Genomic DNA, 65606 nt, shown 5'->3' on the forward strand with positions numbered 1-65606 from the left:
TATTCAAATAACTCTATAAATGAGTTTTTGCTAATCATGAAAAGTTATTAAAGTAAAATAATAAAGTAGTTGGCTTAGCTGGTTTTTTCAGCATGCGTAACCCTATAAATGTCCAGCAGTGCAACGAGAGACAACTATAACCCTTAGATGCTTTAAACATTGCAATAGTTTCTGAGCAGAATGCTATCATGATTTATCATTTTTGAAAGCGTCCTAGATAATTACTTGCTCATAGTATCTGGGAGGCTACTCTGTGCACTGGTGTAGTATAAACATGGTATAATACAAAGGCCTACCTGAGAACATTCTCTGACACAGACAGGGGAAGAAACGTCATATTTAGTAACAGTAAACTTACATTCTGCGTCATAAAATCATCGTATTTTAAGGTTTCTTGTCAATTCAAGACTGAATTTTTACAAAGCATGACACAGCTACAAATTCTAGTTCAGGTTAAACTTTAAAATATATTCTTGGTAGACTGGAAACCGGCACAGCTGCTTATTGGTGCAAATCTAAAACTTGATGCTTTGGTATAGTGGATTACTATAGCTCGAATTTTTCCGTTTTGGGGAGTTTGTTTTGTACTGAATAGTTAATCAGAACAGTTGTTGAACCTTGGATTTGTATGTCTGGCAAAAAGGTAGCTTTGGCCAATGATATACAGCCCCCGAGTCTTTGCCGAGTCAAAGTAGTTACGTTTTTGTGTTGCTTGGGGCTGTAGGCTATATCATTGCTCTGGCTAACAAATGGCTGTATTTTTTCAAACTATTGCTCATCAGTAGGCACCTCGGAACTTTTTGTATCAGGCTCAAGTATCAGAATAGAAAAAAGTACCTTTTATCTGCAAACTCATGCATTTCCGTTGTTTATAATTTTTCAATGACATAGCTGCTTTGAGTGTTGTACCTTTGGTAATACTGGTAATAAATTGTGCGAATGCGTACTACATTGATTAATTTACATTTTAGCAGATATATTGCATTTTTCGTGAATATCAACTCTTTTTGCACTATATAAGCCATAAAAAATGTTTGTTGACAATTCAGATCCTCCGGATAAGACGCACTAAAACATACAATATGTACTTGTACGAGAGTCTCCTGGTCTTAACGCGAGGAAACAACTCCGGCGACAGTATTCATCTCATATTTCTTCGTGTGACTGTTCAAAAAGGTAAATAAAGATTAGCAATTTAAATAATTTTTTAAAAATCATAACTTGCTGTTTATAAATAAAATATTTTTAGACAGCCAACGTTTGCCACGATGGACTTTTGCCGAGTCAAAGTAGTTACGTTTGTGTGTTGATGTTTTCCGATTTTCCGTTAGCACTGTCGCATTGGTTTGCCAGTGGGTGTCGCGACTCAAATTTGGTATCCGTACTAAAAATTGCCTATGGATATTTCGAAAGTAGTTCTCACTGCGTTAAAGTTACTGTGGTGTCAAACCAAGATTATGGAGAACTGAATTTGCTAAGTTCATGAGCGAATAATTTACAGTTTTGTTAAATTTGCGCCGTTAAATCGCTAATAATTACGGTCATAGTTGTTAATGTTTTTCAACAGATGCATTCTGCGTTTTAATGTTAATGATGCCTGTCAAAGCGGTTGTGGTTAATAGAGCCAGATTTTTTTTATGAATAAACAACCTTTTATGAATGTTCTTTTATTTTCTAGAATGTTCGTAACGCTGCCTAAGGTACTTGTAAAACAAAACTGTAAATTGTTTAGCGTAGCAAAATGTGAATCTAGATTGGAGTACAACGGAATAAGACTATTTTAAACATATATTTTAAAACTATACATCATCTTACAAATAGTTTGCTTACAATCGTATCAATCGTGTACCTCATTTATTATTTTTTAATAGCTGGGTAAGTCGGAGGGCCCGACTACCGAGTGAATTGGAAGTTTTGAGACAATATTTGACGTTCATAAGCTTCCTATTGCTTGTTGAGTTGCTGAAGCTAGCGAATACTTATCCTCCAGATTGGAAGGCGCTGTACTCTAACTATCTGCACCTATTTAAATTTCATGTAGTCATGCTCCCAGATGCAAGTTTTACAAGATTGTTTATAACTAAGTTGGGCCAGTTAAATATGAAGCAAACAGGTGATATTGCTTAACTGAAGTTTTTCAGATACCAGTAACTAATATAGTTTACTGCCATCGTGATCAGCAAACTAGGTAGATGTCACAGTCTTCATTTAGGTGCACTTTTAGCTTGTGCTTATGAAAAGCTTTAATGAATACTAGCAATTTCAGTAAATTTCACAATACTGAGGTAACCTTTTTCATAGCATTGGCTTCATTTTGGACAACAATAAATTAGAGTGAACTTGTTGCAAATCTAGCTAATGGAGATCTGATAAGCAGAGCTATTGAAGCATAATCTATCTAAATACGGTGTTTTTTACATAAGCCACTGCACCTTTGAATCAATGAGCAAAAGTATTACTCTGTTTATATTATTAATTCTTTTTTTTTCGTTATATTATCCTATACTACTATTGTTTTTTTGAAATTGAGTTGCTTTTAAAGTATTTTAACTCAGGGGTGATCAATTTTATTTAATGCATTTTATGTAAAGCTCTTTCATTTTCGAAATACCAGGATGTTTTCCATTCTCTATATCGTATTGCCACATTTTGGTTTTAGGTTTGAAAACATATACGAAAGTCACACACTACATCACTCAGAATGGTGTTAGCCGATTTAGGCAGGAAGATCACAACTGCCTTGAAATCGCTTGGCAATGCAACTATCATCAATGAAAATGTAAGTTTCTTCCCTCTTAATAGAAAGTATTGCTGTAAGAATGCACTGTAAATAGTTTAATTAGCGCTTTAGCCCAAAAACCTACATGTATGCCTCATTAAAATACTGCTAGCAACTGCAATTACATTAAAACAAAGACATTTGTTTTAATGTAATTAAAACAAAGACAAATGTAAGTTTCTTCCCTCTTAGTAGAAAGTATTGCTGTAAGAATGCACTGTAAATAGTTTAATTAGCGCTTTAGCCCTAATTAAACTATTAGGTTTAATTAGCCAACTTAGGTTAAACTAAGCCAACTTTGGTTGTTGGCTTTATGTAACCATGGCTACGGAAAAATCATCTAGAGTGCAGATTAGCATGGTGTCGTCCATGTATGAAAAATAATACAATTGGCTATTTACCTAATGAATTACTTGTGTACAACAATAAGGCATAGATGTGCTGGTTATTTTTTATTCTCGCGATCATATCTATGTTGGATGTTCAACCTGCTGAAGCTATGCATTGAGGTTCCATCATAGAGCAGAAGTTAACCATTTAAGCAACAGTTAACCAACATTAACATAGGTTTATGGTGGTTTAAGTAGTGAGAAGATTGTAAAGAGTTATGGCAAAAACTTACTGACATTACTGCAAAGCATTGCGATTGTAGCACTGAGCAGTTGAAAGTAACCAGATTGTTCGCGACGGAAAATTACTGAGCATCCTAAATATTACCGGCTCTCATTTATCCTTATCAAACTTCCTTTACGCAGCGCTCAGTATGATCACAAGCAGTTACAGCAGATACTCTATAGCTTTGGGCGATCATATTTGATTCTCCAGTAGTAGATTAATTATGAAATTCAAAAATTTGAGGTTAGTTGGATCACATTAAAAGATGTGATATTTTGGTGAACGTCGCGAAAATACCTGTACTCATTTGAATGTGCTTGGATTATCTAAAAGTTATGATCATGTTAGTTTTGAATGTAAAAGGTTTGATTGAAAAACCAGTTTTCAAAAATTATTTTGAAAAATCTTCACACGATACTTCAAACCGACGCTGTGAGGTTCAATAGCTACACATCTTATCGTTTCCTTGTGCGAACTGGGTTGGTTTGAATTTTGAGACTGATGGGAGTAGTTTACACTCGCTAGTGTATCTCGCAGGTACTTGATGACATGCTCAAGCAAGTGGTCAAGGCACTAATTGAAGCAGATGTCAACATTCGGTTAGTCAAGAAGTTGAGAGACAATGTCAAAGGAGTGATTAATTTTGATGACATGGCTGCCGGACTCAACAAGCGCAAAATGATACAATCAGCTGTTTTTAAGGAGCTCGTCAAACTTGTTGATCCCGGTAACTTTTTCCTCTCTGCTCCTATGTTCTATTCTATGCAGTCAAGGTATATTTTGTCAATGACCCCCCTCTCTCTCTCGTTCACTCTCTCTTGCTTTATCTTACCTTGACCATACCTGTCTCACCATCTCAACCACTCTCACTGTATCAAATGTAGACTGTACAGCAACTACTAGGATATGCTATATCATTTAATCTGAGCTTAAGACTGGTTAACACTATATTGCCGTATATCGGTGTTGATGCCACAATACTTTGGTGATTGTCGATAGTAGCAATGTTCACACTATCGCAAATCCATACGCGTTCACAACAGCAAGTACTCTGTGTACTCTGTGTACAGCAAGTACTCTGTGTACTCTGTGACATAGTGTTCTCTTTTTCTTTTTAAATTTTCACGAAGAAACCTCTTTGTCTTCGTGTATTTAAATCAAATACCAGTCTCTCAGTATCCATCATAAATGGAAGTAAATAAATTATGCTATCCGCAACCTCGAATTACTATCGCCGAAATGGTTCACAGCTGAAAGAAAAGTCTGACAGCTGCAAACTTTCTTGACGTGTGTGCGTTGCTTCGACAATGCCATCAGTTTGCAAGTCACATAATCGACATTGAAAGCCGAAAGAAAAACGCCGACATATGACAATATAGTGTAAACCAGCCTTTAGCATTTGTCTTGACTAGCCACAATTGGAGTTACATTATCATGTGCGAGCTGGATATGGCAGTTCACCTGACTTCACTGTGTTTTACCTGTCAAAATGAGTGCACCACTCTAGCATGGTATAACATACCTTACAATGTGCCGGCATTTCAAACTGTAATTTGGATTTGTTATATTTTGTATTTATAAGTGCTAAAGTCTCTGCACACAGAGTTTCTTAAGGCTTTCCATATCAATTTTCTTGAAAAATAGGAAAAATTTGAGTTTTCTTATTTTCATAATTTTCATTTGGGAACTACTTAGTTCTTGTGCTTTGCCTGATATGCAAAGCTAGTTATTACTTGACATTGTGAAATTCAAGGTATGCTATTGCTCCACTCTTGCACACTTTGATTTGGACATGTGCTAGTTTGTTTAAATCATTGTTTACCTTAGTTTTTAGATGCTGCCCCAAATGTACGGGGAAACCAAACCAAATGTGGTATAGTAGGATGCCTAGTTCTGCTAATGAAAATAGTGCCATGCATTATTTTAATAGTTCAAGCGATTGTCAGCATTTCTCCAGTAAATGAGCACAGGAGTGAATCGCCTGAACAATTCACTTTTTTGACAGATTTTGCTATCACTCCTTGCGCAGTAAACTTTGTATAGCGAATGACTTGACTTTTCCATATCTGCAACAGGAAATGACTTCATCCATTTGCAGAGACAGCATATTCAAGTTTTGTTAGGGACACAACCTGAATAACAAATCAATTGGACAAACTTAGTACTCTGGGGTCACATCTGGTTTACAGTTGAACTTCTGCTGTCTTTGGCTGTCTCTTTCACTACTGCAGCCTGTTCACTTTGACAATGGCATGACCTAATTTATGCATTCTATTATGATAGGTGTGAAGCCGTGGACTCCAACCAAAGGAAAGAATAACGTGATCATGTTCGTTGGTCTACAAGGAAGTGGTAAAACTACGAGTTGTAGTAAGGTACGGGATTAAACCAGTTTTCAGGTTGTTTCAGAGGGTTTTTATTGAGAGCACTTGCATGGGTCCGCCAGATAGTAGTGAATAGCTTCATTTTTAAATATGCAAGGGTCACTAGGAGTTGCCATAGAGATTAGTTGTTGGCTTATTAATTTTCTCTAATAAAATGAAATGTTTTGTTCTGAAGATGTATCTTGCTAGATCCAAATCTGAATCATAAAGTCAATCATCAACTTGTGATCACCTCACGGAATCAATTTTCCAGCGTATGATGTAGAATGTGATCAGCTAAAGTATTTAATGTATGCGATGCTTAAAATTTTTCAAAACCTTACAGTTTTTTATGTGCCTGTAAAGAAATTGATGAAAATTAAAATATAAAAGTGTTAAAAATCATCTAAAGTAAAGAGCTTAAATTTTGTAGAGCGTAAGTTAGGGTAAGTTACACATTGTTATTTTTACCTCCAAATCTTGAGTATCTCCAAATCTGAGCTAAAATAATATTTATTATTTCTATTTAAACTGTGGAACAAATTAGATGAAGTACAGAACATTATTATATAAATATTATATATATATATAATATTATATATTTGCTCAGACATGTGACAGTTTTTCACAAAAAGCCAATCTTGGAATGAATGAATATCAGTATATCGATCTTGTCAATGCAGAGCTAATCAATTCTAATGTATTTTTAAATTCGAAATCGTTATATCTTGAAACACAAAATTTTTTAAAGATTTAATTTGGTGTAAAAGGTAGGGACCGGTAACCCCTGTTTAAAATTTTTAGTTAGCATTCCATTGGTAGGGGTATCACTGTAGTTGTGAGATATCGTTTATAGAGCGTTGTCTGCGAATTGACGTATATAATCATAGTAAATAACACAACTGCTTTGTCAATATTACTGCATAGTTTCAGTTTATCTTGCTTGCCATGGTCGCAGTGAACCATTTTTTTGCAATTTTGAAAAGATTTTACAAAATAATTTAGCATAATACTCATCAGTTGTTCTTGATGTTGCTTAAAAAAGGCGGTGCAAATGAAAAGCAGAAACTCTCTATTTTAGTTAGCATAGAAATAATATCATAACTGTATAAGATTATATAAGTACCTGTAACAGTGTGCCATTTATTGTCTTATCTTGACTTTATTGTTGTAAGAGTAGAAGAGCAGGGGAGGCAAGTCTAAATAGTTTAAGTTAGTTTAACATCATATTCTGTTAATGTACTGGCTATAAAAAGTAGAAGATGAGCTACTAGTCTCCGGCCTGATGTCCTACTATGGTAGCTGCTGCCTTACTAGTCTCCTGTCTGATGTCCTACTATGGTAGCTGCTGCCTTACTAGTCTCCTGTCTGATGTCCTACTAGGGTAGATGCTGCCTTACTAGTCTCCTGTCTGATGTCCTACTAGGGTAGATGCTGCCTTGCTAGTCTCCTGTCTGATGTCCTACTAGGGTAGATGCTGCCTTACTAGTCTCCTGTCTGATGTCCTACTATGGTAGATGCTGCCTTACTGGTCTCCTGTCTGATGTCCTACTAGGATAGATTCTGCCTTACTAGTCTCCTGTCTGATGTCCTACTATGGTAGCTGCTGCCTTACTAGTCTCCTGTCTGATGTCTTACTAGGGTAGATGCTGCCTTACTAGTCTCCTGTCTGATGTCCTACTAGGGTAGATGCTGCCTTGCTAGTCTCCTGTCTGATGTCCTACTAGGGTAGATGCTGCCTTACTAGTCTCCTGTCTGATGTCTTACTAGGGTAGATGCTGCGTTACTAGTCTCCTGTCTGATGTCCTACTAGGGTAGATGCTGCCTTGCTAGTCTCATGTCGGATGTCTTACTTGAGTAAATGCTGCCTTACTAGTCTCCTGTCTGATGTCCTACTAGGATAGATTCTGCCTTACTAGTCTCCTGTCTGATGTCATACTTGAGTAAATGCTGCCTTACTAGTCTCCTGTCTGATGTCCTACTAGGGTAGATGCTGCCTTACTAGTCTCCTGTCTGATGTCCTACTAGAGTAAATGCTGCCTTACTAGTCTCCTGTCTGATGTCCTACTAGGGTAGATGCTGTCTTGTTAGTCTCCTGTCTGATGTCCTACTAGGGTAGATGCTGTCTTGCTAGTCTCATGTCGGATGTCTTACTAGGGTAGATGCTGCGTTACTAGTCTCCTGTCTGATGTCATACTAGGGTAGATGCTGCCTTACTAGTCTCCTGTCTGATGTCCTACTAGGGTAGATGCTGCCTTACTAGTCTCCTGTCTGATGTCCTACTAGGGTAAATGCTGCCTTACTAGTCTCCTGTCTGATGTCTTACTAGGGTAGCTGCTGCCTTGCTAGTCTCCTGCCTGATGTCCTACTAGGGTAGATGCTGCCCTAATAGTGTCCTGTCTGACGTCCTACTAGAGTAGATGCCGCCTTACTAGTTTCAATGGGGAGTCATAACCGGCTATGTGGGAGATATACTCGCGGGAGAAATTCTTCTGATGAAAACGTATCAAACAAACTGATGGGAGTAGTGAAGCGCTACTGTAAAACATTGGTACCCTGTTGGTTTAACTTCGGGCTAAGCTAAGTGGTTACCAAGATATTTGAGATCAAATTGTATTCTAATGCTAAATATGCAGTCTTACATTTTGTATAAATATTCACATTTTTCGCTTTTTACGTCACTATTTTTCGTATATGGCACAATGACCTTGGTCATCTGTATATACTTAAATTCCCTCTTTGTTTGGTTGGCAGCCGTACGTTTCGTCTGACATGGTTGCAATCGGGGGAAAAACTTTGCATAGCAGATGACAAAAAGAGGTAACATTGCAAATAATAGCCGGGCTAGAAAACTAACAATCTATGAGTGGTGCACAAGAGTGAACCTTCTATCAAATAGATGATATCATCTGCTGGTGTATCAGATGATAACTATTATTAAATATTTAGTAATTTAGAAGTATATGGTAGTTAGAAGTAAGCACAGACTCTACTCACAAGTACATGTATGTTGGAGCTGGAGGTACTTTTGTTCTGGTAAGGCAATGACATGTAAGCACAGTAGAGGCTCCTATAACGTAAGCTGCCATTTATGTATAAATTAATCAATACGTAAATTAATAACTAAATTTTTTGATTATCAATTAAATTAATGTTTAATTTACAATTGAAATTTAATTATCAATGGAATGCCATTCGCACTTACCAAATTCAATAAAACTCTCCAGCTTATCGGTGGCTAGTTTACTAGCAGTGACAGCTTCTGTTTGCTCTTTTTCTCTAGCTTGCCTACTACTATATGAAGAAAGGTTGGAAGACTTGTCTCATCTGCGCTGACACTTTTCGAGCCGGCGCTTTTGACCAGCTCAAACAGAATGCAACTAAAGCAAGGATACCTTTTTACGGCAGGTCTGTTTCTCCACCCACTTGCTGTAAGCTCACCTAATCTTTCTAAATGGCCTATTTTCTCTGCTCTTCTCATGATACAAGTGTTCTATCCACCCCCATGCTTTGGACAAGGTCATAGCCTCACTTTTCATGCCTTATGGCTGTAGTGTGTTCCTCAACCTAACCTAACCTGGTCTTGTGTTATGTTCGTTATCCCACCCCAGCTGATTTTGTGGCAGGGGTGTCACTCGACCTGCTCAATTGCTGGAATGTCTGTATTCGATATAGCGGCCCATTTCATTCATTTTGATCACTGAGTGGTATCTCTCATGCGTATATTAGACTAGATGAGTGCTCAGCAGTGCTCGGATAATAAAAATGTTCTTGCACAAAAAAACTTAGCATTAGTTGCTAAATTTTGTTGCCATTGACTAAGTTTCTTTACCCAATAACTTAAGCTAGCTTAATTGTTTCGACCTCCTATAATAAGAGGCTGTCGGAAGCTGTCTAAAGACAGCTTGCTTATAGTCGGTACGTTATCGTCAAGCAACGGTCTATAATAAGAGGCTGTCCGAAGCTGTCTAATGGCAGCTCGCTTATAGTCATTACGTTATCGTCAAGCAACGGTGACAAGCAATGGTAACAAGCAATGGTAACAAGCAACGGTGACAAGCAACGGTGACAAGCAACGGTAACAAGCAACGGTAACAAGCAACGGTAACAAGCAACGGTAACAAGCAACGGTAACAAGCAACGGTAACAAGCAACGGTAACAAGCAGTGGATGACTCTACTGATTAATGATTCTACAATCGAACTTGCAACATAGACTGATAACAAAATATAAACATTCATTTTTAATGTAAGTTTTGTGCTAGCATATTTGATCACCTGATCCTTCAGCTGAAAATGTCTGAATATTCATACATGAATACATAGAAAAAAATGGACAGTAGTCGATGGTCCGGTTTTTAAGGCTTTCCTGGTAATTTAATTACTATAAAGCCAAGAAACCAGTTTATTATGTGAGACACCAAAATATGATGAGAATGCAGACATTGCTACTATATGGACAGAATGTTGCACTAAAAACCCTGCAATTGTAAGGTTACAGGTTTGTTAGAGTTGATAATGCAGACATTGCTACTATATGGACAGAATGTTGCACTAAAAACCCTGCAATTGTAAGGTTACAGGTTTGTTAGAGTTGATAATGCAGACATTGCTACTATATGGACAGAATGTTGCACTAAAAACCCTGCAATTGTAAGGTTACAGGTTTGTTAGAGTTGATAATGCAGACATTGCTACTATATGGACAGAATGTTGCACTAAAAACCCTGCAATTGTAAGGTTACAGGTTTGTTAGAGTTGATAATGCAGACATTGCTACTATATGGACAGAATGTTGCACTAAAAACCCTGCAATTGTAAGGTTACAGGTTTGTTAGAGTTGATAATGCAGACATTGCTACTATATGGACAGAATGTTGCACTAAAAACCCTGCAATTGTAAGGTTACAGGTTTGTTAGAGTTGATAATGGTCTCTTCTATTGATTCCTCTCATGACGTGTATTTTTGTTAGCAATATTTAGCATCAGTTTAAGGATTAGTCCTTCCTGTCCTGCATTCTCTTCATTGCCATTTTTACTGCTACTAGAAGTAGTGCCAGTATTTATATCTCTTTTTCATACGAAGCTGTTCTTCCATGCCATCGGTATACATGAGAAAGAAGTCTTGAGCTGCCATGCTTTTTCAAGTGCAACCACAGGCTATTTCTCACAAACTCTTTTACAGTAACACGCTGGAAAACTAAAATTGCTAGATTTGTTATTGCATGGCATGAAAAACCTTAAAATTCACCAAAAAGACCAGCTATCAACAAGTGCACATTTTAAAGGTTGTTTCCTTGCTTCGAAGTTGTGGTCAGTTATGTAGCATAACTATATTTATGTGTAAAACGCTGGGTTTAACAGGTTGGTCACTGATGTGTATACCTTAAAAAAAAGAAAATCACCTATTGTTGGTGCTCATACAGGGCACTCTTGCAGACTGCCATCGATGTCAGGATGTTAGTCATTCCAACTACCCGTTATAATCGTTGTTGTCTGGGTACTACTTGAGAGTAGTGGTTAGCTGGCCTGGCTAGCTACGGAATTATCAATCACTTCTATGCGAAAGCCACTCCTTAGTCAGCCTCTGATCTTCTACTGTATGTGCTTGTAGTTATACTGAGACAGACCCAGTGGTAATAGCTCAAGATGGAGTGGAGAGGTTTAAGAAGGAAGGCTATGAGATTATTATTGTTGATACATCTGGTCGACACAAACAGGAAGACTCGCTCTTTGAGGAGATGCTTCAGGTCAGTAGGGAGATCTTGCAGTGGTGAGGGACGACCGGGTATCTACCCTTGAATAGTCTAATACTAGTATAAGTCTATCCTTTGGTTATTGTACACTTCTATGTGTTATAGTCCCTCCCAATTCCTGCTTAGTTTGTTTTCAGCTTACGAAAACGTGGCTGACCCTTGTTAAGTGTATTGTCAGCTGTCAATTATCTTGTTATTGAATGCTATTAGTAAATGTAAGTATTCACACAGCAGTTTTTAAAAATTGACAGGGTATTTGTGTAAAAAGCATCTTAGTTGATGCCGTCAAATTCGGTTGTCTTAACTTATCTTTTTGGCCAATAGGTCAGCTAGTTCATAACTGTTAGTTTTACAACTTTGTGTCAATATCTGCCAGTCCTTTCCCTTCTCCTCTACATTTCAATTATTCTCTGTGACCTTGTTGATTAGAACAGCTGCCGTGAAAACAGGAAGTTGGGATTCAATTCCTAAAAGGGTCACTTGTGTTAACAGAAATGACCTCCAACCTTAAATTGCTCACTGCAACTGGGCATGTTTCCAGTCGCTAAGTTTTTCTTGCCACTGGCCTCAGATGTGTTCAGCCAAGTTCACAGAGCCATTGTATGTGCAACAATCCTCTTAAAACACGCACAGCTTCTGCTTGAAGCGAACAAATCAGACATTATACTTAATCTTCAAGAGATTTCCGGTGCCCACCTGAAGTTTCTTTCTAGGTTTTGCCATTGATTCAGTGAATTTAGATGTCTAACTCCTCGATGAGCCTCAGCGTTGTAAAGTAAAAGTTATTTTTCCATACTTTAACATGAACTACTAATGCCAGCGAAACGCTTGCAGGTCTCCACGGCAACCTCCCCTGACCAGACGATCTTTGTGATGGACGCTTCCATTGGACAAGCTTGTGAATCCCAGGCAAAGGCTTTCAAGGACACGGTGGATGTAGGCGCCGTTATCATCACCAAGTTAGACGGCCATGCCAAGGGAGGAGGAGCTCTCAGTGCGTAAGTGTTTTCTAGAGGTGCTGTCTCAGGCGCACAATAACATGAGTTGTTTATGATGTGTTTTTTATTATTGTATGCGCTCTTTTGGCATGCTTCTTATTCTGTTTTTACCTGCGCGCATATATGGTTTTCTGGCTGTTGAAAATTTGTTTGCAGAAATATGTTGTCACATTTTTATCTCAAGATCCAAAACACGGAATGAAATAGGCAATTGTTTTACTTGTGCCATCTGACCCTTATTCTTTAAAGAGTAATATATTACAAAATATTGTGTCGTTAGCCGTCATTGAAACTGTACTCACTAGACCTACTCTCTCCCAGTGGCCATTAACATGGCTACTAAATGCAAAGAACAATTCAACAATAGTCTTGTATGCTCGTTGCAATAGGCTCCAATTAAGTTTGTGTTGTCAACTTCTCCCTTTTCTGAAGACGCTGAAACTGCAGTTAGGCTAATCTGTTCATCCGGTCTGATCTTGACATTTTTTTGAAACCATGTATAAAGATAACTCTAACTGCATACTTCTAAAATAAATGTGATTTTTTTTATTTGTTGTCTTTTTATTGATTGACAGTGTGGCTGCCACAGCGAGTCCAGTTATATTCATCGGTACAGGAGAGCACATCGATGACTTGGAGCCATTTAAAACGCAGCCTTTCATACAGAAACTACTTGGTATAGCTTTCTACTTATCTCTGCTGCTTTTTTACATTATTTTCTAGTTCCAGAAGTTTTTTCAAGTTTTACTGCTAAGTTTGTCTGTCAAATCCTCAATGTTTCTAGTAAATTTAACATTGGCCAATAAATAGCAGTTTTTAAACCGTTTAAAAAAACCTATTTTTCGGATTGGTTCTTGCTGGGGCTTAGTGTTGCTAGAAAATCTCAAGTGATTGTGAGGTTGTGTACCAGAAGTTTCATGATGCAGACAAGAGTTGGCGCTCCTGCTATCCGTTTAGCAACTAAAGTGACGTTAAAGTAATGGAGATCCGTTTTATGCTCATATATCATTGCAAATGCTGCTTATTGGTAAAGACTGTTTTCTGTATAACCAGCCAATGCAGTGACATACATATGTGTATATGGCAGGAATGGGAGATTTGGAAAGTTTGATGGAGAAAGTAACTGAGCTAAAACTGGATGACAACGAGGAGCTGGTGAAGAAGTTGAAGCAAGGCCAGTTTACTCTAAGAGACATGTACGAGCAATTCCAAAACATCATGAAGATGGGTCCTTTTTCTCAGATAATGGTAATCACAACTTCAATCAGTTTTAACTTTTTCCTTGTAATCACAACAACTACTTGGCCATCACTGGCTGGTTAGTCATTGACTCACAGACAGTAGTTCACTCAAGTACCTACCAGTTTTTACCAAGAGTAACCTACTATTTTTATTACTACTAGTACGCTAGTAGCCCTCTGCGTAGTTAAAGATCATATGTAATGTCTATATGTACAATTAATCTGTAATGTCGATAGGTAGCTGTGTAGTGCAGTGGTTACTGTGTTGGTTTATGAAGTTGATTACCTGAGTTCAATTCTAGTGTGATGCTTTGTTTTTCCTTGCCTTTAGCCGTGGCTTCCTATAGACAGAAATAGCAAAGATTAGTACTCTTATTATAGTAAAGATTTCCAGAAGTCTTTGTAAATTGTGACTGCAGTATATACTGTGTTTGCCTGCAGCATAAACTGTGTTTGTCTGCAGGGCATGATACCAGGCTTCAGCTCAGACTTCATGTCAAAAGGCAACGAGCAGGAATCGATGAAGAGATTGAGACGTCTCATGACAATCATGGACAGCATGAATGATAACGGTGAACCTCTTGATCCTTTTTGTTTTCCACGTTTCCATAGTAATTTATTGCTGCCAGCTTTTGATATCCTGGCACAGATTGATTAGTGGCTCTGCTGGAAGAACTCAACAAATAGCTGCCTCGAATTATTAGATTAAAACATATCTGGAAAGTTGAGTTTTACTTCACTACAAATCTGTTTAGCGGTGTCACTAGTCAGTTGTTTTTGTTTGAAATCGGCAATTAATCCACTTGTTATTATTAGTATAGAGTTCTTTTGTAGCTTTGAATTTTATCTTATTTATGTCTGACGTAGGATTACTTTTGAACATAAGCATAAGATATCTAACTTTTTATATATACCTAAGATTATTATATATAATTATCTTACTCAAATCTGGATCTCTCGTTGTACTTTTTCATTGTTTAATCAGTCTTTAGAAGTTGTCAGTTTATTACCGCCGAGTTTGTGAGAATCCTACTAGCTTAACAGCTTTTCCTGTCATCGGGTTTCCCCATCTTTCTGGTAGAGAGGCAGCGTGGTAACAGATGAGGCTGTTCAGAAGATATTGTGGCTACCCAGTGTAGGGTGAGGAATGTGCCATTTGATGCTATGATTACATAGAATTTGCTAGGCACATTCATTTCTGATATTTTAGCCTAGTCTAGGTTTTTAACATCCTGAGAATTATGATTAAAAAATTTAAGATGACATTGCATAAAATTTTGTAGATTGTATCGGAAGTGCATGTATTTTTCAATCATTTACGACTTTTTATGTTTGAAGTGACCTGACTGCCAGGATGTTTCAAGATTAAAATCGACTTGACCTCTGTTAAAAAGCTAGGAAGTAAAAGAGGTGCCCATACTTTTCCAAAAATGGCATCAGCTATCTTGCACACTGTTTATAAATGATAGACTCATGGTCTCATCTGTCTCATCGACAGGGGGTACTTGTATGCTTTCACAGTATTAAGAGGGCAAAGTCGGACAATTTCTAACTAACCTATCTTATTGTTAAATTATTTGAAACATCTATAGAATTGTATGTGAAGCTATATGTGAAGTTTTATGTTAACAATCAATACCAAATACAAATAAAACATGTCAATAAAAACACTGCAACCTGAATGCAGTAGCTGATGTCGTAAATAGGAAATACAATTACTGATGTCAGTTTTGGAGGCAACTTTTTCTGAGCCGTTTCATAGTGATCAAGTTTTATCAATTTTAATCTTGAAACATCCTGGTGGGCAGATCACCTCAAACATCCAAAATAATCGTAAACAATACAAAAATACTGATATTTTCTGATAAAATCTACCAAAATATTCATTTTTAAATAAGACATTAATAAGCTACCAAAACAGTAAATAAGGCTTTATTGTATAAATGATAAACGGAGTGAAAGACACCATATTGATGAAGGATGATGTAATGGCCTATCATGTTTAACGATAGATTTTCTGGAACCAATACTGTCATTAAACGAGGACTAGCGGTAGTTAATAAGTCAATTTCTTTACGCTCTTAACACTTAGTAGTTTAGGTTCATATCATTGTGTTTCAATAACTTCATCTAGCCCACTGTGAGGCCTGGTCTAAAGCATTGGCCAGTCTTTAAAACTATCTGGATAGAATGTCCCTGACAGTTAGTTTACAATTGTCAAGTTCAGAAATAGGAGGACGACCTTGTCATGAGATTTTTGGTTTTTTCGGCAGAGTTGGACCATTTGGAGGGAGCTAAGCTGTTTAGTAAGCAGCCTTCACGGATAGAGCGAGTTGCGAGGGGAGCAGGGGTTTCAGTTAGGGATGTTCAGGAACTCCTCGCGCAGTACACAAAGTTTGCACAGATGGTCAAAAAAATGGGAGGAATGAAAAACTTGTTCAAAGGTATGTACTATCGTCATGTAGACTTGCTTAGCATGTACTGTAGGTGAACCAGCAGTAAGAATAGTCTGAAGGGAGGCTATCATTGACAGGAGGTAGGTTCAGTCGATAAGTAGCCATAAACAGCAGACGGGGTCAACAGATGGGTGTGGTTAGTGAGTAGACATCGTCAGCAGATGGGTGGGGTTTGTGAGTAAACTCGGTCAATAGATGGGTGTGGTTAGTTAGTAAACACGGTCAATAGATGGGTGTAGTTAGTGAGTAAACACGGTCAATAGATGGGTGTGGTTAGTGAGTAGACATGGTCAATAGATGGGTGTGGTTAGTGAGTAAACATGGTCAATAGATGGGTGTAGTTAGTGAGTAAACACGGTCAATAGATGGGTGTGGTTAGTGAGTAGACATGGTCAACAGATGGGAGTGGTTAGTGAGTAGACATGGACAACAGTATGTCTGCATCCTAACACTCTTAAAGGTTGAATTGCAACAAAATTCACATTACAGTTATTTGGTATCAAAAGATTCACCATGTTTTACTATGTTGTGTTGTACAGTAGGTGCCAAATATGTGGAAATGTGATCACAAGCTCTTAAAAGCTCAAAAACGTAAAGCCGCCGTAGATTGGAATCTCTTTATTTCTCTGACGTAGTCATGAAATTTGGTTATTGTCTTGTCACGTGATGTTCTCACGTGAATTGAAAGGTCAATAAAAAGCTCAGTATAAAACTTATCAAAGCACTAGTTTATGACAAACACTTCGGGTTTACCGAAGACCCCTTATCAAATATAGATGCTCGCTACTTTACAGTTTTGTTTCTGTTTGGTCTAATCGGCAAGTCGTAATCTGATCATGTGACCCAATACTTCGCAAATAATTTCTGCAGCACTTTTCGATTATCACAATGGACCAACAGGCTCGTCATGATTATTAGACAATGATATGTACTCCTTCAAGCTAAGGCTAAAAAATTAAACGAATTTTTACGGTAAGTTATAAGATATCACTGCTAAAAGTGACAGCATTACGATGACGATAAAACAGGTGCGTAAGAACAATAGACATGGTTTTATTGAATGTGTGAAGTATATTTGTGAAAATATTTCGGCGAATAAGGTTGCATGAAAGTGTAAACAGAAACCATCTACCACAGCTACGTCACATTTGAGCCGTTTTTAAAAGAGAATCCAAACTACGGTGGTCTCGTGTGGTTTTGTGTGTTTTTGAGCTTTTAAGAGGTTGTTAATCACATTTCCACATATTCATATCAAATAACTGTAATGTGAATTTTGTTGCAAGTCAACCTTTAAATTAGCTGAAGCCATCTAGTTGGGTATTTCACGTGCTTGCAAAACCTGATAGGTGGAGGAAGCCACGTGCTAACATTCACTCTGGCTTGTTTTAACGAGATTTGGGTAGTTCCCATGTTTAGACTTCGCCCTTGTAATGAAAGGCTACTTTGACAGTTTTCCTTACAACCAGCAGCTAGTCAGCATTCTAAGAGACATCAATTGGTTAAGATCAGTGGCAGTATTCTTTGAGATTCAGAGAATTGATCTGCATAAAATCCTTGGTTCTCAGAGTTTCAGCTCATATAATTTGTTCAATCTTTATTTATTGACTACCAACTCTTTATTTATTGACTGCCAAATCTTTATTTATTGACTACCCAATCTTTATTTATTGACTACCCAATCTTTATTTATTGATTACCCAATCTTTATTTATTGATTACCCAATCTTTATTTATTGACTACCCAATCTTTATTTATTGACTACGCAATCTTTATTTATTGACTACCCAATCTTTATTTATTGACTACCCAATCTTTATTTATTGACTACCCAATCTTTATTTATTGACTACCCAATCTTTATTTATTGACTACCCAATCTTTATTTATTGACTACCCAATCTTTATTTATTGATTACCCAATCTTTATTTATTGACTGCCCAATCTTTATTTATTGACTACCCAATCTTTATTTATTGACTACCCAATCTTCATTTATTGACTACCCAATATTTGTTTATTGACTACCCAATCTTTATTTATTGACTACCCAATCTTTAATATTGACTACCCAATCTTTATTTATTGACTACCCAATCTTTATTTATTGATTACCCAATCTTTATTTATTGACTACCCAATCTTTATTTATTGACTACCCAATCTTTATTTATTGATTACCCAATCTTTATTTATTGATTACCCAATCTTTATTTATTGACTACCCAATCTTTATTTATTGACTACCCAATCTTCATTTATTGACTACCCATTCTTTATTTATTGACTACCCAATCTTTATTTATTGACTACCCAATCTTTATTTATTGATTACCCAATCTTTATTTATTGACTGCCCAATCTTTATTTATTGACTACCCAATCTTTATATATTGTCTACCCAATCTTTATTTATTGACTACCCAATCTTCATTTATTGACTACCCAATATTTGTTTATTGACTACCCAATCTTTATTTATTGACTACCCAATCTTTATTGATTACCCAATCTTTATTTATTGACTACCCAATCTTTATTTATTGACTACCCAATCTTCATTTATTGACTACCCATTCTTTATTTATTGACTACCCAATCTTTATTTATTGACTACCCAATCTTTATTTATTGACTACCCAATCTTTATTTATTGACTACCCAATCTTTATTTATTGACTACCCAATCTTTATTTATTGATTACCCAATCTTTATTTATTGACTGCCCAATCTTTAATTATTGACTACCCAATCTTTATTTATTGACTACCCAATCTTTATTTATTGACTACCCAATCTTTATTTATTGACTACCCAATCTTTATTTATTGACTACCCAATATTTGTTTATTGACTACTCAATCTTTATTTATTGACTACCCAATCTTTAATATTGACTACCCAATCTTTATTTATTGACTACCCAATCTTTATTTATTGACTACCCAATCTTTATTTATTGATTACCCAATCTTTATTTATTGACTACCCAATCTTTATTGATTACCCAATCTTTATTTATTGACTACCCAATCTTTATTTATTGACTACCCAATCTTCATTTATTGACTACCCATTCTTTATTTATTGACTACCCAATCTTTATTGATTACCCAATCTTTATTTATTGACTACCCAATCTTTATTTATTGACTACCCAATCTTCATTTATTGACTACCCATTCTTTATTTATTGACTACCCAATCTTTATTTATTGACTACCCAATCTTTATTTATTGACTACCCAATCTTTATTTATTGACTACCCAATCTTTATTTATTGACTACCCAATCTTTATTTATTGACTACCCAATCTTTATTTATTGACTACCCAATCTTTATTTATTGACTACCCAATCTTTATTTATTGACTGCCCAATCTTTAATTATTGACTACCCAATCTTTATATATTGTCTACCCAATCTTTATTTATTGACTGCCCAATCTTTAATTATTGACTACCCAATCTTTATATATTGTCTACCCAATCTTTATTTATTGACTACCCAATCTTCATTTATTGACTACCCAATATTTGTTTATTGACTACTCAATCTTTATTTATTGACTACCCAATCTTTAATATTGACTACCCAATCTTTATTTATTGACTACCCAATCTTTATTTATTGACTACCCAATCTTTATTTATTGACTACCCAATCTTTATTTATTGACTACGTAATCTTTATTTATTGACTACGTAATCTTTATTTATTGACTACCCAATCTTTATTTATTGACTACCCAATCTTTATTTATTGACTGCCCAATCTTTATTTATTGACTACGTAATCTTTATTTATTGACTACGTAATCTTTATTTATTGATTACCCAATCTTTATTTATTGACTACCCAATCTTTATTTATTGACTGCCCAATCTTTATTTATTGACTACCCAATCTTTATATATTGTCTACCCAATCTTTAATATTGACTACCCAATCTTTATTTATTGACTACCCAATCTTTATTTATTGACTACCCAATCTTTATTTATTGACTACCCAATCTTTATTTATTGACTACGTAATCTTTATTTATTGACTACGTAATCTTTATTTATTGATTACCCAATCTTTATTTATTGACTACCCAATCTTTATTTATTGACTGCCCAATCTTTATTTATTGACTACCCAATCTTTATATATTGTCTACCCAATCTTTATTTATTGACTACCCAATCTTCATTTATTGACTACCCAATATTTGTTTATTGACTACCCAATCTTTATTTATTGACTACCCAATCTTTATTGATTACCCAATCTTTATTTATTGACTACCCAATCTTTATTTATTGACTACCCAATCTTCATTTATTGACTACCCATTCTTTATTTATTGACTACCCAATCTTTATTGATTACCCAATCTTTATTTATTGACTACCCAATCTTTATTTATTGACTACCCAATCTTCATTTATTGACTACCCATTCTTTATTTATTGACTACCCAATCTTTATTTATTGACTACCCAATCTTTATTTATTGACTACCCAATCTTTATTTATTGACTACCCAATCTTTATTTATTGACTACCCAATCTTTATTTATTGACTACCCAATCTTTAATTATTGACTACCCAATCTTTATTTATTGACTACCCAATCTTTATTTATTGATTACCCAATCTTTATTTATTGACTGCCCAATCTTTAATTATTGACTACCCAATCTTTATATATTGTCTACCCAATCTTTATTTATTGACTACCCAATCTTCATTTATTGACTACCCAATATTTGTTTATTGACTACCCAATCTTTATTTATTGACTACCCAATCTTTAATATTGACTACCCAATCTTTATTTATTGACTACCCAATCTTTATTTATTGACTACCCAATCTTTATTTATTGACTACCCAATCTTTATTTATTGACTACCCAATCTTTATTTATTGACTACCCAATCTTTATTTATTGATTACCCAATCTTTATTTATTGACTGCCCAATCTTTATTTATTGACTACCCAATCTTTATATATTGTCTACCCAATCTTTATTTATTGACTACCCAATCTTCATTTATTGACTACCCAATATTTGTTTATTGACTACCCAATCTTTATTTATTGACTACCCAATCTTTAATATTGACTACCCGATCTTTATTTATTGACTACCCGTGCTAAGTGATTGCCTTCTTTTTCTACGGTTGATTGCATGTTTAGGATTGTTCTGTTAGTAATGTAAGCTTGCTCTGAGCACTTGTGACAGTTGTCATGGGGTGTCATGCATAACATGTCAATGCAGGAGGAAACATGGATAAGAATATTAACCCTAAACAAATGACTCAGCTCAATCAGCAGATGGCAAAGATGATGGATCCCAGAGTGCTGCACCAAATGGGTGAGCAGAGATGGAATAATTAACACAATTGTCTTTTATTGTTTGTGCAAATGACAAATGTTAAAGTTGTTCCTTTTCAGGCCTATTTAAGATAAATGGACAGTTTAATTGTGGTGGAGGGGTTCCAAGGTTGGTAGCAGTGTCACCAGCAATGCTAATGGCAATTACCAACAATTAATTGCTGCAGTTTCTGCATAAGTAGGCTGGCTGGAATAATTAATGGTTTCAACCTTTCCATCTGTTTTTTTTCTTTTTACCATTGCTTATGTTTCCCTCCTCCTTTGTCCATCTCTCCTCACTCCACCCTCATTCATCTCTCTTCACTCCACTCTCGTCCATCTCTCCTACCTCCCCCATCATCCATCTATCCTCACTCCACCCTCGTTCGTCTATCCTCACTCCACCCTCATCTATCTATCCTGAAGCAACTTACCCTCGCGCGCTGTCAAACTACCTTAATATTTTTATCCCACTGTCTCTTGTGTTCAATTTTTTTTTGGGTCAGCATTCTCATCTTTGTCGCTACTGCTGCCTTGTACAACTGCTGCCTGGTATAATCGCTGCTTTGTACAACTGATACCTTGTAAAACTACTATGCCGTCTACCATTTCTTTCTAAGGCTCCAGTTTGTACCATTGTTGTCTGGTGCCTGTGCTGTCTTGCATAGATACTGCTCAGGATAGCTGATGTTTAGGACAGCAATTACTTATGATGCCTCTTGTCTTATTTGATGACATAACCCGTTTCTCACCCGCCGTAAGGAGTAGCAATGGTGCAACCAGGGGTTGCTGAAAACCAGCAGGCCAGCAAGAGTCGGCAGCAATTTTTCTGCTCGTGATGGCTGCCGGCAAAGCTCAGCGAGTTGAACTACTTTACGGTTTTCGGCATAGGTTGCAGGATGTTGCTGGTAATGAGAACTATGCACAGGTCACCTGCACACCCAAAGTGCATTGCATGTACTATTTCTGTAATTTTGATTTTTCGATTATTCTGTATTTTTGATTACGACCTTGACCTGGAAACACGCGTTATATCTTATCTCCATGCTTAAACAATACCGCTGTCTAAGAGCAGACAATTCCTTAATTGCATAATCACTGCTGGTACCGTAGGCGCTGAAAACATAGAGGCTCTTCAGTACCATCAAAGATTGCAGGCACACCGCCGGCTGTTCGCGTTGTGGTGAGAACCAGGCTTCACATTCTTTCTAATGACCCTTTGCAGGTACTCTATTTTATTTGCCGGATCGTAAGTGGAACCCTAATGCAGGTGCTCTTATTGAAAAGCTAATGTAATATATAGCACTTTATCAATGTTACTCTAACCGAATAGCTCCATTGCAGGTGGGATGCAAGGGTTGCAGAGCATGATGAAACAGTTCCAAGCAGGTGGTGGAAAGGGTGGTCCACCTGGAGGCATGTTTGGATAGCGCCGGTCCTGATTTGATAGTATTTATTGTTATTCTGTCTGTTGAGCTTCCTGTGCTGCCTATCATTCATCGATGCCTATAATTCTGTGCTCAAAAGATAGCCTGTCTTGTATATAAATGTATGTATATGTTACACCGTTGTTATATATGCTTTCTGTTGTCTGATATTTTATATAAATCCTTACTGAATAAGGTATGGCCTCGGACTATTGCTTGGTTCATCAAGAGGTGGTTTAGTCCGTCACCTCATTGATTTTGCTGAAATTGTTTCCATTTGGCAGCGTTGAGAGCTTGGCACACCAATTTTGTAGACTTTATTGATTTGACATTTTAAACACGTAACAATTCTGCACATTCACGTATTAAAATGAGTGTGAAATGAAAAGTGATTGTAAAAGCCTAGGAGGGTAAAATCGGCAGGACCCCTTGCCTTCTACTCAGAAGTGCTGCTCAACCTGAGGTTTGATAGGCTATATCTTATGAATTTGAAACTACTTCCTAGATCTTTAAAAAATTGTGTACACAACTCCATTAAAGTAACACTATTTTATAATTGGTATCAAGAAAACTGACTAAAGAGTGTCAAGTCCTTCACAGGTAAAGTTATTCTTGATAACGCTGATGATAATGTGGTGATGCTTTTGTGCTCAAACAATAATCACTGACACAACGTCCTTTTTCACCCCTTTGCTTCCTCTCCCCACCCAAGAATGCAAAACATGTTAATACTTGTGAATGGATACTAAATGTTGTTAGGAAACAATATATGTACTGTTTACTCTCTTTTAACCATCTAAAGTTTGAATGTTTCAAATTTAGCCAAAAGGTTTTGAATTTTAAATATATGATGTTAGCCTATGAAGATGTATAGTTTTATAATTGTAAGGCAAACTCTGGTTTGCTTTTATTGTAATAAAATGATTGCTAAATTTGTTATGATTAAATATATTAGTAATAAACAAATTAAGTAGGTGTAAATGGAATAATCAATTTATGACAAAAGATTAAGTTTGACTTTTAAGTTTGGTAGATGATCTTATTGCCTGTTACTATCGCCTAGTTCTAGGAGATATACTAATTTAAAGTACATTTTTTTGAGGTTCGCATTCAAATGTAGGCAACTTAACACATCTGACTTGATAAAGACCAGATCAATCAAAAGACATTCCAAAATACGGTAACAAACAAAATATGATAATTTTCCTAGACAAGTAATCTTTGATATAATAAGCGCCGTGTCTGTCCATCTGTCTGAACATTGTACTATACCGGAATCAAGCTTGAATTCCTGTTCCCAGACAAGCTTCCTACCAAGTGTACCACTGGACCACCTCGCAGCATTATGGAATACTTGTGCACGTAATGATTACACACTCGTTGCAAACGGGACTGCCAGCGTCCCTATATACGTGCAGGATATATAACTATAATTGTTCTGTAATAGTTCAAACTCACTATCTAAATTGGCTGACTCATCCTGGCCTGCTAAACGGATTCTTGACGCATCCCAAGGAATTTAATCAACAATTTATAAAAATAACAATTATTATATATAAATAGCCTTTTTGACACAAATTGTTTATCTATCAGATAATACACATGTGACTCCCTATCCTAGTCAATGGGTAAGTTCCTAACAATCCTACATCATTCTGTAAGTAAACAGAGCACGAAGACCCGTCTCTAATAGCTCAGGCATGCTGAGGCAACAGGAAATAAGCATTACCCTCATGAGATGGATGACAGTGCATCAAATTTTTACTGACTAGAAGGCCTTCTCTCAGCTTGCGCAAGTGTGTAGCAAGATAAGGAAGGCTGTAGATAGAATTGTGTGCTTGGTAAAAAATTCAACAGGCGCAGTCATACACCACATAACAGTAAACTAGCTGTGAGTTACGATAAAGATGGGCAGATGAAGTGAATTCACGACGATTGTGTGACTAAACCTGCACCATGGAAGTTAGGTTGTCTACCTTGCTTCTTGTCTTAGGAGTGATGACACTGATCTGTTTTGCGATTGTGGCTCCCATTACAGGCTGGTTGACTAACCCTCCAGCAATCACAGAATATGTTGTGGAAGGGGCAATGATGGCTGTGGTAATACTAGGGACAGGATTTTTACTTGCTGTTATTCTTATCATCAGCAAGAGAAATGGTAAGTTGCTGGTGGTCTAATGATCAGAAAGTACTAGAGTTTGCTGGCAAATAGGCTAATCTATGCCACCAGCCCTTTTATGCTACCGGCATGCTATGCCACCTGCTATGATATGTCATCATGTGGTGTCTAACAAATATTATAAAGCTGTATAGCGATAAGATAAAAACTGGTACAATATAGTAGTTGGCACCTGCCTGCTGAAGGTTTGTGTGATGATTCATTATTTGATATGAAAGAGAGAAAATGCTAACATTTTGTGTATCTTATAATAAATAATTATTTGGATCAGGGGTGCTTAACCTTTTCATAGTGAGGGCCAATATGAAAAATTATCTGTAGGCAGGGGGCCGAGATTACATCTACATAAGTTAGGTCAAAGTTGCTATACTCCTTGTTTGCACACAGAGTTCCGTGAACTGATTAATTAAGATTTACAGTGCTATTTACAGTAAACTTTATTTAGGTTAGTAAAATAAAGTGTACAACTAAAGTAAATGAGATATACATGTACAGGTACATAAATTGAACATTTCATGGGCAGTTACAAACACTAAAACATGTAATTAGATATTTCAGTGTGATACTTGGCATTGCTTTTCTCTGACTATTCTATCAATGTCAGGCTGGGTAGCTGAGGAAGCCAGTCTTAGTTGCTGGGTCAAGTGTTCATCAGTGATAGTTGTCCTGTATTTATTTTTGGTATGCTTCATACGGCTGAAGAACTGCTCGCATAGATAAATCGAGCCAAACAAACTGCCCATGAGTAAAGCATGTTTGTATAGGCCTGGAAATCTTTGTTTCGGAAGAAAATCACGGTAAAATTCTACAAGTTCATGGCTGTTGTGATGCTGGCTCAGCCTTTTATCAGCTTGAATATCAATCAGTTCCATTTGTAGAGGAGCAGGTGCTTCTTCTGCGTCGACTGAGAATGGGTCTTCAAAGATGTTGATATGCATGCACGTGCCATCAAATTGAGCAAACCTGCCAAATTCAGCAGCAAGGCCAGTCAGGAGCTCTGCATATGGCTCTGCACTGACATGATTTTAAACACTCTGTTGTCGCTCCAGCAGGCTCTTAAAATGTGTGCAGTTTCCATTTTGAAGTTGACCGACCCACAGATATAATTTACACCGGAAAGCTGTTATATGGCTCCACAGAGATGATACATGCTGCTGCTTTCCCTGTAGTTTGCGGTTGAGATCCGCCATATGCTCAGTAATGTCTGCCAGGAAAGCAAGATTATTTATCCATGCCACATTTCTGAGTTCTTCATGGTTACGTCCTTTGCCTCTCATGAAAGTATCGATGGGATCTAAAAGACTGAGAAACCGACGAAGTGCTTTTGCACTACTGAGCCATCTCACTTTACAATAATATGTCACGTCTTGAAATTCTGCTTCAATCTCCTTCAGCATCTCTTTGAACTGGCGGTGGCTCAAAGCTCGAGCCCTTATGTAGTTTACTGTGGATACAACCAATTCCATGACATGTCCCATCTTAAGGTGCTGTGCTCCTAAATTTTCCTGGTGAATGATGCAGTGGTACACGATAGGAGGGACATTCCACACTCTGGACTTCAACAGCAAGCCAATTAAGCCTGTGTGTTCTCCAGTCATTGCCGGCGCACCATCAGTGCATATCCCTGATAACTTCTCAAGTGGTAGATTGAAATCTTTAAGTTCTTTGAACAGGTTGTCGAATATGTCTTGACCAGTTGTGGTGCCGTGAAGGTTGCTCATTGTGAGAAAATCCTCTGTGATGCTGAACTGATCATCAATACCTCTGACCATGATGGCAAGTTGTGCTATGTCTGAATTATCTGTACTCTCATCAAGCGCAATGCTAAAGTAGATAAAATTGCTTGCAACCTCTTTGAGTTTGCGTTCAATGTCCTTACTCAATGTTTCAATCCTTCTAATTACTGTGTGTCTTGATAAAGAGATGCTCTCCAGTGCTTCTTTCTTGTCGGGGCAAAACTTCCACAAATGCTGTCAGTACCTACAATACAATAGTCAATAACAATACTTTCATGTGCTGTTGAATATGCTGATAAAATTTAAATAAAACATAAAATGCATGCAAATATAATACACATATAAATGGTACCCAAACAAGAACCGGTAATATTCAGCATATTGATGAAATAGAGATAAACTTACCTCTTTTGCAAACTCTCCATGTTGAAATGGCAGCTGCCTCTGGCCAATTTTGTTAGCTATCACCAAACTACACTTTGTAGCCTTTTCACTGATTTCAGTGTAGCGAGTGAACAAGCGCTGCTGTGATGCGAGATTTTTTGACAGTGTTTCATACTTCTCTGCTCTCTCTCTCGGCCACTGTGCTGGTCATACTGTACAACATGGCGAGTAGTATAATGCCGTCAAATATTATATTCTTTGAGAACTGCTATAATTTGGTTGCAAATTACGCAGACAGCCTGATTTACAGAGTGGTGTTTCACAAAATATCTTAATTTCCAATCATTATTAAATTCTCTGCCCTCTTTGTCTATCTTCCTTTTACTTGCCATGCTTGTGTTTAAATGAATGAACCGATTTATAAACCACCAGTTAGCAGGTCAGTTAGGGAAATTCCCTAAAAACTGGGGATTTTACCCACATGTGCAGTAATATCAGACAGGAAGAAAAAAGTGATGCAAGGGAAGGGGATTTCCAGGAGTCATAGCATAGCTGTTAACATGGTCAGAAAGTGTGGTTACAATTGGCCTACATTTCTGCTAAGTTAGGGCCTGAACTTGGGGAGAAAATTCAGTATAAAAATTTTAAATTTGTAAAGTCTCTGGGGGGCCGCATAAAATCAGGCTGAGGGCCGTATCCGGCCCCAGGGCCGCCTGTTGAGCGCCCCTATTTTGGATTGTATTAAAAACATTAATTGATCTTGCTAAATTTTTATGAACTTACAATAGTTGGCATAAAATGCATGATAGTTTTATTTAAATTTAGTGTACTATATGCAGCTTTTAGTTTATTTGAACCAAGTTAATTTTTCCAAATTTAATTGGGTTTCTACAAATTATAAATCAATAACTTTGCATATAAACCAACTTGTTGAATGCTTCATGGTGCAAAACAGACAATAGAGAGACAACAGCGCAGTATTATTGGTACAATTTCTGTCTGTATTTTCAGGGAGTTGTGCAATGGCATGCAGAAGTCTCACGGAATACAACAAACCAATAGCTGCTCACGAAGAGATAGAAGGCAGCTCCAAAATTCATAGATATCAAAAGAAAATTTCGTCATGTCTAAACCAGTATGAAAAATTTATAACAATAACAGGTTGGTAGCCAACATTTTCATGCATCAAGGATAGATCTAGATCGGGAAAAAAGAAATTCTAAATTGGCTGTTTTTCTGTTTGGCTTTTTGGCAATTTCTGTCAAAAGAATGGCCTGACAACCTCGACTACAGTCTTAAAGATGCTGCTGCAGAAACCAATGAGCTTAAATTCGTAATATTTTAGCCAGATTTCTATGTACCCATCAATGTATTGGTCAGGAAACAGTATTGGAGTGATGATGTTTACTAAAGGAGCTCTGGTTCTCATCATTTGGAAAGCACTTGATGCCAGCCACTGTTTAGGACCATTGCAAAGCTTTGAGCAGCTCGTGACAGATCATGGGCAACTGCGGGTTCTCCATGAAACTATACTTCGCAATCAGTTTCTGATAGCACTTACCACTTTTGAAGTAATTTTTATCCTTTTGCAGGTGAGTTAGAAAGCACTATTTTCAGTTCTATTAAATGAGCTTTGAACTAGCATTTGAATAGGTAATAGTTGCTGTAAATACTAGATTTCTGGCTGAAGATTGAAAAGCTCAAGTTCTTTTGTCACTCTTTAAGGTTTCACAACTCCGACTAATTAGTTTGGATAACAATAACAAGTAAATACACAGACTGATGTTGGCTGCCAATGTACTCAGCACATCTGATGGTTCAACTGAAACTGTTTTTTACATCTCTTGTTTTACTGGCTAATAATGTCAGCATCTAATACAAATTTTGTTTTTTGTGAAAAATTACTCAAAAAATTGAAAAAATCCTAAAACAATGTTAAAGGCATAAATGTATTGCCCAGCATGCATCTAGCTTAGAAATTACATAAAAGGCAAGCATTCACATTGGATAAATCAGTGTGAATAGTACTTTGGTCTGCATGGCTGCTCAAGTAGCCACTCAAGTCCTTCTTTTCAGGGTCTTACCTCGCTAAATATGTTTCAGTCTAGTAACAGAATTAGAAACTATTAAAAATTAGAGGGTAAAAATAAAACTGAATGTTAGTTACAAAACTATTACTACTAACATACTATCTATGTAATATTTATGACTATTGCTAATTGAATACACAGGATAAAAATTACCAAGTAGACATTAGTTTTTATTAAATCACCACAAAAAATAAAAGAAAGGTTTTTTATTGATGTTTTATTGCTGCAAATACAACAGAAAATTTTGTTTGTCACTTTAATTTCAGATATTAAATAAAAGTTTTTTTAATCGAATGCTGCACGTAACTTTAAAGGAACATAAGATGTATCATCAAATACTCCTCTCTGTTGCTGTCTCTGCGTTGAAATATTTGAGTTCAAAGATTGTCTTCTTTCTTTTGAGAAAAAACAACTCGTCTTATTTTTCATCTTTCATCACACTTTCACAAACTCCTTTTTGTTTTTTTTGTCTCAGCTCTGCCTTTTTTTAATTATGTCATTAATTTTGTGCTCTGATACGCACTTGAAATGTACACGATATGCAGATGGTTATGATTGCATTTATGGAAAGAAGAAACAGATAATTGTAATGGGTTTAAACCTCGCACATATACTGATATCTATCAAGTGACTTTTGTGAAAATACAGAGTAGTCGTTAAACCTAAAGAGCAGCATAACTTTATGGACACAACAATTACTACATATTTGTATACACTCAGGTCTTCTGGTAGAATTCTTTTTACTTTAAAATTTGTACCACTTTACAGTAATATAAAACTAGTAGGTTTCGGGCTTTTAAATTCTACATACAAAGTTCCGCTACTTAATTGTTTAACTCCTCTGTTTGTGAAAAGTGGTGAAATGTTTTACCTTGTTGAAGTCAAAATAGACAACTAAGTCGCAAGCTTATCCTTGCAGTACTCTTTTGCTATTAAATAAGGAACTATGTCTTTTGTAACTTTTGGTCTTGTTGCTTGGTTCTTTGTAATGATCCAAAAGGTGTTCGCTTTCTTTCAGTTCTGCTTCCATAATACACTTTCAGCCACATTTGTAACTTTGGGCTCCTTCCTTCAACTTGCTCTAAAGGTGATTTAGAACTGAAACTAACACACAAGCTTCAGTAGGTAGCAAGCTTAGCACCTTACTGGAGTAACTTGGAACTATAGTACTTACCCAAATTATTCTATACTTAATGTAGGTTTCATAAATTAGTTTGTAACGACTAACTATGGCTGGCTGTGTTCCACAAGTTTCGTGACAGAATTTTGGCACACAGGTTCTGCAGGAAATCATCTTACGTATTAACAAATGTATAACATATTGTGGCTGAACATGATTTTAGTTTTAATAAATGTTATATATTGCTAGCAATGTTCTGTTTTATTTTGTCAGTAAAAGCTTAAGACATTGCAGTAGCTCTTTAGGTCCCAAAATCGACTTGGGTAGAGTGCTTTGAAGATATTCCAGTAGACTATACCGGAAGACTGTGGCATGTTTTACCGACTAAGAAGGATAAACACTAACAGTAGTTAGAATGTGGCAGACTACTAGATCTCAGTAGTAGCTATTGAGGCAGAACGTGTGGCAGAGTAAACCATCAGAGTTTTGATTCTTAATATACAAAAAAAGCTTGCTACTTTAAAACCACAAAAAGCTAAACAACTTTTTTGTGAAATTTATGTGCGGAGTAAAGTTTATACCAGCTTGCTACTAATTAAAAAGATGCCAGTTACATGAATAAATGCTGTCAAATTGTTTTTGCCAGTTTTCTAAGAAGAAACTTTTTATTATCCATACTATTTAACGAAAAAAATACAACATGCTTCCAAGTTTTCTTCTTTTTTCTCTATTTATGCCAATGAAACTGCCCAAAAGCTATAGAGACCTCAATACTATAACTGAGACCTCAGCCTATTGCTACAAAAAAATAAAAACTTCTGTGGTTTATTGCATTAAATGAATCAGTTAAAACTGTAGAGGTCAGCAAAGCTGTTTTGAACATAAAGCCCTCACTTCATTGTAATATGGTCTTACAAACCTTTAAGATGTTTCACATTTGTGCATTGCAGGCAAAATCAACTTTGTAAACTATTCACTCATAAATTTACTGTCAGTCACTAATTTTGACAGACATTCATTGCTATTTTGGACAACATGGAGAATGTTCATGTAACGAAACTAGCTCGTTTCTTCTTGAAGATTGTTCTGATAGGAAACATCATCATGTACATCTACACATTCCTTCTCGAGACTGAGGTAAGGGCTTTTCCATGCTGTAGATTTTATTTGGTTGTAGAGCTTGACGATTTCATCGATCTAAGTAGATGAAAAAAAGTTGAAAGGGTTAATTACTAACGCTCATTCCAATAGTTCAAAGTACATTAAACTGTAAAGGTTGAGTGTCTGATGGACTGAACTTTGACATGGTCAAAGCAAAACCAACCTTTACAGTAATCATAACATAAATGAAGTTTTATATTTTTGACTGAGAATCTAAATGGTACGTATGAGTGTGAGGGAGAGAAGAGGAGAGGGAAGAGAGAGCAAGGGAATGGAAGAAAAAAGTTACCGTGGAATAAGTGTGACCGATTCCTCAAAAATTGGGTATGATGTCTACTTAGCTTACTGCAAGAAAAAGCTGTGCATGTTTTCCGGAGCACTGCTGCACAAACAGTGACTCTGTTATCTGGACTAGACATATCTGAGTTCAATGGTAAGATAACTTTGCCAACTGGACACGTGCCCAGTTGCAGAAAAAAATTATGGTTTTGTGTCCTTATTGTCAACAATAGTGGCAGTTTTTTGAGAAATAAATTCCAACCTGTTGTTTTCTGGTAGGGCAGTCCAGTCTAGAAAGGGTGGTACAAAAAGAATGAATAAAAGAAAGAGGGAGAGAAAAAAAGAGGGCAAAAGAAAACAGGAAAAATGTGTGAGTGAAGACAAAAAGAAAAAAAATGGAATGAGAGGGAGGAAAGAAGAATGAGAAAAAATAAAGAGGGTGTGACAGGAAAGATACAATGTGGGAGTGCAACAATAGTTAAGCTACACATAGTAAAAGTTTAATGCAAAGATCTGTTATCAACAGGAGGAGCTGCACTTGAAATCAGCAAGCAAAGCCCTACTTGCCAATGTCTCAATAGTGCCAGAGGATCTTAAGGAATGTCTTATTCCCACCATCAGGAACAACTGGCAGACAGAGCACAAGTATGTGGACAGAGCCAGCCCCTATCTCTACCCATTCAACATCGAGTTCTACCTCGCATCATCGGTCCTCATTGTTTCTTTTTTAGCACGATCAGGTAAAGTTGTTCATGATAATGGCCTTACAGTTCACAGCACTTGCATGCACATTTATCATAACATCATTTTTCTTTTAGTAATTAAAATAGGTTGTAGGTAGTAAGGTGATTAGTAACGTACATGTATACTTCAAGCATATTGCTCCATTTTGCTCAATGGTTTGCAATAAGTTCTTTGCCTTAAGGTACAGGTGGCAGTCACTTTGACAATGATGGTCCATCTTCCATAACAGTTGGAAAGGTTAGCCGGCTTATACTGCTGCTCTTCTTCAAGGAGGTTATCATGGCAATTGACAAAATCCTGAAAATTTTTCCATCTCTTGTAAAACGGTTCATGAACCTAGGAAGCCGAATAAGATATCCGATGGTCATCCTTAAACGTCTCATCATCATTTTTGTTTCCATCTTCGCAACTTTACCGACCATTCTACAAATCTCTATTGTTTATGACGTGGAGACAGGCCAATCAACATCCTACCACTCTGTTTTGCTTTACTACGCCCTGCAGCTAGTGAACTCTGTTGTAGCTTTTCTAGCTGCAGCAATCGTCGCTTTCAAGATCCGGAAGATGGTAAGTAAACCTGAATATCTGTTGCGCTGGTATGGCTTAAAAGTTTGTGTCACTCTATCATAGCTTTTACAAAGTTAGCTAATTATTATGGCTGTATTGCTACATTTGAGTAGCAACTGGCCAAATCCAAATCTCTCTTTTGCATAAGTCAATACTGTTTATATTGATGACTACTTTAGTTTCCCCAGCATTAGGTATCGAATATCTGGCTAAGCAACTCTCTTTAATTATTATTCATTCAACTTTATTTTTGCCTCTAACCACTTTATTGCTTTATTCATTCAAAAAAGCATTAATACAGAGCATTGCTTTTTGCAATGTAACTTGTATTGTTTATGTAGTTTTTTTTTATGAAAATCATATCATGCACACAGTTTGAAGTTGTTTCCTCCTGTTAATCAATGGATGAGCAACTCCTTATAATACTCTTGTTTTTTATCTGTGCAAACCTCTTTTGCTTTACTGTTTCCTGTTCTCTCTGTATTTAACTGTTTGAATGAATACAAGACTATGAGAGCCTAATCTTAATTACCTAGTAAATTTCTACAGGTTATGCGCCCAAGAACGTTATATGTACTGTGTAACTAGTTAGATTAGTCATCTGTGATCATTATGGACGATAAATGGAGTGTAGACAAACTTTCTAGCAGCAACTATGCCACATGGAAGTTCAAGATTAAACATCTGCTAATTGCTAAGGAGCTATTTAGATATATTGATGGAACTACAGTTGCTCCAGCAAGCACAGCTGATGGGGCTGTGAAAGCTACCTATAATAAGAACTCGAGCAAGGCATCTCATATTGTGCTTGCGGTTGGTGATGAGTTGCTCTACCTTATAACTGACAAACTGTCTAAACATTTTGAGAGAGACACTCTAGCTAATAAAATGTTCTTGAAGAAGCGCTACTTTCGCTCAGTAATGTTTGACAGCGCAAAAGCGCATCAATTGAAGGTCATCTAAAGAATATGAAAGATATCACGAATTGGCTAGCTGCTACCAAATCACCTATTGCTGAAGAGGATCAAGTTGTAACCCTTCTAGGCTTTCTTCCGGAGAGTTATTCAACTGTAGTTACTGCTCTCGAAACGCAGAAAGATATGCCATCGCTAGAATTTGTTCAACAAACTCTTCTAAATGAAGAGCAGAAACGAAAAGAACATAGCTCTGTATCAGCCTCTAGTGAAAGAAATGCTGTCACCAACCCTGATACTGCTCTCTCGGCTACCAGACCGCAAAGTAGACGTCAGGTTACCTGCTAGTACTGTAATAAAAATTGGCCACGTTCAAATTTTCTGTAGAGAGAGAAACAGAGAGAGAAAAAATGCAGAACCCAAAGATGTTCCACACTAAGCTAAGCATGCAGCAGATAACTATCCTGACACAGGTGAGTCAGACTTTTTGGCTGGTACGGGCAGTGAGTCCATCAATAAAATTAATCAACGCTGGCTGATAGATTCAGGCGCTACAAAGCACACGACTCCTTATAGAAGTTTGTTCAGTGAGTTCACTCAATTTGACAAACCTCATAAAGTAAAAGTAGCTGATGGAAGCTCTGTAAACGCCATTGGGATAGGGAACATTAATGTATCAACGCAGTTAGGTCGTAGAGTAAATTGCAAAGCTACGTTATATGATGTTCTGTACATACCTGACCTGACCACAAACCTGTTCTCTGTTTGCGCTGTAGCCTCTAAGGGCTTGATTATTTAATTTGGACATAGTCGATGTTGGGTTAAAAACTAACGAAAACAAGTATGTGGCCGAGGAACACTCATAGATAAACTGTATTACCTGGATATAGAAACTTCAAATGACAGTGCACACATCACTTCTCACAGCGGTGATCTATGGTATCAACGCCTTGGTCATGTTCATGAAGCCGCTATACATCGTATGGACAGGGAACAACTGGTGAGTGGCGCTAATCTCTCTGGTGTAAAACTAGGTTTGTGTGAACCATGTGTAAAAGGAAAAATGTCGGGAAACCCTTTAAGCCCAATAGCGACATCTAGTCCACCGTGTCCTTGAACTTGTACACACAGATGTGTGTGGTCCTATGCAAACACAATCCATAGAAGGTAGTAAATACTTCGTTACTTTTATCGATGATTTCAGTAGATATACCCATACATATTTTATACAAGATAAGTCTGATGTATTTTCTAGATTCTGTGAGTTTGCAGCTTTAGTAGCCAACCAAACCGGAAAATCAATCCACACAATACGCTCTGATCGGGGTGGCGAGTATATCTCTACAGAACTCGAAAACCATCTAAAATCCCAAGGTATCCGTTATGAACTGACAGTTAGACATACTCCAGAGCAAAATGGTGTGGCCGAACGTTATAACAGAACGGTATGTGAGTCTGTTCGTGCTATGATCATAAATGCAAATCTTCCCAAATTTCTATGGGCTGAGACTGTTGCCACCACTGTTTATTTAAGAAACAGAATTCCGACTTGCACACACAAAGCGCCTACTACACCTTATCAGATATGGTATGGTGAGAAACCTGATATAGATCACCTTCGAGTATTCGGCTACATGGCATATGCTCACATACCAGATGCTATTTGTAGAAAGCTTGACGACAAAACTGAATCCATGACATTTGTGGGCTATAGTGTAAGGTCTAAAGGCTATCGCTTGTACGACCATCAATCTAATTCTGTGGTTGTGAGAAGAGATTTTATGTTCAATGAACAGCAGTTGGGTATCACAGATGTATCATGTATCCCAGCCGCATCGTGTATCCCAGCCGCAAGTCCAAGGGTGGACAACCCTGCTACTGTAACAGTAAATATTTGCAGTGCTGCAAAAACTCAACTTTGCTGAACTGACCGCCTTCGCAAATCACCACAACGCCTAGGTATAGACACCGCTTGTCATGTTAGTGAGATTGTCGAACCATTGAACCTTATCGAAGTAGAAAAGTGTGAGCAGCGAGATGAATGGTTAGCTGCAGCTGAGAATGAGTATGATGCTCTCATGAGCAATGAAACACGGACACTCATCGAGCTGCCTTCACAACGTAAATCAATTGGATGCAAAAGGGTATTCAAGGCGAAGTACAATGCCGATGGTCAAGTCGATCCTTTCAAAGCTTGCCTTGTAGCGAAAGGATATGCGCAAAAGGCTGGCATCGATTATGATGAAACATACTCCCAGTAGTTCGACACTCATCTCTTAGAGCTGCGCTTGCTCAGGCTGTAGATCGAGGTATGCTAGTGCACCAGATGGACGTTGTGACGGCGTTTTTAAATGGCAAAACTGGAGGAAGAAATTTATATGTTTCAGCCACCAGGGTTTGAGAAGACAGGAGAAGAACACCTAGTCTGTAAACACAGTAAGTCGTTGTACGGTTTAAAGCAGTCTCTCAGGTGTTGAAACATTGTGTTAGATAACTTTCTCAAATCTCTTGGTTTCAGTAATTCAAATGTTGATCATTGTGTGTATGTACGCGACATATGTGAAGTGAAACCCATCATTGCTGTATACGTCAATGATCTAATTATTATGTCAGATACTGAATGTGAGATGAGCAAGATTAAACAAGCCTTAGCCTCAGAGTATCAGATGAAAGATTTTGAAAGTTCGCACTACTGCCTGGGAATTTTTATCTGCCAAAGTGAAACCGCCATCATGCTAAGTCAAAAACATTATATCGAGCAAGTTCTACGCAAACATGGAATGGAAAATGCTAACTCTGTTTCTACCCCGATGGCTACCGATGTGAAGTTTCTGAAAGACGATGGTAGTAAGCTAGCAAATGCATGTGTGTACCAATCGATGGTAGGTAGTTTTTTGTATGCGGCATCTGTTACTCGTCCTGATATATCTCATGCGGTGGGAGTGTTATCTAGGTACAACTCATCACCAACCGAAACGCACATGACAGCTGTAAAACGAGTACTCCGATATCTCAAAGGCAGTATAGACATCTGTCTTCACATTAAAAAACATAACATTGGTGAACTGTTTGGGTATACAGATGCTAGTTGGGCGAACAATTGTGATAACCGACACTCAACCTCCAGATTAGTATTCATGCACGGCCGTACACTTGTTAGCTGGTTCAGTAAATTGCAGCGTATTGTTGCCGTATCTATCGCCGAAGTAGAATATGTAGCGCTGTATGATGCTGCAAGAGAGGCCACATGGCTTCGTCAGCTTTATGACACTGTCACCAACTGCCCAACTCCAGCAATTAATGTCTATGTTGACAACCAGTCAACTATCACAATAGCAAACTCAGGTTCAAACACGAAACAAACTAAGCACATTGACATAAAGTATCACTACTGTAGAGAAGCTATCACAAACGGTGTCATAGTAACTTCTTATTGCCCGACTGGGAAAAACATAGCTGACATTTTCACAAAACCACTCGCTCGCCCCCGATTTGAAGAGCTCTGTAAACTACTCGTTCATTGAGAATAATAATTCACTCGTTGGTTACGTGTATCAATTATTTTCCTCTGCTAATTGTAAGAACTATGTAGGAGTATTGTTTATGTAGTTTTTTATGGAAATCATATCATGCACACAGTTTGAAGTTGTTTCCTCATGTTAATCAATGGAGGGGAAACTCCCTATAATACTCTTGTTTTTTATCTGTGCAAACCTCTTTTACTTTACTGTTTCCTGTTCTCTCAGTATTTAACTGTTTGAATGAATACAAGACTATGAGAGCCTAATCTTAATTAACTAGCAAATTTCTACAATTTGATACTCAAAAATTTGCTAATTTATGTAATTTCATCATGCAATATGAAGACAGCTTGGTATATTTTTGCTACATGAAAAAAAAATTTACAAAAAAAATTAAATGAACTATACTTTGCAGTTAAATTGTTAAAATCATGTTGCAATCTTTGCCCAACCTTTTTAAACAGTTGCATGTTGAAAATTAGCAAAAATCATGCTTGTTTCATCCATATTTGTTTACATTAGTTGAATGAAATATACAATTTGTCCATTCAAGGTGGTTACAACCTTTTAGGCTTAGTTTACCTCAAAGAAATTTAACTAAACCAAAATCGGAACCTTGTAACAAAATTTTGAACAAAGGATCATCTAAGGATCAACAGAGGATCATCTATGGATCAACAAAGGATCATCTAAAGTTTCATAGCGATCAAACAGTGTTAAGTTTCATAAAGAGAAATAAATTATAAAAAGAGAGAATGGAGATGGTTGGCTGAGTATTGACCTAGTCATCTCCCCTGTTAGATAAAGCTAGATCAATGCTTCTGGTTAATTGATTGTCGGAAATTAAGGAAGTTTAGGTGTGCATAGAATATAGCTTGCATTATCATTAGTTAAATCAGTGAGTCAGGCTGAAAGAAACTTTGATGGGATGTGATAATGCCTACACAAAATTAATGTTTTGTTCCGCCTTAGGTTTATTTGGATATTTGTGCTCGTATGATGTAGGCATTGATTTATACCTGTGTCAAACCTTGTTAGAAACTATTCTTGTATTTGAAAAGTAGCCATTATTTTATTCAAACCAACTAGCTAGCTCATAGCAATGAAATAATAGATTTTTTTAGTCAAAACAAGATATAATAAGTTATAATAATGGAACTGTTAGGTTAATAACCCTAATGATTATTGATATTTTACACACGAATAAATCATATATTTATCAATAATCCAGTGCATTCTGTTTGATGTTTATCCCTCTGATTTAATATACATCAGTTTGATTTATTTTAACTTATCTTGACCAACTTATATGCATGTTAATTAATTTATATATTGTTTGTAGGATTCAAACCAAGCTAAAACATAATATAATATATTTTAACTTCAGATAATAGGATCTCTTTTGTTTAATATATTTTAATTTAGTTTATTTGGCTTAATTTTAAATGAATTAGATTTTATTTAGCTTCGATAAATTTGTGTTTTTAATGTTTTATGCTTTTTTACTCTACTTTTTATATCTTGTGTTTTTAATTACACCAGACCTCATCAAGCTCTACCTACTTTATATTACGTTGTGGTTTTCAATATCATATCATTAGACTCAACTTTGTAGAAAATGTGTGTAATTTATGTCTACCAAGTTTCTGCAATTTTATCTAGCCATATAGTGTCTGTCTGGTTTTCAGCTGCTGACAGGATATAGCCACCAAACCAGCCGTCTACTTGGTGAAGATCAATTCAGCCCCAATGACTTCAGAGAGAATAACTCAAAAAGAGTAAAATTTTTCTCTTGCTTATTAATACTCCTTGTTTGAGGAGAAGCTTTTTTTTCAATATTTTGCGGTTTAACAGTTGCTGGAATTTATGACTAGAGCTTAAAAAAGATGAGGTTGCTCAGTCAGTTCTTCCTCAGTTAGTTTAGTGTGAGACTATGTCTAGTTCTATAATATTCTATGCATATCTTTGCAAACAGCAATTACATGACATGTATTGTATTACTCTTAACTGTTTTTGAGTGTAAAAATTTGATAAAAAACAGATAGTTGGTCACTTGAACCAAAAACGTACGCTATAGAATATAAGTTTTGTACGAATGGCAAATAACATGCCATAATAACACGCTATATAATGGCGATTTTTCAACTTTTGCAATTAATTTTAAGATTTTCCTGTGAACTCTTATATCATGCCTAAAAAATTGAAAGGCTTTTATAGTTTCCTGCTGATGTTGTCAGGACAAATGCTTTTTGCACGAGTATATAGGCTCATGTAATCTAGTGTATCTAATATTTTATCTATACAAAAATCAAACAGTATCTTCTAAACGTAAATGCCAAAATATTTTGCAAACACGCTAATCGGGAATTGCATTACGTATTATTAAATCTAATATCTTATATCTGCAATATTTCTATAGATATCTCTTAAAGTTGGAGATTTAATGATGCTGATCGCTACTTCTGCCCTGCTTATCTACCATCTCTTTCCTATCTGTGCCATCACGACTATCGCTGACCCAGAAAGACGGAAAGAAGCGCTAAACCTGAAGGTTCATGGTAACACAACAATCTTTAATGACAAGTCAGTGGTGGAGCTCGGAACTCTGAGTGTATGTAATGATATAGTTTTAGGATTAGAGATCTTGTTACAGACGTTCATAATAATACTGGGACACAAAATTGACCCTGCTTTCAACGAAGATTCGCCTGATATGCTGTATCTGTGCCATTTTCTAGCACACACTAACCTGCAGATGTGGATATACACCAGCCTCATCCAGTCAACAGTAAATGAAACGAACCCTATGTCGGAGGTCGTGTTTTCAAGAGCTACCTGGGTGGTGATTTCTCGATGCATAACTCCCATGATGCTTTTTTATCGCTTGCATTCTGTGCATCTTCTCAGTGAGACAGGAATTTACCTGTTCAAACCAGGTCATGCTGTTAGCATAGTTTGCAATGCTGAAATGAATAGCCTTGCAGAAGGATAAACAGCTTGCTGGAGCAAATAAGCAGTGAGAGAAAAATTAATTTAAACATTAAATTCACGATTTTTCCAATGATGAAGAAGAATCAAAGGGCAAAGGTCAACAGACCTAGAACAAAAAGAGAACTACCAAAACTTCTAAATGCACCATGTAAAGGAATCTCACCAGGTTGAAAGCATAATTTCAAACGATTTTACATTGTAAAATATATACTCTAAATAAAGAATTATCTTCTCAGTCCTTTTAGTTTACATTCTTACAAGAGTATACAACTCTTTGTATTACAACGCTGTGTTACATTTTGATTGGAAAAATGAATATACAGACCATCTTTTCAAGTCATTTACTTCAATCCGTTGGCATGTGACACATTTCTCTATAGTTTCATTGCTCTAGCGCCATAACCATGTAGTGAATAACTGTTACTTTATTTCATCGTTTCTTGCGCCACTCTACTTAAGTTTGTAATCGTAACTTTTTACTTTTTATTTGAGCAGAAATTATGTCTGTTTTGAAGCTTTTCTGATTTAAATTATTAGTCAATATGCATTTAGTCAAATGTTACATAATATACTATCATTTTTACATATTATTATATTTATGTATCAGTATGTTTACTATCATTGTTTTATTTCTGCTTGTCATTTCAAAGATTTTTTGTGGTTAGAATTGTATTAGCAGATTTTATCTGCAGTTTTTAAAACAAATTTTTAATTTATCGATTGACTGGTTTAAAATTATCACGAAAAAGAATTCTCGCTCATCCCTACCTATCTATCACACAAGAACCACTCAAACAAGCGCTCGACTTTGCAAGCAAACATACTGACATCACTGACCAAAGCAGACAAATAATCATGTAGACTAAAAAATCCTTACTAAACCACAATAACAGAACCTTGAATACAAAAATCCCTGCAAACAAGTCTTTTGGTGCGATGATGGCTACCTTTAACAGACTGGAGACATGTAAACTGGTCAGGGTGTACATGTACCACCACTACCAAAGGATCTCAAATCAACTGGCAACTCCAAATACAAATCTATCTCATGCACCTGAGAAGCGGATTCAGGATGCATCCGAGATATAACATCCAACAAATCATTAGTAGATGCAAACATTTAAAAGACAATGCATATGCTAAGTGGAATAATCAAACTAGGAGTGTAGGTGGTCATGTCATAGGTTTAGTGTACAAAATTTGTATTTGCTATTGTGTTTTTTGTGATGAGTATGGCCTCAATAAACTAAAAATGAAATTATAAGCATAAACAATAAATACAATAAAAATAAACAATAAACATCAATGAAATTAATGGGCACCACCTCGAGAAGCTCATCTGGGACTTCTGTATCTCGACAGACAAGCACATCTCTGTAAACCAGCCAGGCTATATAGGAGTGATAAAAGAGAGCAAAAGGTTCACTATAACAGATATAGCATTACCCACTGACTACGACATAGCTATCAAAGAAAAAGAGAAAATTGAGAAATATTTCTCACTCAAAGAAAAATTGTAATTGTAGTAGTCATTGGAGCCCTGGATGCCATAACAAGATCAAATACTGCTTGCCTAATGCTAGCAACAATCAACACAAGTCAGTCACGGAAAAGCTCATTATTGGGTGCAGCCAAAAACTGGAAGTGAGTGCTCAACTTCCAGGTTGCTAGTAAGAGACCTGAGCTTAAGTCTGTGTTGCCATCCACTGGGGCAAACAGGGCAAAAAATACATGCATTTATGCTCTGGACATTATATATTATACTATTATACAGTGCACCATGTACATATAGGGCACCATTCATAGAGTGGACTACATGTATAACTAGCTGTGCTACCCGGCGTTGCTTGGGTATTAAAAATCAGCTTATAAACAGTGAGAATTAATGAGAGTTGCCTGCTACTTGCTGTAAGCCTGTCACAATGCCAATGCATAATTTAGGTAAGCGTACTAATTAGAGCTACCCTCTCGGTGACGTTAGGCAATTATCCTGACCCTGCGTAGTACGCAAAGCCGTCGCGTATTTTCTCCGATATAGCGACATATATGGCTAGCGAAGTGATCAAGTTTGGGGAGCTGAGTTGGTACAGCGTCTGACTGTTGAACCAGATGATCCGAGTTCTGCGATACGGAATTGTTATTCCAAGGTAGCTATAGCCGGAATGATACACAGATCCACATACACACATACTTCAAGAAATATATATAATTATATAATGTATATGTATTACATATACATTATATACATATACAATGTGTACAGTACATATATATGTGTACATATATATTATATATATGTATTACATATAGTGTGCTCACTATATTTATGATATATATACATATATATATATATAACTAACTAGAGTGTGGAATAGGTTAATTTTACTTATCTTTATTCCAGATTGATGTTTTATTCTGGGGTCATGACAGGTCTGTTTCGTGCTGGTGCACTCTTCAGGTGACTTGTGTTGAATTCAACACAAGTCACCTGAAGAGTGCACCAGCACGAAACAGACCTGTCGTGACCCCAGAATAAAACATCAATCTGGAATAAAGATAAGTAAAATTAACCTATTCCACACTCTAGATAGTTATAACACTCCGCACTTTTTAGAGCGTAGAGTGCTGTTAGCAGTAGGCCTGACCACTTATCTATTATATATATATATATATATATATATATATATATATATGTTACATATGTATAGATATAATTATATAGTTCACAACTATAATTCACAACATTCAAATTGCAATTCTACTAACAAAGGCGCTCGTAACCACAAGGCTAAGCCATTCTTATCATTCCCATCGCTCTTACCATTTACTGTATACCTGTTTTGCGATTACACATACTAAATGTGCCCTTTTTATCATTACTTGATATCACCTTTTTTCAAATCTGCTGTTTCAATTACTCTGTTTGCCATTGCACTCATATTTTTGGTTTTAATAAATCTGTAAAAGCTAAATGCTTTCTCTGTAGATGATTGAATTACATAGAGAAGGAATTGCCTCTACATTCTCTTTTCGTTTGGTCAGACAAAGTATCAGACAAATAAAGTCCTAAATCTCATTTTTACATTTGCAGTATTAAGAGGTACCAGTATCGTCGCATTCGAATGTTGGCTGGATAGCTTCGGTTGCAACAGTAACTTTTTATACGCACACTCCCATGTGCTCATTGTTTAATTTTTCTCTCAATTTATTTCAACTGCACAAAAAAACTTTTTATGATATGAAGTTTAAAAGTTAGAATGGTAAATGTTGTATATACCAAATAAAAATAAGCTTTTTGCACAAAATATTTTTTATTACCCGGGCAACGGAAGATTAAGAGTAGATATTTTGATATTCATGTCGTAAGTTTAAACCCTCAAGATCTAACACCATCTTACTACATATCCATTTTATCATATGATTGTTTTTGATAGCATCTCTTCTATTATTTCTGTGCAATTGTGTTGACTTCTGCTTTTTCACATGAACAAATATGAGAATAAAGCTAACCGTATCATTTATGTTTTATTAAGCCAGATTAATCATATATGTTCAGGCGAAAAAGCAGAAAATCATACGGGTTGCCCAGAGGTAGCAGTAGATATGTTATCAGAAACAGTCTCATGATCAAATGAATATGTAGCAGGGTGGTGGCCAATCGGTGACACTCGCGCGTTTAAACTTACAACATGAATGTCAAAATATCTACTTTAAATCTTGTGTCTAGACTGTCAGCAGGTCAATGTGTCTAGAATGTCAGCAGGTCAGTGTGTATAGATTGTCAGCAGATCAGTGTGTCTAGAGTGTCAGCAGATCAGTGTGTCTAGAGTGACAGCAAGTCAGTGTGTCTAGAGTGACAGCAAGTCAGTGTGTCTAGAGTGACAGCAAGTCAGTGTGTCTAGAGTGTCAGCAGATCAGTGTGTCTAGAGTGTCAGCAGTTCAATGTGTCTAGAGTGTCAGCAGGCCAGTGTGTCTAGAGTGTCATCAAGTCAGTGTGTCTAGAGTGACAGCAAGTCAGTGTGTCTAGAGTGGCAGCAAGTCAGTGTGTCTAGATTGTCAGCAGATCAGTTTGTCTAGAGTGTCAGCAGATCAGTGTGTCTAGAGTGACAGCAAGTCAGTGTGTCTAGAGTGACAGCAGGCCAGTGTGTCTAGAGTGTCAGCACTTCAGTGTGTCTAGAGTGTCAGCAGATCCGTGCGTCTAGAGTGTCAGCAGGTCAGTGTGTCTAGAGTGTCAGCAGGTCAATGTGTCTAGAGTGTCAGTCCACAAAGCCGAATGCCGCTAATTTGAATCTTGTATACTAATTCTTAAATGTAGCTAAATAAAATTTTAAGATTTACGAACGATTGTAAAAGATTAAAAACTAATAGCACAGGTTTGCATAAAACTTCATACTTTAGTGGCTGCAGTGATGAGACCTGCATGTTAAGAATGGATTGGCTCTACATCACCCTAGTATGCTTGACAGTCCGATGCACTGCGAGAGACCATGAGTGATAGCTATGCGCATAATTAATACACGAAATCGCTCGGTAAACCGGTATATCTGAGTGCAATTCCTGTGCAGGATAAATATTTTTCCTAAAGTTCTTAGCATGGCTTCAGACAGACAAGTGGATGAACACTGTTCTTATTATAGTAAATATTACAGAGATGGCCAACAGCCACTACTATGTGATAGTTTATCACTCTTTAAAGAAGCTCAGGAAGATAAGTTTCCTTAGAACAAGTTTGATATGAATTACATTAACAAAACATGAGCCAGCCATAGCACTGGTGTTATAAATAGCATAAAACAAACTGCCTATAATAGGGATTTTACTTTGTTTTAACATTGGGTGAGTATACCTTTGGGTTAGTTTTGTCTGATGAGATAATCAAATGCTTTCTACTTGCAGAATTGATAACATAAAGGTGGAACGTGTAATAAAATTGTTGAGAGTCTTCCGGATATAAAGTGTCAAGTTTTGCTAAACTTATTTTAAGTTAGCAAAAACCTGAGATACTAGAACTATTCTATTCCATCCCATTCCATCCTGTTCCGTCCTGTTCCGTCCTGTTCCAGTCAATTCCCGTTCCATCCTGCTCCATCCCGTTCCATCACGTTCCATCCCATTCCATCACGTTCCATTCCGTTCCATCCTGTTGCATCACGTTCCATTCCGTTCGATCCCGTTCCAGCCGTTCCATCTTGTTCAATCTCGTTCCATCCTGTTCCACCTCATTCCACCCTGCTCCATCTTGGTCCATCTTGTTTCATCATCTTCCATCTTCCATATGTTAGCTTCATGCATGAACAATACTGTTGTCTACGAGCAGGCAATTCTTTAATTGCATAATCACTGTTGGTACCGTAAGCGCTGAAAACATAGAGCTTCTTCAGTACCACCGAAGACCGCAGGCACACCGCCAGCTGTATGCACTGTGGTGAGAACCAGGCTTCACATTCTTCCTAACGACCTTTTGCATGTACTCTATAATTATTATCAGCCCGATCATAAGTGGCATCCAAATGCAGGTACTCTCATTGAAACGCTAATGTACATGTAATATATAGCACTCTATCAAAGTTACTCTAGCTGAATAGCTCCATTGCAGGTGGGATGCAAGAGTTGCAGAGCATGGTGAAACAGTTCCAAGCAGGTGGTGGAAAGGGTGGTCCACCTGGAGGCATGTTTGGATAGCGCCGGTCCTGATTTGATAGTATTTATTATTATTCTGTCTGTTGAGCTTCCTGTGCTGCCTATCATTCATCGATGCCTATAATTCTGTGCTCAAAAGATAGCCTATCTCATCTTGTATATAAATGTATGTATATGTTACACCCATGTTATATATGCTTTCTGTTGCCTGATATTTTATATAAATCATTATCAAGGTATGGCCTTGGACTATTGCTTGGCTCATCAAGAGGTGTTCTAGTCATCACCTCATTGCTTTTGCCAAAATTATCTCCTTATGACAGCATAGGGAGCTTGGTGCACCATTTTCTACACACATTTTCTACCAATTCTACACATTCATGGATTAAAACGACAAAAACGATTTTATTAGCAAAAGGTGAATGTGAAAGCCTAAAAGGGTAAGACCAGCAGGACCCCTTGCTCTCTACTCAGAAGTGCTGCTCAACCTGAGGTTTGATAGGCTATATCTTATGAATTTGAAGGTTTTGCTAGATAGGAGAAAATTGCATCCACAATGTCATTAAAATAACACTAATATCTAATTAGTATAGAAAAACGACTAAAACATGTCAAGTCCCGTGTAGGTAAAGTTATTCGAGCTAATGCTGATGATAATGCGGTGATGCTTTTGTGCTCAAAAGATAATCACTGACATAAGGTCCCTTTCCCTTTTGGTCCTTCTCCCGTTTTTCCCTCTCCCTACCTAAGAATGTAAAACATACTAAGACTTGTGAATGGAAACTAAATGTTCTTCAGAAACAATGTACATACTGTTAACTCTCTTTCAACCATCTAAAATTTGAATGCTTTAAATTTAGCTAAAGTGTTTTGATTTTTAAATGTATGATGCTGGTCTATGAAGACGTATATAGTTTTATAATTGTAAGGCAAACTCTGGTTTGCTGTTATTGTGATAAAACGATTGCTAAATTTGTTATGATTAAAGATATTAATAATAACAACTGTTAAGTATGTGTTAGGCATTCAAACCTAGTCATGAGATGATAACTTCTTTATGGGAATAGATTAATTTTGACTAGTAAGTTGGGTAGATGATCTTTTTGTCTGTTACTATCACCCAGTTCAAAGAGAATACCATAGATATATAAACCATATATCTATGGTTTATATATCTATAGAGAATACCAACTTAGAGTGCATCTTTAGAGGTTCCCATTCAAATGTAGACAGACCAACACATCTGATTTGATGAAAACTAGATCAATCAAAAGACATTCCAAAATACAGTAACAAACAAAAAGATGATCATTTTTCCTAGACAAGCAATCTTTAATATAATAAGGGCCGCGACTGTCTGTTCATCTGTCTGAACATTGTACAATATCAGAATCGAGCCCTTGCAATCCTATTCCCAGCCAAGCTCTCTACCAAGCATGCCACCGAACCACCACACAGCATTATGGAATAATTGTGCACGCAGTGATTACATGTAACGATTTCTCACTGCGCACGGGACCGCCAGCGTACTAGATTGTAAATCATAAATTGTAGATAGGGACTTAATTGGCAAAAATCTCTTTTGTTGAGAATATTTTACAGAATTTGTTGCCAGAAGAAAGCTGAAGAAAGAAGAATCATGAGCAAGGGTTAACATTGATGTAAAAATAGAGGGGAGTTTTCAGGGTGATTAGAACTTGCCGAATAGCTAGCATCTATTAATGAGCAAACTTCATAAAACAGCTAGTGCAAAAACTAATTTCAGAAAAAAACCTCAGTACCTTGCTGTTGCATGTTTCATGTTGGAGGATCTCTTTTAGGAGTTGCAATTCCTTCAAAGATGTATCTGCAGGTGGACTATTTTACAGTCAAAGGGAACTGAATACAACAAAAATTAGTTTCTCATTGGCTGACATCAAAGTGAGTTGTCAAGTGTAAACTGCATAGTTGTTAACGCGTTTCGTTTTTATTACTATCGCTTTGCACTGTCGACAATTTACTTCCACACATTTAATAGTTAATATGATTTTATTTAACGATTTTTACTTTTATTAAAGCTTGAAATAAATTAAATTTCCTTAAATTAAACTAATATAAGCAGCCTGCGTAACAGTCACAATACTTACATGTAGTCTTGAACAGAGTCTACATCATATTATCAGCAGTTAAAAGATTTTATCTCTCCAAATATTTCAAGGAGCCCATTCTTCAGAATGGCTAAGGTCCTCAGTCTACCCATATTATTCAGGCACCTTTCATGCCTAGGCTGTTCTGATCTGATTAATAAAAATGTTGTCTACCTGCATACATGTATATATATATATATATACTATATATATATATATATATATATATATGTATATATATATATATATATATATATATATATATATATGTATGTATATATATATATATGTATATATATATATATATATATATATATATATATATATATGTATATATATACGGTCTTACGGAGCCAGCTCAATGCCAAGAACCAAATCATGGCAATAAATACCTACGCACTGCCAGTAATAAGATATCCGGCAGGCATAATAAAGTGGACTGAGGAAGCCATCAAAGAAACAGATATAGCAACTCGTAAACTGCTGACCATGCATGGAGCACTCCACCCAAAATCTGATACTATTAGATTGTATCTCGATAGGAAAGAAGGCGGTAGGGGACTCAAAAGTGTACAGCAGACAGTGAAAGAGGAGGAGCAAAGCATCAAAGCATATGCAGCCTCCATGGCCATCTCAGATAATTTGCTAGCTGAATTTCAATCGGCTGCTCTCACAACGGACCTACGCCCTGATGATGAGGAAATTGACTGGCATACGAAACCTCTTCATGGTGCTTACCACCAACAAATATCTAAGGTTGGCGATCTTCACCAGACATATATGTGGCTGAACAAAGGAAACCTAACGGCCAATACAGAGTCGCTAATCATGGCAGCCCAGGAGCAAGTGCCCCAACAAGACAACTCCAAACGAAAATCTATTACACTAGAGACGATCCTAGATGCAGACTGTGCAAAGATGCACCTGAAACCATCCAACACATCATCAGTGGATGCAGACAGCTAGCAGGAAACGCATACACTGAGCGGCATAATCATGTCGCAGGTATTGTGTATAGAAGTCTATGTGATGAGTATGGCTTTAATAAACCACAACACTGGTGGGAAGCTCCTGGTAAGGTCAATGAAAATGACCGGGCTAAGATCCTCTGGGACTTCTACATCCAAACTGACAAGCATGTCCTAGCAAACCAACCAGATATAGTGGTGGTAGACAAGGAGAACAAGAGGGCTACTATAATAGATATAGCAGTACCCAATGACTACAATATAGCCAGCAAAGAAAAAGAAAAGGTAGAAAAATATCTCCCTCTTGGAGAAGAAATTGAAAAATGCTGGAATGTAAGAACAACCGTAATCTCAGTAGTCATTGGGGCACTGGGCGCAATAACACCGGCGCATAAAATGTGGCTTGCCCAAATACCAACAACAATCAACTCAGGTGAGTTGCAGAAAAGTGCGCTATTGGGAACAGCTAAGATCTTGAGACGAGTGCTCAAACTCCCAGGTCTCTGGTAGGAGACCCGAGTTAGAGCAGAATTTACCACCCATACGGGGTATCCGGGGTGAGGAAACAATTTTTTTATATATATGTATATATATCTATATATGTATATATATAGAACTATATTTCCCAACTAGGAGGCTTCTATCAATATATAATCCATGTTAGGAGGCTCTGAAAAATTAGGAGGCATCTAGGAAAAATGTTGTCTACCTGCATACATGTATGTATACATATCTATATACGTATATATATACATGTATATATATATATACATATATATAAGCCATGATTCACATAAGTTGAAAGATTCGCACTATATTCTACAAAAAGAAAGTTGTGGTTATGCTCGTCTTATTGGTCGGATTTCACAAAAAAAGCTGAGTGATTGGTCATTGTTGAAAAGTCTTTATTACAATTTGCCTAAAATTTGGACTATAACAAAGTAAATCAAAGTTTAATTTTATCAAAGAGTATATTTTAAGGACTGTTTTGTTGCCATTACCAATGACTGACTGGTAAGTGGTTGTGGCTTCAATTTTTCACAAACATGTTTACTGCAAGTTTACTTTAAAGATGAACTTTATGAGAAACTATCGGTACTATTTTATCTTTTATGATTGTTTTTGATGTTGTAGGTGATCTAATTGTCAGGATGTTTAAAAAACAAAATCGACAAAATTAGATAGCAGTTAGAATGGTCAAATCAAGTGAAAGTGTGATTATGATATCTAAAGTTGTAAAGAAACTGACAGAATAAAGACGAATAACGCTGCAACTTTAACACATTAGACAATATCTACTATAGCAACATTAGCAACCGATGATGTCAATTTGCGCATACTTTTCTTCTGAGTGTTTTAGCCGCAATCAAGTTTTGTTGTTTTCAATCTTAAAACATCCTGGCTGTCAGATCACCCTCAACCATTAAAAACAATCACAAATGATAAATAATGTCGATACTTTCTGATAAAACCTACTAAAGCTTTGTGTAACTTCATCTTCAAGCTCCCTGGAGAGTGAGCGATGTGTTAATACTAGTTGGCAAACGGTTGGTGAATCACTACACCTAACAGTTGGATATAAAGTTAAGGCTATATTAGTGAGGGAAGAAAACTCCAATTTTGATGGTCGCATTTACTCTATTAATTTCACCGCCTCATTACCATGAGGCTATATAGAAACAGAGTTTGTTAAGCACAACTAATCATTCACTACAATATCATCTCTAGCAACAATTACTAGTATATACATGTAGGCATCTAATTACAACAAAAGTTGATAGCGGAGATGAATTTGGTGTTGGTGTGAGATATGTATATATTGATGACAATCGATACTCAAACCTTCCTGACAAAACCACTTCAACATGCCAGCATCTGACAACAGTCAGTTTAACATACATTAATTCTAGTCAGCTTTATTTCCATTTACATATGAGTAACATTACAACGCAGAACAATAATATTTTAGAGTTCGAAGTCTGACATTGGTGTACAGTATATATAATTTGATGCCAGGAAGACCTTTGTTAGCATAACATGTCAGCTTTAATAATGGATCCTGTTTATACAAGGACATCTATATGTTTGCCTGCTGCTTCTGTCTCTGTGTGCCTAGAACAAAATTAGTTTTATAATGTTATTCTGTTTCTTTTAGTATCTTGTGTTTAGCTTATGACAAAATAGTTTAGTGTTGCACTCCTATATGAAAGTGTGCACCACCCTTAGTTGGTGCATCAGTTTTCTCCTTGCCTCATTTGTGTGTGATATTATAGCAAATAGTCTCTGTAAATTTGAGCCTCGTCCCGTTTTACGGAATCAACAATTCAATGCAACATTGGGCAACATCCTAAGGGGACTATTAAGAAAAGCCCCCTTAGGATAGTATAGTTGGAGTAACATGCTGTTGCATTGTGCATACAGGGATTTTAAATAAAGTCGAGTCGATGTTCTCCAATATTTCTCACTAGTGAGCTGATGATAGGTTGTTAATAGATCAAAAAGATCCAAGGCAAGATTAGAACCTTCAGTCCACAAATACTGAATAACATGACCTTCAGCACGCTGCTCAGACATGCTGAATAACATGTCATTCGGCATACTGCTTATAAATGCTGAATAACATTCCATTCAGCATGCTGCTCACAGATACTGAATAACATGACAACTGAATTGACAATGACCAGACAACCACTAATCTGCCTTTCTTCTTGTGAAGCTGGTCCCTATTATAAAGACCAGCTTCACATAGCTTGTTACATATTCTACACATACATGTATATAATATATGTGTAGAATATGTAACAATTGTTCTGTAATGGTTCAAATTCACCGTCCAGACTGGTCGACTCATCCTGGCCCGCTGATTGGTCCTTGATGATGCACGCCAAGGCATTCAATCTACCATTTGTAAAGATAACAAGTATTATATAAATAGTTTAAGTTAAGGCAAAAGGTTTATTTACTAGGTAATACACATGTGACTCTGTGTCCAAGTCAGTGGGTAGGTTCCTTAACAATCTTTCATCATTCTGTGAGTAAACAGAGCACGAAGACCCGTTTCTAATAGCTCAGGCATGCTGAGCCAACAGGAAATAGGCACTACCCTCATGTGACTGATGACAATGAATTACATTAATTTCTAACTAGAAGTCTTTTGCTCAGCTTGCGCAAGTGTGTAGCAAGATAAGGAAGGCTGCAGATTAAATTGTTTGCTTTGCAAGAAACTCAATAGGCGCAATCATACTCCACCTAGCAGTAAACGAGCTGTAAGTTGTGATAAGGTTAGTTGGGCAAGTAAACTCATGACGATTGTGGACTAAACCTGCATCATGGAAGTTAGGTTGTCTACCTTGCTTCTTGTCTTAGGAGCTATGACACTGATCTGTTTTGCGATTGTGGCTCCCGTTACAGGCTGGTTGACTAACCCTCCAGCAATCACAGAATATGTTGTGGAAGGAGCAATGATGGCTATGGTAATACTAGGAACAGGATTTTTACTTGCTGTTATTCTTATCATCAGCAAAAGAAACGGTAAGTTGCAGGTGATCTAATGATTAGAAAGTACTAGAGTTCGCTGGCAAATAGGCTAATCTATGCCACCAGCCCTTTTATTCCACCCTGCATGCTATGCCACCTGCTATGATATGTCATCCTGCGGTATCTAACTAATATTATAGGGGTGCACAACAATAAGATAAAAACTGGTACAATATAGTAATTAGCACCTGCCTGCTGAATTTTTGGGTAATGATTTTTGGTTTGATATAGAAAGGGTTAACAAATTCTAACACTATGTTAACTTAAAATAAATAATTATTTAGAATGTATTAAAAAACATAAATGGATATGGGTAAATTTTATGAATGTACAATGATTGGCATAAAATGCATAATAGTTTTATTTAAATTTAATGGACTATAAACATCTTTAAGTTTATTCAAACAAAGTTAATTTTTACAGCTTAATTGGGTTTCTACCAATTATACTCAATAACTTCGCATATAGACCAACTTGTTGCAAGGTTCACAGTAGGAAACCGACAACATAGAGACAACAGCACAATAATATTGGTGCAATTTGTGTCTGTGTTTTCAGGGAGTTGTGCAATGTCATGCAGAAGCCTCACAGAATACAGCAAACCAATAGCTGCACATGAAGAGGTAGAAGGCAACTCCAAAATTCAAAGATATAAAAAGAAGTTTTTGTCGTGTCTAAACCAGTATGAAAAATTTATAACAATAACAGGTTGGTAGCCAATATTTTGATGCATCAAGGATTGGTCTGGATTGGAAAGAAAGAAATTGTAAAACTTTTAATTTTGGTTGTTTTTCTGTTTTTCAATTTGGCAACTTCTGTCAAAAGATTAGTCTGACAACCTCGACTACAGTCTTAAAGATGCTGCTGTATAAACCAACAAGCTTACATTCATATCATTTTAGCCAGATTTCTAGTTACTCATCATTGTATTGGTCAGGAAACAGTATTGGAGTGATGATGTTTGCCAAAGGCGCCCTGGTTCTCATCATTTGGAAAGCAATTGATGCCAGCCACTGTTTAGGATTGTTACAAAACTTTGAGCAGTTCGTGACAGATCATGGGCAACTGCGGGTTCTCCATGAAACTATACTTCGCAATCAGTTTCTGATAGCACTTACCACTTTTGAAGTAATTTTTATCCTTTCGCAGGTGAGTTAGATAGTGCTATATTCTACCCTATTAAATGAAATTTGAGCTAGCATTTGAATAGTTAATTTTTGCTGTAAATAACAAATTTCTGGATACAGATTAGAAAGATCAAGTTTTTTTCTCACTCTCTAAGGTTTCAGAACTCTGACTAAATAGTTTGGATAACTATACCAAGTAAATACACAGACTGATGTTACACAGATGTACTTAGCACATCTGAGTGTTCAACTGAAACTGTCTTTTGCATCTATGGTTTCACGGGCTAATAATGTCAGCATCTAATACAAATGTTTTCTTTTTAAATTGCTCACTTTACTTTAAATTACTTTTTTTAATTAATTGTAAAACAATGTTACATGTAAAGGCATATATTTACAGGACAGCATGAATCTAGTTTAAATAATACATAAAAGACAAGCATTTACATAGAATAAATCAGTGTGCATCAAACCTTGGTCTGCATGGCTGCTGAGTTAGCCACTCATGTTCTTTTCTTTAGGGTCTCAACTCACTAAAATGTTTCAGCTTCATCATAGAGTAAAGAATATAAAGATTAAAGGTTAAAAATAAAACTGAATGTCAGTTACAAAATTATGAATATTAGCATATTATCTACATCTATGTATGTAATATTTATAACTATTGCTAATTGAATACACTGGATACTAATTACCAAGAAGGCACTAATTTTTATTAAATTACCACAAAAAAACTCAAGAAAAGTTTTTTATTGATGTTTTAGTATTTTGAATGCAGCAGAAAATTTTATCTTTTGCTCAAATTTCAAATATTAATCAAAAGTTCTTTTAATTGAATGCTACATGTAGCTTTAAAGAAACATAATATGTATTGTCAAATACTTTGCGAAATCTTAGCTGTCTTTGCATGAAAACATTAAAGTTCTAACATGGTCTTCTTTTTTTTGAGAAAAACAAATCTTCTAAATTTTCATCTTTTCTCACTCTTTCATGAATCCCTTTCTGGTTTCTCTCGTCTCAGCTCTGCCTTTTTCTAATTATGTCATTACCACATATTTTTACACTCAACAATTTTAGTAGAATTATTTCTATTTCAAAAGCTACACCATTTTGCAGTTGTTAAAAACTAGTATGTTTAGGGTTTTTAGCTTCTATATGCATACAAAGTTCTGCTACTTTCAAGGTTTAATTTGTCTGTTTGTGAAAAGTAGTGAAATTTTATATCTTGTTCAAGTCAAAATAGACAGCTAAGTTGCAAGCTTATTCCTGCAGTACTCTGTTGCCAGTAAGTAATTGACTATATTTTTGTAACTTGCGGTTGCTTTCTCGTTGCTTGGTGCATTGTAATGGTCCAAAAGGTGCGTGATTTCTTTCAGCTTTGCTTCCATAATACATTTTCAACCAGATTTGTAACTTTGAGATCCTTCAATGAGCTCTAAAGGTGATTTAGAACTGAAGCTAAAACACAAGCTTTAGTAGGCAGCAAACTTAGCACCTTACTGGAATTAATAGGAACTATAGTACTTCACTAAATTATTCTATACTTAACGTAGGTTTCATAAAATGGTTTGTAATTTCCAACTATGGCTGGCTATGTTTTGCTAGTTTCTTGACAGAGTTTTGGAACCCAGGCTCTGGAGGAAGTCCTCTTACACATTAACAAATATATAACATATTGTGAATGAATGAGGTTTTAATTTTAGTAAACATTATTTATTGTTAGCAAACCATTGCCTTTATTTTGCTAGTAAAAGCTTAAGACATTTCAGTAGCGCTCTAAGCCCAAAAACCGATTTGATTAAAGTACTTAGCAGATATTCCGATAATTTATTCTGGAAGACTGCGGTACCAACTGAGAAGGATAGACACCAATAGTAGTTAGAATGGGACAGACTACTAGATCTCAGTGGTAGTTATTGAGGCAAAACATGTGGCGGAATAAACCATCAGAGTTTGGATACGCAGTATTTGGCAAAGCTCGCTACTTAAAAGCCACAAAAAAGGAAGCAAATTTTTCGTAAAACTCTGCTCGCAGTAAATAAGCTCTAGCTTGCTACTAAAAGAAGAGATAGATGCCAGTTCCATGAATAAATTGTATCAAATTGTTTTTGCCAGATTTCTAAAAATAGAACTTTTATTTTTCATACTTTTGGCAAAGAAAATACAATATGCGTCCAAATATCTTTCCTTGATCGCTATTTATGCCAATAAAACTGCCAAAAAGTTATATAGCCCTCAAAACTATGTAGACCTTAGCCTATTGCTACTAAAATAAAAATAAAACTTCTGTTGTTTATGTCAATAAATGAAGCAGTTAAAACTGTAAAGGTCAGCAATGCTGTTTTAAACACAGAGCCCTCACTTCATTGTAATATGGTCTTACAAACCTTTAAGATGTCTCCCGCTTGTGCATGCGAGCAAAATGTAACTTTTCCAAACTATTCACTCATGAATTTAGTGTCAGTTATAAATTTTGACAGACTTTTATTGCTATTTTGGACAACATGGAGAATGTTCATGTACCGAAACTCACTCGTCTCTTCTTAAAGATTGTTCTGGTAGGAAACATCATCATGTACATCTACACATTCCTTCTTGAGACTGAGGTAAAGGCTTTCCCATGCTGTAGATTTTACTTGGTTGTAGGGCTTGACGATTTCATGTGTTTGTAGGGCTTGACGATTTCATTGATCTAAGTATATGAATAAACAGTCGAAAGGGTTAATTACTAACACTCATTCCCATAGTTCAGAGTTAAAACTGTGAAGGTTGAGTATCTGATAGACTGAACTCTGACATGGTCAAAGCAAAACCAACTTTTACAGTAATCATAAATTACATTAAGTTTTCTATTTTTGACTGAGAATCTAAATAATATGTATGAGTGTGAGGGAGAGAAGAGGGGAGGAGAGAATAAGGAAAGGGAAGAAAAAAGGATACAACAGAAGAGATGTGATCAATTTCTTAAAAATTGGATTTGATGTCTACTTAGCTTACCGCAAGCAGAGCCTGTGCATGTTTTCCAGAGCACTGCTGCGCAAACAATGACTCTGTTATCTTGACTGGACATATCTGAGTCTAATGGTAGGATAACCTTGCCAACCGGACACATGTCCAGTTGTATAGAAAACTTTATGGCTAGGTGTTATTCTTGTCGCCAACAGTAACATTTTTTGGGAATTAAACCCTAACCTGTTATTTTCTGGTAAAGCGGTCCAGACCAATCTTAAAAGAAAGTAGTGAGAAAATCATGAATGAGAGTGAGAGTGAGAATAAAGAAAAGAGGTTAAAAGAGAGGAGGGAGAAAGTAGGTGTGAAGGTGAGAGGGAAAAAGTGGAAATGAGAGGAATAAAAAAGGTAGGAGAAAAATAGGAAAAAGAAAAGACGAGGGTGAGACGAAAAAGATACAATGTAGGAGTGCAGCATTAATGATGTTACTCATAGTAGAAAATTAATGCACAAGATCTGTTATTAACAGGAAGAGATGCACTTGAAATCAGCAAGCAAAGCCCTACTTGCCAACGTCTCTCTAGTGCCAGAGGATCTTAAGGAATGTCTTATTCCCACCATGAGGAACAACTGGCAGACCGAGCATGAGTTTGCGGACAGAATCAGCCCCTTTCTCTACCCATTCAACATCGAGTTCTACCTCGCATCATCTGTTCTCATTGTTTCTTTTTTAGCACGACCAGGTAAAGTTGTCCATAATCATGGTCCTGCAGTTCACAACACTTGCACGCTACATCTATCATAATATCATTTTCCTTTCAGTATCTCAAATATGTTATAGGTAGTAATGGGAGTAGGAATGTACATGTATATTTCAAGCCTATTGCTCCATATATAAGTTTTTTGTCTTAGGTACAGTTGGCAGCCACTCTGACAATGGTGGTTCACCTTCCATAACAGTCGGAAAGGTTAGCCGGCTTATACTGCTGCTCTTCTTCAAGGAGGTTATCATGGTTATTGGAGGCATCCTGAAAATTTTTCCATTTCTTGTGAAACAATTTATGAATCAAGGAAGCCGAATAAGATTTCCGATGGTCATCCTTAAGCGCCTCATCATCATTTTTGTTTCTATCTTTGCAACTTTACCGACCATGCTACAAATCTCTATTGTCTATAACATGGAGACGGGACAAACCATTTTCTACCAATCTGTTTTGATTTACTATGCCCTGCAGCTAGTGAACTCTGTTGTAGCCTTTTTAGCTGCAGCAATCCTCGCTTTCAAGATCCGGAAGATGGTAAGTAAACCTGAATATCTACTGCACTGGTCTAGCTAAAAGGTTTGTGTCACTCTATCATAGCTCTTGAAAATTTAGCTAATTATTATGGTTGTTTTGCTACATCTGAGTAACAACTGGTCAACTCTGAATTTTTTTTTTCATAAGTCAATACTGTTTATATTGACGGCTATTTTAGTTTTTCCAGTATTAGGTATCGAATATCTGGCTAAGCAACTCTTTTTAATTGTTATTCATTCAACTAGATTTTCAACACTAACCGCTTTATTGTTTAATTCGTTCAAAAAAAATAATACAGAGTATTGCTTTTTGCAATGTAATTTGCTATTTAAATTTGCTAATTTATCTACTTATCTCCTGGAATATGAAAAGAGCTTTGCATAGTTTTTCTAATTAAAAATTAAAAGAATCCTATCAAAACATTACATGAACTGTATCCTACAATTAAGTTGTTAAAATCGTATTGCGATCTTTGTCCAACCTTTTTAAACAGTTGCATGTCGAAAATGAGCAAAAACCATACTTTGTTTATCTGTATTTGTTAACATTAGTTGGAGCAAATATGCAATCTGCTCATTCAAGGTCATTACAACCTTTTAAGCCTAATTACCAAAAAAAACGTAACTATTCCTAAATCGAAATCTTGTAACAAAATATTGAACGGAGGACTAGCTAAGGTTTTATAGCAATCGAACGGTGTTAAATGTCATGAATAGAAATAAATCCTAAAGAGAGAGAATGGAGATGGTCGGGTAAGTATTGACTTCCTAACCTCCCCTGTTAGATAAAGCTAGATCGATGCTTTCAATTAGTTGTTCGTCGGAAATAAAGGAAGTTCAGGTTTGTATAGAATATAGTTTGCGTTATCATTGGCTAAATCAGTTTGGATAGAATATAGTTTGCATTATCATTAGCTAAATCAGTTTGTACAGAATATAACTTGCGTTATCATTAGTTAAATCAGTTTGTATAGAATACAGCTTACATTATCATTAGCTAAATCAGTTTGTATAGAATATATCTTTCGTTATCATTAGTTGAATCAGTTTGTATAGAATATAGCTTGTGTTATCATTGGCTAAATCAGTGAGCCAAGCTGAAAGAAACTGTGGTGAGGTGTGATACCGCATAGACAAAATAAATATTTCGTTCCAGCTTAGGTTTATTTGGATGCTTGTGATCGTGTGATATAGGCTTAGGTTTATTTGAATATTTGTGCTCGTGTGATATAGGCTTAGGTTTATTTGAATATTTGTGCTCGTGTGATATAGGCTTAGGTTTATATGGATAGTTGTGGTCGTGTGATGTAGGCTTAGGTTTATATGAATAGTTGTGCTCATGTGATAAAGGCTTAGGTTTATTTGAATATTGTTGATCGTGTGATATAGGCAATGATCTATACCTGTGTCAAGCTGTGGTAAAAACTATTCTCTCTTTTGAAAAAAACAGCCATTATTTTATTCCAATACAAAAGATGAGTTAAAGATTCAAAGAGTTGTTTGTCCACAGGTAAGCCTATGATCAACATCATTATACAAACTGGCAGGCTTGTAGCAATAAAATAATAGATTTCATTAATCAAAACAGGATATGATAAGTTGTAATAGTAAAAGTGTTTGGTTAATAACCCTTAAGGTAACTTAAGATATTTTACACACACAAACAGATCATATATTTATTCATAATGTAGTGCATTCTGTTTGAGATGTATAACTCTGGTTTAATGTATAATCGTTTGATTTATTTTAACTTATCTTGACAAAAATATATGCATGTTAATTAATTTCTGTATTGTTTTTAGGACTCAAATTGTACCAAACTAGTCCGTAACATAATATATTTTAACTTGCAATAGTGGAATCGATTTAGTTTATTATATTTTATTTTAGTTTATTTAATTTTAATGAATTACATTTTATTTAGCTTTGATAAATTTGTCATTTTTCTGTTTGATGCTGCCCTTTTACACTACTTTATTACATATTGTCTTTTGAATTCCACCAGACCTCATCCAGCTCTACCTACTTTATACTGTCTTGTGATCTTCAATATCCGGTCATTAGACTCAACTTTTTAGAAACCTTTATGTAATTTTTGTCTACCAAGTATTAATGTACCTAGTCATACGATGTTCTGTTTGGTTTTTAGCTACAGACAAAATATGACTCCCAAACCAGACGTTTACTTGATGAAAATCGATTCAACGCCAATGACTTCAGTGAGAATACCTCAAGAAAAGTAAAATTTTTCTCTTACTTGTTAATATTCCTAGTTTGATGAGAGAATGTTTTTCTCAATATTTTACTTACTGTTTAACAGTTGCTGAAATTTATTACTAAAGCTTAAAAAAGATGAGGTTGCTCAGTCAGTTCCTCCTCCACTGGTTTAGTGTGAGACTATGTCTAGTTCTAGAACATTCTATGCATAGTTTTGCACACAGCAATTATTACTCTTTACTGTTTTTGTGTGTAAATGGATAAAGAAGCCAATAGTTGATTACTTGAACCAAAGACAGGCATTATAGAATATAATAACTTTTGTACAAATGGCACATAACATGCCAATACACGCTATATAATGTCAATGCTTTAATTTTTGCAATTAATTTGAAAAAATTCACACAATTTTTTTTATCATGCGCAAACAATTTCCACTTTTTTATAGCTTTCTGCAGATGCTGGCATAACAAAAGAATTTTGCCTTGACCAGTGTATCTACTCATGTAATATAGTGTATCAAATATTTTATCTACACAAAAATCAAAAAATATCCTTTAGGCGTAAACAATAAAATATGTCTCAAACACGGTAATAGTAAATAGCATTATATATTATTAAATCCAACACCTTATATCTGCCATATTTCTATAGATATCTCTTAAAGTTGGAGATTTAATGATGCTGATCGCTACTTCTGCCCTGCTTATCTACCATCTCTTTCCTATCTGTGCCATCACGACTATCGCTGACCCAGAAAGACGGAAAGAAGCGCTAAACCTGAAGGTTCATGGTAACACAACAATCTTTAATGACAAGTCAGTGGTGGAGCTCGGAACTCTGGGTGTATGTAATGATATAGTTTTAGGATTAGAGATCCTGTTACAAACATTCATAATAATACTTGGACACAAACTTGACCCAGCTCTCAGCGAAGATTTGCCTGATATGCTGTATCTGTGCAATTATCTGGCACACACAAACCTGCAGATGTGGATATACAGCAGTCTCACCCAGTCAACGATGGATGAAACAAATCCTATGTCGGAGGTCGTGTTTTCAAGAGCTACCTGGGTGGTGATTTCTCGGTGCATAACTCCCATGATGCTTTTTTATCGGTTGCATTCTGTGCACCTTCTCCATGAGACAGGAAATTACCTTTTTAAACAAGGTCATGCTGTTAACAAAAACTGTAACGCCGAAATGGATAGCCTTGCTGAAGAATGAACAGCTTGCTTGAGCAGATAAACAGACTGTAAGGAAAATTAACTTAAACAGTAAATTCAAGATTTCTACAACGATGGAGAAGAATCAAAAGGCGTAGACAACAGACCTAGAAACAAGAGATCAACCCAGGCTTTTAAATGCAGTATGTAAAGGAGTCTCTCTGGGCTGAGAAAATAACTGTTCCAAAAGATTTTACATTGCAAAATATAAACTCTGAAGAAAGAATTATCTTCTCAGTCCTTTTAGTTTACATTCATACAAGAGGACACAACTCTTTGTATTACAGCGCTGTGTTACATTTTGATTGGAAAAATGAATATACACACCATCTTTTCAAGTCATTTACTTCAATCCGTTGGCATGTGACACATTTCTCTATAGTTTCATTGCTCTAGCGCCATAACCATGTAGTGAATAATTGTTACTTTATTTCATCGTTGCTTGCGCCACTATACTTAAATTTGTAATTGTAATCTTTTACTTTTCATTTGTGCAAAGATTTTGTCTGTTTTGATGTTTTGCTGATTTAAACTATTAGCCAATTTGCGCTCAGGTAAATGCTACATGATATACCATCGTGTTTACATATTATTATATTTATATATTAGCATGTTTACTATCATTTCTTTTATTTTTGCTTGTCATTTCAAAAATTATTTACTATTTCTTTTTGTAGTTGAAATTGTGTTAGCTGATTTTATATGGTATTTTTGCAAATTATCTTTTTTGAATTTATTGATTGACTTGTTCAAAAGTATCACGAATCAAGTATTATTGCTCATTCCTCTCTATCTATCACACAATAATTACTCAAACAAGCACTAGACTTTGCAAGCAAACATATTCACATCACTGACCAAAACAAACAAATAATTTCCAAACACAAAAAATCCATACTAAACCACAATAACAAAACCTTTATAACAAAATCCCTGCAAACTAGTCTTTTGGTGCAATGATGCTTGTTTTAACAGAGTGGAGACATGTGAGCTGGTCAAGGCATACACATACATGGTATCACCAGTACCCAATGAATTCAAGCCAACTGGCAACTCCAAATGCAGATCTATTCCATGCGTCTAAGAAGCAGGTCTAAGATACATCTGAGACCATCCAACACATTATCAGTAGATGCAAACATTTAGAAGGCAATGTATAGGCTGAGTAGAATAATCAAACCACACGTATAGGCGGTTATTTCATAGGTGTAGTGTACATAATTTGTATTTGCGTATTGTGTATTTGTGATGAGTATGGCTTCAATAAACCACAAAACTAGAAGGAAGCTTTAAATTAAGTTGATTAGACCAACTGCAGGAAGCTCGTCTGGGGCAACCCGACAGACAAGCACATTTTGGTAAACCAGCAAGGCTATGTATGAAGGACCAATAGAGTGAAAGGTTCGCTATACCAGATATAGCAGTAGCCAGCAAAGAAAAGAAGAAAATAAATGGAGAAATATTTCCCACTCAAAGAAAATATTGAAAAGTGCTGGCATATTAGAGCAATTGTAATTCTAGTAGTCATTGGCGCATTGGATTCCATAACAAAATCAAATGTGGTTTGTCCTATTGCTGGCAACAATCAACGCAAGTCAGCAGCAGAAAATCTCATTTTTGGGTGCAGTCAAGGTCGAAAGGTCAAGCTGGCCTTTTGAATCAGACCTCAGAAAACAAGGAGAAGAAAGAGAATAATTATGGCAAATAGTTTGACAATAGAACTTTTTGCAATCTACCCACATTATTCGTTTTCTTCTGTTCTTTCTTATAACATTGTCTATTTGTTCCTTCTACAAACAAGTTGATCAAATAATAATGAGCTGATCCGCAAATGAAGCTGTATTTATTTACTAAAATAATGTGAATAAAGGAACTAGACAAGATGCCTTCTGAATATTTTATTATTTTCTTTTTAATATGTTTTTCCTTCTTTAGTATCAATCAATAATTTTAGATAGCCTCAATTTTAGTATCAATAGGTCGGTACTTTGGTCAGCTTGCACAAACATGTTCAGATTACCATTCATTAGACTACAGACTAATATCAGATCTATCGAATAAGATAGCTATCTTGAAGAGAGTTCTGTGATAGAGTACCACAATCAGCTGTGCTGCAACAATCACAACTATTTTTGTGCTGTTCTATTAACTAGTTTTTTTTTAGTTAGCAAACTCGTTAGCTAACTAAAAAAAACTATGCTATGAAAAACTCTGTTTATCTTTCTTCAAACACACTTTCAAGCATAAGATAATTTGACTATTCAGATTTTTGTTAGTTTCGTTCATCAAAGAGTCACTCTGAGTATCGCAAATTAACTAAGAGCATCCTGTCAAAGTACTTAGCAACCTGCTATTAATGTGATCAGTAGGGAAACTGTGCAAGTTCAGTTATACAGACATTTTCTTTAGTGCGCCTTAAAAATTGACCACAAAAAGCAGAAGAAATGGTTGTTTTATAAAAGCAAGATGTTAAGTGGCTTAATACTTTGTAGCGTAGGAATTCTTAATATGTTTTTGCGAGCTCACCTGAGTACCAGCTGATTGATATATATATATAGATGTTCAAAACACATAACGCAATACAGTTTACAGTCAAGAGTCTATCATTATTTCAACATAGAAATTTCCCAGGTCATTTGTAATGGAACGAGATGATCACGCACTCACCTGCAATTTAATAAAACATCAGTCATATACAGTCATTTTAGCAGACATTTTTGTTTGCTGTAGTTGGCAGTTGCTGGTAGATGACCAATTACAGTGTAGATTGGCCAATAGCAAGCTGACACAGTGCTTCAGGGTAGAAATATTTTGTTTCAGTTAGTTTTTGTACAATTTTCTTGCGCACAGCTCACCTGGTGACAAACTATGGCCTGTGAGCATCTACTGACAATTATCAACATAAACTGATATAAGTCTTCAACAACATTATACCACAGAACTCTAAAGTCAACTGAACTCACTGTAGTTATTATAATTAGCAAAACTATCGAGAATGACCAGGCTTCACAGTGTTGTTCACTACTGCTACTACTACTGCTACTACTACTGCTACTACTGCTACTACTGCTACTACTGCTACTACTACTGCTACTACTACTGCTACTACTGCTACTACTGCTACTACTGCTACTACTGCTACTACTGCTACTACTACTGCTACTACTGCTACTACTGCTACTACTGCTACTACTACTACTACTACTGCTACTACTGCTACTACTACTGCTACTACTGCTGCTACTGCTACTACTGCTACTACTACTGCTACTACTGCTACTACTGCTACTACTGCTACTACTGCTACTACTGCTACTACTGCTACTACTGCTTACTACTACTACTACTGCTACTACTGCTAGTACTGCTACCACTGCTACTACTGCTACTACTGCTACTACTGCTTACTACTACTACTACTGCTGCTACTGCTACTACTGCTACTACTACTGCTACTACTGCTACTAATGCTACTACTGCTACTACTGCTACTACTGCTACTACTGCTACTACTGCTTACTACTACTACTGCTACTACTGCTAGTACTGCTACTACTGCTACTACTGCTACTACTGCTACTACTGCTACTACTGCTACTACTGCTACTACTGCTACTACTGCTACTACTGCTTACTACTACTACTACTGCTACTACTGCTAGTACTGCTACTACTACTAATACTATTACTACTACTACTACTGCTACTATTACTACTACTACTACTATTACTACTACTAGTATTATTACTACTAGTACTAGCACTGCTACTACTACTGCCATCTCTACTGGTACTGCTCTCGCTACCGCTACAGCTGATACTGCCAC

General features: G+C 36.2%; 2 protein-coding genes across 2 annotated transcripts; one reads left to right on the forward strand and one right to left on the reverse strand.

Annotated features, from left to right (window-relative positions):
- Positions 1 to 2639: 2639 nt before the first annotated feature.
- LOC137397021 (signal recognition particle subunit SRP54-like) lies at positions 2640 to 23205 on the forward strand. The gene is made up of 12 exons (XM_068083297.1): positions 2640 to 2779; positions 3932 to 4121; positions 5678 to 5769; positions 9041 to 9165; positions 11371 to 11506; positions 12347 to 12510; positions 13086 to 13186; positions 13598 to 13758; positions 14215 to 14323; positions 16025 to 16195; positions 21485 to 21580; positions 22924 to 23205. The coding sequence occupies exons 1-12, from the start codon at positions 2702 to 2704 to the stop codon at positions 23007 to 23009; spliced, it is 1509 nt and encodes a 502-aa protein (XP_067939398.1). The 5' UTR covers positions 2640 to 2701; the 3' UTR covers positions 23010 to 23205.
- A 3005-nt stretch (positions 23206 to 26210) lies between these two features.
- Positions 26211 to 26957, reverse strand: LOC137397558 (general transcription factor II-I repeat domain-containing protein 2A-like). Its single transcript, XM_068083849.1, has one exon. It carries the CDS (start codon positions 26955 to 26957, stop codon positions 26211 to 26213), a length of 747 nt encoding a protein of 248 aa, XP_067939950.1.
- Positions 26958 to 65606: the final 38649 nt, after the last annotated feature.

The sequence above is a fragment of the Watersipora subatra genome, chromosome 5 (genome assembly GCF_963576615.1).
Source record: "Watersipora subatra chromosome 5, tzWatSuba1.1, whole genome shotgun sequence".
Taxonomy (NCBI): Eukaryota; Metazoa; Bryozoa; class Gymnolaemata; order Cheilostomatida; family Watersiporidae; genus Watersipora; species Watersipora subatra.

Bases quoted from the DNA above. Each gene is read 5' to 3' on its own strand.
- LOC137397021 (XM_068083297.1), top strand. From the start codon at position 2,702: ATGGTGTTAGCCGATTTAGGCAGGAAGATCACAACTGCCTTGAAATCG. The intron at 4,122-5,677 runs GTAACTTTTTCC...CTATTATGATAG, and splicing joins CGTCAAACTTGTTGATCCCG to GTGTGAAGCCGTGGACTCCA. The intron at 13,187-13,597 runs GTATAGCTTTCT...TGTATATGGCAG, and splicing joins TTTCATACAGAAACTACTTG to GAATGGGAGATTTGGAAAGT.
- LOC137397558 (XM_068083849.1), bottom strand. From the start codon at position 26,957: ATGGTCAGAGGTATTGATGATCAGTTCAGCATCACAGAGGATTTTCTC.